Source organism: Phyllobates terribilis, unplaced genomic scaffold (genome assembly GCF_046119375.1).
Source record: "Phyllobates terribilis strain yellow unplaced genomic scaffold, ASM4611937v1 Scaffold_2__4_contigs__length_985480577, whole genome shotgun sequence".
In the NCBI taxonomy this organism is placed as follows: Eukaryota; Metazoa; Chordata; class Amphibia; order Anura; family Dendrobatidae; genus Phyllobates; species Phyllobates terribilis.
The window spans coordinates 757,701,710-757,773,798 of record NW_027362762.1 but is presented as its reverse complement, the minus strand read 5'-3'; the positions used below and the strand labels follow the sequence as shown (position 1 = coordinate 757,773,798).

Below are 72,089 nucleotides of genomic sequence, written 5' to 3'. Positions count from 1 at the left end.
TCGCTTCGGAGGCGACTCCGCTCAGGCTTGGGGCTTTATAAATCAGTGCACCCTGCACTTTGAACTCCTGTCCCACCAGTTTAACTCCGACCGGGCCAAAATTGCCTTCATCATGTCCCATCTCACCGGGGAGGCCCTGGCCTGGCTTAATCCTCTATGGGAGAGAGGAGACCCCCTGGTGTCCGACTTGCCTGCCTTTCTCACGGCTTTCCGGAAAGTCTTCGACGAACCTGGACGGAAGACCTCATCCGCATCATCTCTGCTACGCCTCCATCAGGGAAGTCTCACCGTGGGCCAATATGCCATACGGTTCTGTACCCTTGCCTCGGAGCTGGCCTGGGATAACGACGCTCTGGTATCTGTCTTCTGGGAGGGTCTGTCCGGCCGTATTAAAGATGAACTTGCCGGTCGAGACATTCCTACCACTCTCGATGACCTAATAACTCTTGCCACCCGGATTGACCTACGGTTCCAGGAGCGTGCCAAAGAAGTCTCCCGTGAGAGGAGGTTCCCACGTCTAGCTCCTACTTTTCAGAAATCCGTCACTCCCTCCGTTTCTCCCCAGGTACACTCTCCTGAGCCTATGCAGGTCGACCAGACCAAGATGGTCAAAACCCGTCAGGACTTACGCCGTGCCGAGGGGAGCTGCTTCTACTGTGGCAGTAAGGAGCACCGGATCCGTACCTGCCCGGAGAGGTCGGGAAACGCCTGTGTCTAGGTTCGCTCAGAGAGGTCGACCTAGACAAGAATAAATCCTCTCCATCTCTGCTGCTGTCAGTCTCAATTATCTGCGGGGAGAATCGTTATTTCGAACTAGCCCAACTTGACTCTGGAGCGGCCGGGAATCTTATTTCACAGGCCCTGGTAGAAAAATACCGCATTCCCACCAAACCTCTGGCTATACCATTATCTGTCGCTGCTGTGGATGGGGGCCTCTTACCACGTCCCATCCAACTCATCACCGAATCCGTAACTCTGCAGGTGGGAATGCTGCATTCTGAGAGCATCTCTTTTCATGTTCTGCCTGGACTCTCTCACGCCCTCTTACTAGGTCTACCTTGGCTCCAGAGACATGCACCCGTGCTTGACTGGCAGACCGGAGAAGTCCTTCGCTGGGGACAGGACTGTCATAAGACTTGTTTGGTTCCTGTTCATCCCGCCCGTCCTTCTCCTACCCCAACTAATCTACCTGGACTTCCGATTCCCTATTGGTCATTTGCTGATGTCTTTAATAAAAAGGAAGAAGAGACATTACCCCCTCAAAGACCATACGACTGTCCTATCGACCTGTTACCCGGTGCTACGCCTCCCCGTGGGCGTATTTACCCATTGTCCGCTGCTGAGACCCGGTCGATGTCTGAATATATTGAGGAGAATTTGGCCAGGGGATTCATCCGGAAATCTACCTCCCCGGCGGGAGCAGGCTTCTTTTTCGTAAAAAAGAAGGACGGCTCTCTCCGTCCCTGTATAGACTATAGAGGCCTTAACCAGATCACGGTGAAGAATAAGTACCCCCTTCCGCTCATTCCAGAATTATTTGATCGTCTGAGGGGGGCTAGAATCTTCACCAAACTGGACCTCCGCGGGGCGTACAACCTGGTCCGTATCCGTCAAGGGGATGAATGGAAGACTGCATTCAACACCCGGGACGGCCACTATGAATATCTGGTAATGCCCTTTGGTCTCTGTAACGCTCCTGCCGTCTTTCAAGAGTTGGTCAATGACATCTTCCGGGACCTTCTCTACTCCTGCGTAGTGGTGTACCTGAACGACATCTTGGTCTTCTCTCCGGATCTCCAGACTCACCGGAGAGACGTTCGTCAGGTCCTGCTCAGGCTCAGGCAGAATCACCTCTTCGCTAAATATGAGAAGTGCCTCTTTGAGCAGACCTCGCTTCCGTTTTTGGGCTACATTATTTCTCAGACCGGCCTACGAATGGATCCAGAGAAACTGTCTGCCATCGAGAAATGGCCCCGACCGGAGGGGTTGAAGGCCATTCAGCGGTTCCTTGGCTTCGCCAACTACTACCGCCTCTTCATACCGCACTTCTCTTCCCGGACTGCCCCAATTTCCGCGCTCACCCGTAAGGGCACTAATCCCAGAGAGTGGCCGCCCGAAGCAGAGGAGGCCTTTCTTTCCTTAAAACAGGCCTTCTCTTCCGCCCCGGTGCTGCATCGCCCAGATGGCAACAAGCAGTTCTTCCTGGAGGTTGACGCCTCCTCCTCTGGAGCCGGAGCGGTACTTACCCAAAAATCATCTTCCGGGAGAATGGTAACTTGTGGCTTCTTCTCCAAACTCTTCTCCTCTTCTGAGCGCAACTATTCCATTGGAGATCGAGAGTTATTGGCCATCAAGCTGGCATTGGAGGAGTGGCGTTACCTGCTCGAAGGGGCTCTTCACCCGGTAATAATTTACACTGACCACAAGAACTTGGCTTACCTCCAGCATGCCCAGAGACTTAACCCGCGCCAAGCTCGGTGGTCCTTGTTTTTTGCTCGCTTTGATTTTATTCTTCATTTTCGCCCGGCTGACAAAAACATCAAGGCGGACGCCTTATCCCGATCCTTTCTGGTGTCTGATCTCGAGGAAGAACCGAAACACATCATCGATCCCGCCAGAGTAATGCAGGTGGCTCCCGTGAGTCTAAATCGTCTCCCTCCCGGTAAGACGTTCATATCAGTACCTGATCGGGAGAAGATCCTACACTGGGGTCACTCGTCTAAACTAGCTGGCCACGCCGGTCAGAAAAAGACCCTCCAGCTTATTACCCGGCACTACTGGTGGCCTACCCTGCACAAGGACGTAATAGACTTTGTTTCTGCCTGTGTGTCCTGCGCCCGCAATAAGGTTCCGAGACATCTGCCAGCCGGTCGCCTCCTTCCGCTCCCAGTACCTGCTGCCCCCTGGCAGCATATAGCAATGGACTTTATAACTGATCTCCCCGTCTCTGCCGGTTGTACGGTCATTTGGGTGGTCGCTGACCGCTTTTCCAAGATGGCTCATTTTGTTCCCCTGCCAGGCCTCCCGTCTGCACCCGAGCTGGCTAAAGACTTTATCCGCCACATCTTCCGTCTTCATGGCCTGCCCCTCCACATCGTGTCGGATCGTGGGGTACAGTTCACCTCACGCTTCTGGAGAGCCACTTGTAAACTGCTAGACGTCACCCTGGACTTCTCCTCCGCTTACCACCCACAGTCTAATGGTCAAGTGGAGCGGATCAATCAGAACCTGACCAGTTACCTCCGGCACTTCGTTAATGCCCACCATTCAGACTGGGTGGATCTCCTGCCATGGGCCGAATTTTCTTACAACAATCACGAGAGCGAATCCTCCTCCAAATCCCCGTTTTTTGTAGTCTTCGGTCAGCATCCTCGGATCCCATTTCCCGTCTCCACCTCGGTGGACAATCCGGCTGCGGAATCTCTCGTTAACAAATTTTCCTCCATATGGGAGAGTACCCGATCCGCACTCCTTCTGTCATCCGAGCGTATAAAAAGACATGCTGACAAAAAACGTCTGGATCCTCCTCAATTCCATCCAGGGGATAAGGTCTGGCTCTCGTCCAAGTATGTCCGGCTCAAGATTCCTTCCTATAAGTTAGGGCCTCGGTTCATCGGTCCTCTGGAGGTCATCAGTCAGATCAACCCGGTGGCCTATAAATTGAAACTCCCGGCCAACTTGCAGATCCCTAACTCCTTCCATGTATCTCTCCTCAAACCTGTGGTACTTAACTCTTTTTCCAAGTCTACAGGTACGCCTCCTGCTCCGGTTTCCGCTGAAAACGAATTTGAGGTAGAGAACATTCTGGCCACCAAATGGGTAAGAGGGAAGACCTTTTTTCTAGTAGATTGGAAGGGGTTTGGTCCTGAAGAGAGAACGTGGGAGCCCCGGGAGAACATCCATGCCCCTCTCATCCTAGCTAAATTTCTCTCTGGCCTAAAAAAGGGGGGGCCTAAAGGGGGGGGTACTGTAGCGCTGGCGTCCCTGCCCTCTGCTAGGCAGGGACGCTGTTCCCCTCACCCCTCTGCTCCGAGCCCGGCGTCCTCCTCCCGCTCTGCTGGCAGCGCGCGCTCCTTCCCGGCCACTGTGCTTAGGGCGCGCGCGCGCGCGCTCCCTCCCTCTTAAAGGGGCCGCACGCGCCGTCCTAAGGAGTCCCCGGCCAATGGCCGGAGGACTTCACCATATATAAGGCACCTCCTCCAAAATGGAGGTGCCCGAGCAATGTTGTTGCACTGTTCACTACTCTGCTTCAGCCCTCAGGTCCCGTTGCCAGTTACCTGCCAGATTCCTGCCAGTTTGATGTCTGATTCCTGCCTGATATTCCGCTTACCTGCCTGCTAGCCTGAGGTCCGACGGTCTGCCCACCGACTCCTGTCAGTCTGTCTAAGGACCAGCTTGCCCGCTCACCTGGGAGCGCTCTTCTGCTACCTGCCTGCTAGCCTGAGGTCCGACAGTCTGCCCTCCAACTCCTGTCAGTCTGTCTATGGACCAGCTTGCCCGCTCACCTGGGAGCGCACATCTGCTACCTGCCTGCTAGCCTACCTGGAGGCTCCGCCGTCACGTGCTGTGACCACCTGCCATTCCAGAGACTCCTGCCCGCTCACCTGGGAGCGCACACCTGCTACCTGCCTGCTAGCCTACCTGGAGGCTCCACCGTCACGTGCTGTGACCACCTGCCATTCCAGAGACTCCTGCCCGCTCACCTGGGAGCGCACACCTGTTACCTGCCTGCTAGCCTACCTGGAGGCTCCGCCGTCACATGCTGTGACCACCTGCCATTCCAGAGACTCTCGCTTGCTCACCTGGGAGCACACATCTACCATCTGCCTGCTAGCCTACATGGAGGCTCTGCCATCACAGGTCGTACCTACCCTTTACCCAGAGTCTGCCCCGGTCACTTGCCGTGACCTCCTGCCCGTTCATCCAGAGACTGCCCCGGTCACTTGCCGTGACCTCCTGCCCGTTCATCCAGAGACTGCCCCGGTCACTTGCCGTGACCTCCTGCCCGTTCATCCAGAGACTGCCCCGGTCACTTGCCGTGACCTCCTGCCCGTTCATCCAGAGACTGCCCCGGTCACTTGCCGTGACCTCCAGCCCGTTCACTCAGAGACTGTCCCGGTCACCTGCTGTGACTGCCTGCCCGTCTTCCCTGGTCGCCACCCGCTCCCTTACAAGGACCGCCCCCTTGTATAGTAGCTCAGAGGTTCCGCCTCCCAGACCCGTTACACATATATGTTATCGCTGTTTTCATAAAAGTCCAGCCAATCAAAATATATAGTCATTTAAACCTTATGTTGAGTGCCGAAAACGAAGAGAATTCAATACGTTAGATTTGCGATTTTTTTTATTCACCATAGTTCCCCAAAATAATGAAATAAAAAGTGACAAAAACAAATCCTAACACAGCTAAATTGATGGAAAAATAAAAAGTTTCTGGAATCAGAAAATGATGACACAAAAAAAAATTTTTTTTATATAAATTTCAACTTTTTTTTTCACTACTTACACATTAAAATAAAGTATACAAGTTTGATATCACCGTAATTGTACTGACCTGGAAAATCATATCATATAATTTTTAGTGCAAAATGAATGCAGAAGAACCAAAACTAAAGGAAAAATGGTGAAATTGTTGTTTTTTCACAATTTCACACATTTGGAATTTTTTCCCATTTTCAATAGACTATATAGTAAAATGGTTGATGTAGTTGAAAACTACAACTTATCCCACAAAAAAAAAGCCTCATATGGCTTTATCGACAGAAAAATAAAAAAAAGTTGTGTTTTTTGGAAAAAGGGGAAGAAAAAGAAGAAAGCACAAATACAGAAAATCACCACATCAGGAAGGGGTTAAGGTAACACTCTCATGAACTACTAGCTCCATCCCTCACTAAGTCTTGTAAGTGATAGCAAGTGAAGCAGTATCAATCAGGGCAGTCTGGTAGTTGACAGAACAGTACAGCACCCAAGCAGAGAAAAGAACGGGACTGCTTGCCTTATATTCCACAATCGCCTGAAAGTATTGAAGAGATGCAGATACTAGTTAGTGTCGCTTTAAGGTATACAATTATTAATCTTTCATTATTGAGTCTGAGAACTAAACTAAAACAGCATCTGAAAAAGGTTGAGAAATGTTTGACTGACGTACCATTACTAGTAATTGAAAACAATAATTATTACAACAATAAATAACTAGTGATGAGCGAGCACTAAAATGCTCGGGTACTCGTTGCTTGGGTCGAGCAAATTGGAATACTCGGGTGCTTGACCCGAGCAACGAGCCCAATGTAAGTCTATGGGAATCTCAAGCATTTTTCAGGCGGCTCCCCCCAGCGGTCTGCAGAGGGCCTAAAAATTGCCAAAATCGATGGGAACAGTGCTCAAATGACATGGGAACAGCATGGGGAAGACGCCAGGAAGCCTCTCTAACTCCAAGATCACTGCTGTCAACAACGTGGTCAGAGTATTACGCCACTTTTACGGACTCACAATAAAACATACAAAAACGAAACCAAAATGGATTTTCCTGGGAAATATGTTAAGGAACATCCTTTCCAGGGTAATGACTTGTATATAAGGCAAAATAAATAACCAAAAACAAAAATACTCCTCCACAACTTGGGCTATGTTCACACGTAGCGTTTTTGATGCGTTTTTGCACTTTTGCATTGCTTTCAAGCAAGACAAATGCATTCACCAGCAAATGTCATTTTAACATTTTACAACCTTATCTGGCCATGTGGTGTGTGACACATCATCAGACACATGCATGCAGTGCTGAAAACACATGGGAACAGCATGGAGAAGACCTCTGGAAGAATCTCTGACTCCCAAGTCACTGCCTAAAAGTGTGCCCATCATAAGTGATCCTTGGCGCATGCTAAGATGCCTCCCGCCATGCACCTGTCATTGCAGACTTGCAACAATCACCGTCCATGTCCTTGTCCCACTGCAGCGTACAGTTGTCCCTACCCCATTCCTTGGAATGCAAGCACAAGTATGCAGGCAGCCAAACAGGCTGCAATACTATACTGCCAAGTTTTTGACAGCTGCTTGCATTTGAAATGTGGCCTTTTAGGCTCGTGGAGGCGGAAGCTTTTCATAACCTCATGCCGGCGGCAGCCGGGTGTCCATACTCGGTCCCCAGCCGCCACTATATTTCCCGGTATCGCATCCGCCTTCCACAAGCACGGGTCCCACAACATTACCCGTGCCCTCCCGAGTGCAATTACTGGGAAGGACCGCCGAACCACAAACACGTGGACAGGTGAATGTGGCCAGGGACGGTACAGAGCCAGTCCACAACTTTTTTTGCTGAGAGTTGTATTTAGCTCGGTGAAACGACTGGTATAGAGGGAAACCGTATCTACCCTGCTGGTCATTTCTACCAGGAAGTCCTGTAATTGAGCTTGTTGCGGAAGCAATGGCAGCCCATCCAACATCAACTCTCACTTGTCGGTGGTGCTTTGACACACACACACATCTTTCTTTGCGCATTTAATTTCTTGAATACAGAGTTGGACAATGGCCTGATCTGTAATGCGTTTTGAGAAATAACATGCATAAGCATGGCCGATCCACATTAAAAAAGCAGCCATAGAGTGTCTGGGAACCTCCCCCCACACTTTTCTTAGCCAGGGCTGCTTTTCGGCAGGGTTGGACGGGCCCAACAGAGAACCGGAGACTCCTCCGGCGGGCCCTGGCTTCTCCTTCAGGAGAGTTCATAGTGCCGAGGTGAGTCCATGATGATGATAGAGGCCACCATCTGCTTAGTTTTCTGTTACTTGTTATGCAAGTGCAAGTATGCAGCCAGACACCCACCCACCCACAGGCCGCAACACTAAACTGCCAGATTTCTGGGCAGCTCTTTGCACTTGAAATATGGCCTTTTAAGCTCTTGGAGGCAGAAGCTTTTCACAACCTCATGCCGGCGACGGCCGGGTGTCCATACTCGGTCCCCAGCCGCCACTGTTTCTACCGGTGTCGCCTCCGCCTTCCACAAGCACGGGTCCGACAAATTACCCGTGCCCTCCCTAGTGCACTTACTGGGAAGGACCGCCTAACCACAAACACGTGGACAGGTGAATGTGGCCAGGGACGGTACGGAGCCAGTCCACAACTTTTTTTGCTGAGAGTTGTATTTAGCTCGGTGAAAGGACTGGCATAGAGGGAAACTGTATCTACCCTGTGTGTCATTTCTCCCAGGAAGTCCTCTAAAACTGCTTGCACTTGAAATGTGACCTGAACATTACTGCTGGTACTTTTCTGTGGGAATTTGCTTGCCTCCTACCAGCCTGGAATATTTCCAGCAAACTATGGTACAACGCCATGGTATTAGCACTGCCTCCAGTACCAGTAGCAAAGCCATTCCCAATTTCCTTCTCAGGAATTTTATTTGGTAGACTGAGTGGCTGCCCAAATACATTTTCTCCAAAAGGAGCTGAAGATAGAGTGGTAGTAGGTGCAAGTTTCTCCAGCCTGTTAGATATTAGAGGGTGAACGGCAGCACATTGGATCAGTGGTTAGCACTGAAGCCTTGCAGCGCTGGGATCCTGGGTTCAAATCCCAGCAAGGACAACATCTGCAAGGTCTTTGTATGTTCTCCCCGTGTTTGCGTGTGTTTCCTCCTCAGTAAAAATAGAGTGTCCGGGAACCTTCCCACACACTTTTCTTAGCAAGGACTGCTCCTCGGCAGGGTTGAACGGTCCCACCAGAGAATTCTCTGGTGTGCCTTGGCTTCTACCTCAGGAGATTTCATGATAGTGCTAACTTTGCAGCTGCTATGGGGCTCTTGAGCGGGTGAGAAAGGTTATCCCTCAGAATCAAATCCTCTGGTGGGCACAATGTTTTTCAATCTGAAACAGCTTCTCAGTGGGAGTTGTATTTCACCACAGCCATATTCTTTAGCTTGGTGAAAGGACTGGCATAGAGGGAAACTGCATAGTAACATAGTAACATAGTTTTTAAGGTTGAAGGAAGAATAACTCCATCTAGTTCAACCCATAGCCTAACATGTTGATCCAGAGGAAGGCAAAAAAACCATGTGGCAAACACTAAGCTCCACATTGGGGCCAAAAATTCCTTCCCGACTCCATACGACAATCAGACTAGTTCCCTGGATCAACGCCCTATCAAGGAATCTAGTATATATAACCTGTAATATTATACTTTTGAAGAAAGGCATCCATGCCCTTCTTAAATTTTAATAGTGAATCACTCATTACAACATCATGCAGCAGAGAGTTCCATAGTCTCACTGCTCTTACAGTAAAGAATCCCCGTCTGTCCTTATGATTAAACCTTCTTTCCTCCAGATGTAGAAAATGCCCCCGTGTCCCCATCTCTGGCCTCAGAGTAAAAAGATCAGTAGAAAGGTCTTTGTACTGTCCCCTCATATACTTGTGTACATAGTAATAAGATCATCCCTAAGCCTTCTTTTTTCCACAGTAAATAACCCCAAGTGTAATAACCTGTCTTGGTATTGCTGACCCCCCAGTCCTCTAATAACCTTGGTCGCGCTTCTCTGCACCCTCTCTAGTTCAGCTATGTCTTTCTTATACACTGGAGACCAAACTGTACACAGTATTCTAAGTGTGGTCGCACTAAAGACTTGTATAGAGGTAAAATTATGTTCTCCTCATGAGCATCTATGCCTCTTTTAATGCATCCCATTATTTTATTTGCCTTTGCAGCAGCTACCTGACACTGGCCACTAAACGTGAGCTTGTCGTCCACCAATACACCCAGTTCTTTTTCAGTTACAGCTTTGCCCAGTGTTTTACAATTAAGCATATAATTATACATTTTATTTCCTCTGCCAAAGTGCATTACCTTACATTTATCCCCATTAAAGCTCATTTGCCATTTATCAGCCCAAGCTTCTAGTTTACATAGATCCTCCTGTAATATAAAATTGTCCTCCTCTGTATTGATTACCCTGCAGAGTTTAGTGTCATCTGCAAATATTGAAATATTACTCTGTATGCCCCCTACAAGGTCATTAATAAATATGTTAAAAAGAAGGGGGCCCAATACTGACCCCTGTGGTACCCCACTGTTAACTGAGACTCAGTCTGAGTGTTTTCCATTAATAAAAACCCTTTGTTTCCTATCACTGAGCCAATTCTTAACCCACATACATATATTTTCCCCTATCCCCATTGTTCTCATTTTATGTATCAACCTTTTGTGTGGAACCGTATCAAAAGCTTTTGAAAAGTCCATATACACAACATCCACTGCATTTCCTTGGTCCAGTCCAGAATTTGCCTCCTCATAAAAACTGATCAGATTAGTTTGACAGGAACGGTCCCTCGTAAACCCATGTTGATATTGGGTCATCAGGTTATTCTTCTTCAGATACTCTATTATAGCATCTCTTAGGAAACCCTCTAGGATTTTACCCACAGTAGAGGTTAAGCTTACCGGCCTATAATTTCCAAGTTCAGTTTTTGTCCCCTTTTGGAATATTGGCAGCACATTTGCTATACGCCAGTCGTGTGGTACAGACCCTATTATTATGGAATCTTTAAAGATTAAAAATAATGGTCTATCTTTGACGTTACTTAATTCCTGCAGTACTCGCGGGTGTATCCCATCCGGGCCCGGGGATTTGTCAACTTTAGTGATTTTTAGACGCCGTCGTTCTTCCTGCTGGGTTAAGCAAGTGACAATTAATGGAGAATTTTTGTTATCACGAATCATGTTTTCTGTCATGCGATTTTCTTGTGTAAATACGGTTGAAAAAAAATCATTTAGCATATTGGCTTTTTCCTCATCCTCATCCACCATTTCACCCAGACTATTTTTAAGGGGGCCAACACTATCATTTTTTAGTTTTTTACTATTTATGTAGTTAAAGAATATTTTGGGGTTATTTTTTCTTTCTCTGGCAATGATTCTCTCTGCCTCAATCTTTGCTGCCTTGATTTGATTTTTACAGAATTTATTTAATTTTCTATATTTATTTAATGCCTCATCACTACCTACTTGCTTTAGTTCTCTAAATGCTTTCTTATTGTCACTTATTGCGCCCCTTACAGCTCTATTTAGCCAAAGTGGTTTCTTCCTATTTCTAGCATGTTTATTCCCAAAGGGTATATATTGTGCACAGGTCCTATTCAGGATGTTAATAAATGTCTCCCATTTGCTTTGTGTAGCTTTATGTCTCAGGATATCGTCCCAGTATATTGCACTAAGATCATCTATCAACCGTTGGAAATTTGCCTTCCTGAAGTTTAGTGTCCTTGTAACCCCTCTACTACACATCTTATTAAAGGTTACATGAAAACATATTATTTTGTGATCACTATTACCCAAGTGACCCCCAACTCGTATATTTGATATGCAGTCTGGCCTATTGGTTAATATTAGGTCTAGCAGTGCCCCCCTTCTTGTTGGGTCCTGAACCAGTTTCTGTCCCCCAATGTATTACAGGTTAGTTGAAGTCTCCCATAATAATGACTTCTCCTTGAGTCGCTGCTTCATCTATTTGCTTTACGAGGATATTCTCCACTACTTCCATTATTTTTGAAGACTTATAACAAACCCCTATCAGTAATTTATTATTTTTTCCCCCTCCCCTTATCTCCACCCACAGGGACTCTACATTTTCATTAGATTCACATATATCCTCCCGCAAGACGGGTTTTAAGGATGATTTTACATATAAACACACACCTCCCCCTCGCTTGTTTGTACGGTCATTTCTGAACAGACTATAGCCCTGTAAATTAACTGCCCAGTCATGGCTCTCGTCCAGCCACGTCTCAGATATCCCTACCATGTCATAATTATTTTCCAACAAAATTAATTCTAATTCCTCCATTTTGTTGGTGAGGCTTCTGGCATTAGTGTACATGCATTTTATGTATCTCTCTGTACCTCTATTCCTTCTTACTTTATTGACTGTTCTAACCCCACCCCCAATTTCTTTATTTGTGCCCAGGTCACTGTCTGCACTATCTTCCCCACCTATAAAGTGAATACCCTCCCCCCCGCAATCCCTAGTTTAAACACTCCTCCAACCTTCTAGCCATTTTCTTCCCCAGCACAGCTGCACCCTCCCCATTGAGGTGCAGCCGGTCCCTAGCGTAGAGTCTGTAGCCAACTGAGAAGTCGGCCCAGTTCTCCAGGAACCCAAATCCCTCTTTCCTACACCAGTTCTTGAGCCACTTATTTATCTCCCTAATCTCCCGTTGCCTCTCTGGCGTGGCACGTGGTACCTGTAGTATTTCAGAGAATACCACCTTGGAGGTCCTTGCTTTCAGCTTGCAGCCTAATTCCCTGAAATCATCTTTAAGGACCTTCCACCTACCTCTAACCTTGTCATTTGTGCCAATGTGCACCATGACCGCTGGGTCCTCACCAGCCCCTCCCAGTAATCTGTCAACCCGATCAGCGATATGCCGGACTCGAGCGCCAGGTAGGCAGCACACTGTTCGACGATCCCTGTCTTTGTGCCCTATCTGTTCCCCTAATAATTGAGTCCGCCACTACCAGCACCTGCCTGGCCTGCCCTGCTCTCCTATTTCCCTCTTTACTGGAGCTGACACTCCTCCAGCTTTCAGGGGACATGCCTTGCTGAAGCAGTGCTACCCCTGTACCATCACTCCCCTCATCTGCCAACTTTGCAAACTTATTGGGGTGTGCCAGATCAGGACTAGCCTCCCTGGCACTCTTCCCTATACCCCCCTTCTAACTGTCAACCAACTAGCGGCCTCACTGTCCTGCAGCTCCCGACTACCACCCTCCCCCACATCTACCCCACTGAGCTGCTGCTCAGTGAGCAGCAGACTCCTTTCCCTATTGTCAATGGATCTCAGTGTTGCCAGCTGCTCATTTAGATCCAGTACCTGGGCTTCCAAACGCACAACGTGCACACATCTCGCGCAGCAGTAAGCAACCCCGACCGGCTGTTCAAGGAATGCATACATTTGGCAAGATGTACACTGGATAGCATTGTCAATAATGGAGCTCATTACCTAATGGGGATTGCAATAGACAGAATGTTAAGTAAAAAGAAAAAGTAAAGAATTAATAAAATACAGACAGCAATTCAGTCTAAAGTCCTCCCTTCCAAACTCCCTGAATCCAAAGTCACTGAAAAGCAAGTCACACACTTACTTTCGTTTGCACTTACGCTCTGGTCACACTCAGCTCATTCACACTCAGCTCGTTCACACTGGCAAATTAAAAGATTTTTTTTCCCCTTTTCCAACAATGCACCCTACAGCTCAATGCACTTCCAAAGGACTGAATGCCCAACCAGATGCCCCCTTATAAACCCTTAATTATGACCCCTCCCCCTTAATTAACCCATTGTGAGTATAGCTACACCTCAGGATTTTAGTGCAATGTAGTTAACCCTTAAATACACAGGTAGTAAACTAAGAAACTGGAAAACTGCAGTGAGAAAATTGGTTTTAAAAGGCTCAATAAAACTAAACAGGTAGAAAAGCACTCAGCAGGTCAAAATGCAGCAACTCACCGCAATTCACACAGGTATTTTCTGCAGGGTTCCCAAATACCTCTTCACTGAAAAACAAGTCACACACTTAGTTTCATTCGCACTTACGCTCCGGTCACACTCAGCTCGTTCACACTCGCAAACTAAGAGGTTTAAAGAGTTTTTTTTTTCCCCTTTTCTTCTTTTCCAGCAATGCACCCTACAGCTCAAAATTCAACTGTATCTACCCCGGCTGTCATTTCTCCATCACCAGGTTCTGCCCATTGTCACACTCGACCATGCCTGGCTGTATGTTCTGTGGTGAGAGACACAGATCAGGCTGCTGTGTTACAGCTTTCAACAACTCTGCAGCGCTGGGCGGTGTGTCAATTAAGCATTAAGCATGTTATCTTCAGCACAGCCTGTTGCCGCTTGGCCAAGGCAGTGCTGCAGTGCTGTCAGCTTGTGACTGATGTAGTCATTTCGGAGATGGAGGAGGAGGTGAATGAGCTGCACAATGTGATTACATTGAGGTTCAATTGGTGACGCTGTTTTTTATACTAAAGAAAGATTCTATTGTTTTGGGGTTTTTTACGTTATTTTTTAAGACAAATTCATTCACCGGGAAATGTCATTTTAACATTTTACAACGTTATCTGGCAATATAGTGTATGACACATCATCAGACACTTCCTGTTTTATTTATGATGGAGGGACTCTGCAAGTCATAAAGCCTATTTTTATAGGGCCATCAGACGGCCCTTACTATTCTTAAAAGGCCAGCAGTCGGCCCTCGCTATTGTTATAGAGCCATCAGCCGGCTATGCTTTGTTGTACTTATTATTAACAAGTGGGTCTCCTATACTGTTATTAAGTATCCAGTGACTGCAAGGGCTGCCAAAAATTTGGACGCAACCCAATACCCCTTTGAAGAGACATAGAGGAGGGTCTCAGTAAAAAAATGTTCCCATTATAAAGTAGCGGGTCTCCTATAGTGGTAATGCCCATGCTGTGACTGCAAGGGCTGCCAAAATTTGGGGAAAACCCCACTAAGAATTTAAAGACACATAGAGCAGGGCCACAGTAATGACAAATTCTATTTTGAAAGGAAAGAGTCTGCTATACAGTTATAGGGTATGCAGTGAGTCCAACGGCTGACCAATTTTAGGAAAAACCCCACTAAGAATTTAAAGACACACAGAGCATGGCCACAGTAACAAGTACGACATGTTCCTATTAGAAAGGAGAGCGTCTGCTATACAGTTATAGGGTATGCAGTGAGTCCAACAGCTGACCAATTTTAGGAAAAACCCCACTAACAATTTAAAGACACACAGAGCAGGGCCACAGTAACATTATGACATGTTCCCATTAGAAAGGAGAAGGTCTGCTATACAGTTATAGGGTATGCAGTGAGTCCAACGGCTGACCAAATTTAGGAAAAACCCCATTAATAAATTACAGACACAAAGAGCAGGGCCAGAGTAATGGCAAATTCCCATTAAAAAGGAGAGAGTCTGCTATACAGTTATAGGGTATCCAGTGAGTCCAATGGCTGCCGAATTTTAGGAAAAACCCCACTAAGAATTTAAAGACACATAGAGCAGGGCCACAGTAACAAGGTACGACATGTTCCCCTTAGAAAGTAAGGGTCTGCTATACAGTTATCGGGTATGCAGTGAGTCCAACGCCTGACCATATTTTAGGAAAAACCCCACTAAGAAATTAAAGACACATAGAGCAGGGCCACAGTAACAACAAATTCCCATTAGAATGGAGAGAGTCTGCTATACAGTTATAGGGTATGCAGTGAGTCCAACGGCTGACGAATTTTAGGAAAAACCCCACTAAGAATTTAAAGACACACAGAGCAGGGCCACAGTAACAATGTACGACATGTTCCCATTAGAAAGGAGAGGGTCTGCTATACAGTTATAGGGTATGCAGTGAGTCCAACGGCTGACCAAGTTTAGGAAAAACCCCACTAAGAAGTTAAAGACACATAGAGCAGGGCCACAGTAACAACAAATTCCCACTACAAAGGAGAGAGTCTGCTATACAGTTATAGGGTATGCTGTGAGTCCAACGGCTGACCAATTTTAGGAAAAACCCCACTAAGAATTTAAAGACACACAGACCAGTGCCACAGTAACAAGGTACGACATGTTCCCATTAGAAAGGAGAGGGTCTACTATACAGTTATAGGGTATGCAGTGAGTCCAACGGCTAACCAAATTTAGGAAAAACCCCACTAAGAAATTAAAGACACATAGAGCAGGGCCACAGTTACGACAAATTCCCATTAGAAAGGAGAGAGTCTGCTATACAGTTATAAGGTATGCAGTGAGTTTAACGGCTGACCAATTTTAGGAAAAACCCCACTAAGAATTTAAAGACACATAGAGCAGGGCCGCAGTGACGACAAATTCCTATTAGAAAGGAGAGAGTCTCCCATAGTGTTGGCCAATGCAGTGAATGCAAGGGCTGCCAAAAATTTGAAGGCACTTCAAAGACCCTTGGAAGAGATGTGGAGTGGAGGAGGGCCTCATAAAAAATGTTCCCATTAGAAAGGAGCGGGCCTCCTATACTTGTAATGCTCATGCACTAAGTGTATGGGCTGACAAACATTTACCCCTGGGGGGTATACATGAACATACTGTATAAAAAAATTTTTTCACGGGCATCATAGACACCCTCTAAAAAAATTATGTGGGTGTTGCAACACGGACCACGGTCATCCTGGTGATATGATGGTGAAGGATGAGGAGAAGGAGGAGGACAAGAGCAAATAGCCAAAATCAGGAAGCGTAAAACCCATGTGTGGGTGTGAAAATGTGCATGAGAATACACGTCCCAAGAAAAGACACTGGATTTGAGTTTATGTTACGCTGCTATCATTCGGAGGTGTTGAGAAGTCTGGCCCAATCCAGCCCTTGTTCATTTTTATAAGAGTCAGCCTGTTAGCATTTTCAGTTGACAGGCGGATGCGCTTATCAGTTATAATTAAACCATCGGCACTAAAAATCTGCTCTGATAAAACGCTGGCGACAGGGCAGGCCAGGACCTCCAAGGCATAGAGAGCCAGTTCATTCCACGTATCCAGCTTGGATACGCCATAATTATAATAGGAATCACGGAGGACGTTGGTATGGTTGGCAAAGTACTCCCTCAGCATCTTCCCAAACTTTGCACTCCTTGTGAGAATACCCCGCGCCTCAGGGCCTGTTCGATGGGAGGGTCTGAGAAAACTCTCCCAGAACTTTGACAGTGTTCCCCTGCCACTGCTGGATTGAAGTTGTGTCTCTCTCGCCTGTACTCCTTGGTTGTCCAACGAAGTGTGCCCTCTGCCGTTAGCGTTTTCACATGGGAATTTTTTTAATAGTTGCGCAACAAGGGTCTTCTGGTACAGCCCCATTTTTGTAGACCTGTCTGCCTCAGGAATAAGAGATATAAAGTTCTCCTTGTAGCGTGGGTGTAGAAGTATCACCAACCAGTAATGACTGTCACCCAAAATTTTGAGAACGCGAGGGTAATGGGAAAGGCAGCGTAACATAAACTCAGCCATGCGTGCCAGACAACTAACAGGCAAGACTTCCGTGTCCTCACCAAGAGGATTACTGACCATGCTCTCCTCCTCCTCCTCTCTGTCCTCTGTCCATCCTCGCTGAACAGACGGTATGACAGCTGTGCAGGTAGTACCGTCTATAGTGCAAGAAACTAGCTCCTGTCCTTCCTCCTCCTCCTCCTCCTCTTCCTTATTGTCACCCAATCCACGTTGGGATGAGATGAGGCTTGGCTGTGTGTAATCACCCTGTATGGTTCCTTGCTCCATCTCATCGTGCTCTGACTGCCATGCATCCTCTTTGACTATGAGCAGAGAGCGTTTCAGAAGACCAAGAAGCGGGATGGTGACACTAATTATGGCGTCATCGCCGCACACCATCTTGGTGGAGTCCTCAAAGTTTTGGAGGATGGTACATATGTCTGAAATCCATGTCCACTCCTGAGGTCTTATGTGTGGAGTCTGAACTGAATACCGACGGCCTTTTTGATGCTGGTACTCAACAACTGCCCTCTTCTGCTCACAAATCCTTCCCAACATCTGCAGTGTAGAGTTCAAATGCGTGGGGACATCACACACAAGTCTGTGAGCCGGAAGCTGCAAATGCTGCTGAAACACTGCAAGAGCGGCGGAAGCTGTAGCTGACTTTCTAAAATAGGCACACAGGCGGCGTACTTTAACAAGAAGATTCAGCAGCTCCGGGTCGGATTTGAGAAACCGCTGAACCACGAGGTTAAGCACATGGGCCAGGCATGGTACGTGTGTGAGCTCGCCTCGCCTCAGAGCCGCCACCAGGTTCCTGCCCTTGTCACACACAACCATGCCTGGCTGTAGGTTCAGCGGTGTGAGCCACAGAACTGCCTGCTCCTTCAGAGCTGTCCACAACTCTTCAGCATTGTGCGGTTTTTCAGCTAAGCATATTAGCTTCAGCACAGCCTGTTGCCGCTTGGCCGAGGCTGTGCTGCAGTGCTTCCAGCTTGTGACTGATGTGGTCATTTTGGAGATGGAGGCTGAAGAGGAGGAGGAGGCTAAGGAGGATGAGGTGCAGGAGCTGTAGACCGTGGGGGCAACCCTGATTGACCTAGGGCCCGCAATCCTTGGCGTCGGGACCACGTGTTCCATCCCAAGGTCCGACTGGGTCCCGGCTTCTACTATGTTAACCCAGTGTTCCGTCAATGAGATGTACCATCCCTGCCCACAAGCACTTGTCCACGTGTCCGTGGTTAGGTGGACTTTACCAGTAACTGCGTTGTTGAGAGCACGGCTAATGTTTTGGGACACGTGCTTGTGTAATGCGGGGACAGCACACCGGGAGAATTAGTGGCAGCTGGGGACCGAGTACCGAGGGACGGCCGCCACCATCAGGTTGCAGAATGCTTTCATCTCCACGAGCCTAAAAGGCAACATTTCGAGCGCAAACAGTCGTGAAATGTGAGAATTTAGTTGTGTGGCCTGTGGAGTGTTGGCTGCATATTTGCACTTGCGTTCCAAGGACTGGGGTATGGACAACTGAACGCTGCGCTGGGACAAGGACATGGACGTGCTTCCTGATGCTGCTACTTGAGAGTGTGCAATGACAGGTGCAGGGCAGGAGGCGTCTTCGCATGCACCATGGACAGGGGATTGGCTTGCATGCACAACAGCGGAAGAAGCAATAGTGCCACCCGCAGACACTGTTCCTGGACCCTGGGGTGTGGCCCACAAAGTCGGGTGCTTTGCTGACATGTGCCTGATCATGCTGGTGGTGGTCAGGCTGGTCGTTTTGCCACCCCTGCTGATGCTGGCCTGGTAGGTGGTACAAATGGCCTTTTTGGGGTTATCGGCAGAGTCTTTAAAAAGCAACCAGACTCGGGAAGACCTAACAGTTGTACTGGCAACTTTTTTCGTGTTGGTGTTAAGGGAAATGGCTGCCTGCCTTGTGTCTGCGGCCACCACACTGCTTCTTCCAACCTGTTGGTGTGCTCTGCCTCCCCCCCCTGTGTACTGCTGTCCTCGCTCTGCATGTCCTCCTGCTAGGTTGGGTCAGTTACTATATCATCCACCACCTCGTTTTCCACTTCCGCACCCTGGTCCTCCTCCTGACTTTCTGGCAATTGTGTCTCATCATCGTCCACCTCTTGTGACACTTTCCCACCATTGCCTTCGTGTGACCGTGGCGGCTCAAACATTTGGGCATCGCTACACGCGATCTCCTCTTGCTCCGCTTCAAGTGGACCGGGCGAGAGGCCCGAATCTATAAATGGAAAAGTGAACAGCTCTTCAGAGTGTCCAAGTGTGGGATCAGTAGTCTCTGGGTACTCGGTATGGTGGGAGGAAGGTGGATAAGGGTGACGAATATGTGGTCCAGACTCACGGCTACGGAGACTTGACCGTGTGGAAGACGGTGGTAGTGGCAGCTAAGTGACTGGAAGAATTATCTGCTATCCAACCAACAACCTTTTGACACTGCTCTGGGTTCAATAGTGGTGGGCTGCTGTCCCCTAGAAATTGGGACAAGAAGGTCAGGCGAGAAGATGTGTGTGTTTGTTGTGGCACAATTTTGGCTTGCCCACGGCCTTGTCCTCAGCGTCAGTTTTAAATACCTGGCCTGTAGGTAAGTAGTTTGAACAGCAAACTGCTGTGAATTGCTTCACTGACACACTAAAGGAAATTTTTAATGGAGGCCAGAAATGGCAGTATTTTCTGACAACGTATATGTTATCCGTGTGATGGAGAAAACAAAGTTTTAAATACCTGGCCTGTAGGTAAGTAGTTTGAACAGCAAACTGCGGTGAATTGCTTCACTGACACACTAAAGGAAATTTTTAATGGAGGCCAGAAATGGCAGTATTTTCTGACAACGTATATGTGATCCGCTTGACGGAGAAAACTGAGTTTTAAATACCTGGCCTGTAGGTAAGTAGTTTGAAAAGAAAACTGGTGTGAATTGCTTCACTGACACACTAAAGGAAATTTTTAATGGAGGCCAGAAGTGGCAGAATTTTCTGACAACGTATATGTGATCCGTTTGACGGAGAAAACACGGTTTTGAATAGCTGGATTTCTAGTGCTCTAATATGGAAAGGACCTGGCTGTATTCTGCAGTGCCAACAATCAAATGGCGCAAAAAAATGGTGTTCTCTGGATTGCTTTTTAAGCAAATAATGAGGATTAAGATCCAAAGAAAAGTATTCCTGGCCCCTGAGACCTGGGCTTTTGTATAGAAATATCTAACAGCAGCAGAAGGCGGAATTGGAATGGAGCCTCTTATGCTATATGCACTGCAGTCTGCTATATACACTGCCTGCCTATACACCCTGCCTGCCTGATATCTCTGCAGATGGATTAGTCCTCAGAAGGACTGTTTGTTAAGATGGATATGTGTAATGTACGCTTTTTCTCCCTACACTACCTAATACACAAACAAATCTCTCCCTAACGCAGCAGCACCTCTCCCTACACTGTCTGATCCGGAGTGACTGTGACGAGCATGGCGGCGCCAGCTCTGATATAGACCTGATGACGCTGTGCGGCCAACCAATCACTGTAATGCCCACAACCAACATGGCTGCGGCATTCCAGTGCATGGCAGGCAATCCCTGCATGTTCATTGGCTCTCTAAAGAGCGCCAAACATGCAGGGAGGGGACCCGAGTTCCCGCCCGAGCAACCCGGAAATACTCGGCGAGCGCCGAGCGTCTCGAGCAGTGAGATGCTCGGGCGAGCACCGAGCAGTAGCGAGCATGCTCGCTCATCACTATAAGTAACCCATTGTATATTTTTGCTTTGCATTCAGCATTGTCCATGTTCATAAGATAAGGATAGTTTTGAGCCTATTCCAAAGCTTTCATCTTGCTTTTTCACAAAACAAACATATCCTTAGTTCATGTCCTCCATGAGCCAAAAGACTCTATCAACACTACAGTTGTTAAACTTTATCACAAAATGTTCTCATATACAAAACTCATCGTTATTTCCTCTCACTTGATCTAAACAGTTTGGACTTGAGGAGTATGGAATACAAGAACATTAAACATTAGCAAGGAATGTTAATTGAACGCAGGGCATATGACTGTAGGCTAATAGTCCAGATACAGAGTCATTCTGAAGACATAAAATATTGTGGAACATAAAACCGTTTTTCATCGCTTTTCAGGGTCAATTTACATCCAAGTAACCCACCTACAATGTAATGGGAACAGAGAGAAATATTGAAACATTTGCCATTTTCTTAGTAAAAACGATGGTGATAAAGTAGAATACAAAGGCGAATGCAGATCACATTACTAAATGCAATGGTTCTGCCAACCAAAGTTGAAGCCTACATTATAAACAAATGTCCTATTTTTTATAATATTTTCTACAAAAGGCCATAACTGACATTTCTTAAAATATTTTCTGCATCTCATTAAAAAGTAGGTTTATATACCAGTGATGGCGAACCTTTTGGAAACCGAGTACCCAAACTGAAATCCAAAACCCATTTATTTATCGCCAAGTGCCAACACGGCAATTTAACCTGAATACTGAGGTTTTAGTTTAGAAAAACAACTCATACATTAGCACGCTATAGAGTCTATAGCAGAGAGCTTGTAAGCACTGCACTCCAAGCCTAAGATACTAGCCACAGATTGCAGAGGATTTTTATTCAAAAGTAAAATTGCAAAGTTGTTTGTTTTTACAATCTCTTTGCAATTGTAACCCTTTATCATGATGAGAATAACCCTTTGAGCCAGGGATGCCAAACTGAAATACACAGAGAACCAAAGTTAAAAGCTTGGACAAAGTCGTGGACCAACCTTAATATTTGTTAAAAAAAAATGTATACAATTGAGGACGTTTTTTCTTATCAAATAAAACAATTAACTTTTAGAATTATAGCATTATAATATAATATTTATGTAAAAGCAGAAAAAAGTATATAGCCCAATTTAAATATGTAATGACAAACGATTAGTGTTGACCGAGCATGCTCGACACTGCTCGTTACTCGCCCGAGCATCTCACTACTCGGGATGTTCGGCGAGCACCGAGCATTTCTGGGTTACTCGGGCGGGAGCTCGGGTCTCTGCCCTGCACATTTGGCGCTCTTTACAGAGCCAATGAACATGCAGGGATTGCCAGCCAGTCACTGTAATGCCGCAGCCATGTTGTTTGTGGGCATTACAGTGATTGGCTGGCCGCACAGCGTCACCTTGAGTATTTAAAACCGGGCGCCGCCATCTTGGACACAGTCGCTCCGGATCAGACAGTGTAGAGAGGGTGCTGCTGAGTTAGGGAGAGATACATAGTGCGAAATAGGTAGTGTAGGGTCTCTAAAGCCTGCCAAATCAAACAAACAGTCCTTCTCAGGACTAATATCCATTCCAGATATCAGGCAGGCAGGCTGTATAGGAGACGCAGTGGTTACACCAGCAAATGCTGCATTACAGTCCTGTGTGCGCCTGTTGGTCAAATTGCTAGACTTATCCCCTGGTATCAGGGGCCAGGAAAAATTATTTTTTTTTTTCATCTAAATCCTGTACTTTTTTTTTTCCTCAGTCAGACTGTACAAATACGCGTCTTATTAACCTTTTGGTATTTTTTTCCCCACCAAAAAAAATTGATTGTGTCTGTGACTGTTCAGACACCAAAATATCTGTTTAAAAGAGTCTGGTGTAGGCCAGAGAAATAGAACTGTGGTTTTGCAGTTCCACGGGTCAAATCTCTGCATTATCCTGCTTTTGGCATTTTTTGCCATAAAAAAAAACTGTAATAGTGTCTCCCTGACTGTTCAGACACAAATATATCTGTTTAAAAGAGTCTGGTGTAGGCCAGAAAAATAGAACTGTGGTTTTGCAGTTCCACAGGTCAAGTCTCTGTATTATCCTGCTTTTGGCATTCTTTGCCGTAAAAAAAACTGTAATAGTGTCTCCCTGACTGTTCAGACAACAATATATCTGTTTAAAAGAGTCTGGTGTAGGCCAGAAAAATAAAACTATGGTTTTGCAGTTCCACGGGTCAAATCTCTGTATTATCCTGCTTTTGGCATTTTTTACCGTAAAAAAAACGGTAATAGTGTCTCCCTGACTGGTCACACACCAATATATCTGTTTAAAAGAGTCTGGTGTAGGCCAGAGAAATAGAACTGTGGTTTTGCAGTTCCACGGGTCAAATCTCTGTATTATCCTGCTTTTGGCATTTTTTGCCGTAAAAAAAACTGTAATAGTGTCTCCCTGACTGGTCAGACACCAATAAATCTGTTTAAAAGATTCTGGTGTACACCACATAACTATAACTGTGGTTTCGCAGTTCCACGGGTCAAATCTCTGTATTATCCTGCTTTTGGCATTTTTTGCCATAAAAAAACAGTAACAGTGTCTCCCTGACTGTTCAGACACCAATATATCTATTTAAAAGATTCTGGTGTAGGCCAGAGAAATAGAACTGTGGTTTTCCACTTCCACGGTTCTAATTTCCTTTTTATTACCCTTTTTCCATTGATAGTGCGAGTGTAAGCTATTTTACTTCATTTACAATGGGCAAGGCGCGTGGCAAGGGACGTGGAACTGGACGTTCTGGTGATGATGCGTGTAGAGGACGGGGCCGTGGCCAAGGTGAAAATGTGCCACAACCAACAGCCACATCTTCTCGCTCCCACTTCTTGACCGAATTACTAGGGAAGCACACTACAACACCAGTATTGCGAACTGATCAGTGTGAACAGGTTATTAATTGGATAGCAGATAATACTTCCAGTTACCTGGGCACCACCACCTCCGGTCTGTCTTCCACACGGTCAAGTTTTAGTAGCAGTGAGTCTCGACCACATACTCCTCCTCACCTGATGCTCCTTCCTCCCACCATGCTGAGTGTGCCATCCCCGCACTACACAAGCACGTGTCCCAAAACATCTGCCGTGCCCTCAACAATGCAGTTACTGGGAGAGTCCACCTGACAACGGACACGTGGACAAGTGCTTGTAGCCAGGGACGGTACATCTCCCTGACGGCACACTGGGTAAACATAGTGGAAGCCGGGACCCAGTCGGACCTTGGGACGGAACACATCCTCCCCACACTGAGGATTGCGGGCCCTATGTCAGTCAGAGTTGCTGAACCTACATCCAGGTATGGTCGTGTGTGACAATGGCCGTAACCTGGTGGCGGCTCTGAGGCGAGGCGAGATCACACACGTAACATGCCTGGCTCATGTGCTTAACCTCGTGGTTCAGTGGTTTCTTAAATCGTACCCCGAGTTGACAGATCTGCTCGTCAAATTACGCCGCCTGTCAGCCCATTTTTGCAAGTCGGCTACAGCTTCCGTCGCCCTTGCTGTGTTGCAGCAGCGTTTGCAGCTTCCAGCACACCGACTGGTGTGTGATGTCCCCACATGTTGGAACTCTACCCTCCACATATTGAAAAGGATTTGTGAGCAGAAGAGAGCAGTTGTGGAGTACCAGCTGCAACAAGGCCATCGATATTCAAGTTAGACCCCACACATAAGACCTCAGGAGTGGACCTGGATGTCTGACATATGTACCATCCTGACAAACTTTGAGGAGTCCACCAAGATGGTGAGTGGCGATGACGCCATCATTAGCGTCAGCATTCCACTTGTCTGTCTTTTGCAACGCTCTCTGCAGAGAATTAAAGAGGAGGCATTGCAGCCAGAGTATGATGAGATGGATCAAGAACCCGTAATGGGCGATTACACACAGCCCAGCCTCATCTCATCCCAACGTGCATTGGGGGACAATGAGGGAGTGGAGGAGGAGGAGGAGGAAGAACAGGAGCTGGTATCATGCGCTGTAGACGGTAGTACCTGTACAACTGTAATACAGTCGGTTCAGCGTGGGTGGCCTGAGGACAGGGGGGAGGAGGAGAGCATGGTCAGTCGTCATCTTGGTGAGCACACGGAAGTCTTGCCCATTACCTGTCTGGCACGCATGGCTGACTTTATGTTACGCTGCCTTAACCGTGACCCTCGCGTTGTCAAAATGTTGAGTGACAGTCATTACTGGTTGGTGACACTTTTAGACCCCCGCTACCAGGAGAACTTTCACTCTTTTATTCCTGAGGTGGAGAGGTCTACAAAAATGGAGCAGTACCAGAAGGCCCTTGCTGCAGAACTGTTAAAAAAAATTCCCATCTGAACACGCTAGCGGCAGAGGTCACAGTTCGTTGACCAACCAAGGCGTACAGGCGAGTGAGACGCAACTCCAATCCAGCAGAGGCAGGGGAACTCTGTCAACTTTCTGGGACAGTTTTCTGAGACCCACCCAGCTTACAGGCCCTGAGGCGCGGGGTACTCTCACAAGGAGTGGAAAGTTTCAAAAGATGGTGATAAGCGCACTCGCCTGTCAACTGACAATGCTGACAAACTGACCCTTATCAAAATGAACAAGGGCTGGATTGGGCCAGACTTCTCATCACCACCAAATGACAGCAGAGTAACATATAGTCAAATCCACTGTGTTATTTTGAGAGGTGTAATCCCATGCACCGCTTCACACCCACACATGGGTATACGCTTCCTCATTTCGGCTGTTTTTTGCGCTTCTCCTTATCCTCAGCCTCCTCCACCACTATACCACCAGGGTGACCATGGTCCGTGTTGCCATTATTGCAAGTTCCTCCGTCCTAATTTTTGGCAGCTTTTGCTTGGAAGGCATAGGCAAAGACTATGGGAGACCCACTACCCAATAATGGGAATAATGTTTTTAATATGCTGTACTGCATCGCTCTTGTAAGGGGCATGAAAACCGTCTTGTTAAGCTACTGCGACCTCCACCACTTTTCCCAGGGGCATTGATATTGTCTTTTTATTCCACTGCGACTTCCATCATTCTTCCAAGGGGCATGAAAACCGTCTTGTTAAGCTACTGCGACCTCCACAACTTTTCCCAGGGGCATTGATATTGTCTTTTTATTCCACTGCGACCTCCACGTCTCTTCCAAGGGGTATTAAAACCATCTTGTTAAGCTACTGCGACCTCAACCACTTTTCCCAGGGGCATTAAAACCGTCTTGTTAAGCTTCTGCGACCTCCACCACTTTTTCAAGGGGCATTGATATTGTCTTTTTATTCCACTGTGAACTCCACCATTCTTCCAACGGGCATTGCATTTCCTCCTAATTTTAGTCAGCTTTTCCTTTTCAATGCATAGGCGAACACTAAGGGAGACCCACTCTCCAATAATAGGTAGAAGGTTTTTAGTATGCTGTAATCCACGTCTGTTTCAAGGGGCATTGCAGTTCCTCATCATTTTTGGAAAGCCTTTCATTCACTGCTTAGGCCAACAGTGCACAGGAGACCCAGTTGCTATAAATGGAAAAAACGGTTTAGTTAAGGCCCTCTGACCTCCATGTCACTTCCAAGGGGCATTGGAGTGCCTCGAAATTTTTGGTAGGCATTGCACTCACTGCATGCCCTATAACTGTGTAGCCGAAATGCTCCTTTTGGTACAGAAACATATCCTACAAGACATGTGTGGTTGACTGGCCTGATATTGATGTGAATGGTCCCTGTTCCTCCTGCTCTTTCTCCTTTGCCACCACCTCATCCATCATTCATCACCTGAAGCTTTGTTTTAACGGGAGTCATAGAACTAGGATAGTAGCAGGAAAACATCCAGCAATCCTCGGAGGAGGCAGGATATGCGCAAAAACGCTGACCACCTCAGGCCTAGCCGCTACTACATACATGCGCTTGCATTCCAAGAAAACAAAGCAGATGCTAACTTCTGTCATCATCATCATGCTCCTCACCTTGGCACTCTCAACTAACCTGATGGAGAAGCCAGGGCCCACCGGAGGAGTCTGGTTCTCTGGTGGGCTCGTCCAATGCTTCCCTAAAGCAGGCCGGGCTAAGAAAAGTGTGGGGGGAAGTTCCAAGGAGAAATAGGGGCGGCTGGGGACCATTTATGGACACCCTGCCGCCCCCTGGTGGCTGGGGACCGAGCGTGGACACCCGGCCGCCGGGCGGCTGGGGACTGAGTATGGATACCTCGCTGCCAAAGCAGCCATGAGGTAGTGGCCAGCTTCGGCCTCCTCAAAACTAAAAGGCCCCATTTCAAGTGCAAGCTAGCAGTATGGTATTGCAGCCTGGGGGTGGGTGTGTGGCAGGCTGCATACTTGCGCTTGCATTGCAAGGAATGGGGGAGGTACAATTGAACACTGCCCTGGGACAAGGACTTGCACGGGGATAGTTGCAAGTCTGCATCTTCTGATGCGGCAAGGATCACTTCTGATGGGCATACTTTTAGGCAGTGACCTGGGTGTCAGAGATGCTTCCAGGGGTCTTCCCCATGCTGTTCCCATGTCTTTTCAGCACTGTATGCATGTGTCACACAGCACATGGCCAGATAAGATTGTAAAATGTCAAAATGACATTTCCCGGTGAATGCATTTGTCACGGTTGAAAGCAATACAAAAGTGCAAAAACGCATAAAAAATACTACTTGTGAACATAGCCCAAGGTGTGGAGGAGTATTTTTGTTTTTGGTTATTTATTTTACCTTATACACAAGTCTTTACCCTGAAAAGGAAGTTTTTTAACATATTTCACAGGAAAACAGTTTCAGTTTCGTTTTTGAACGTTTTATTGTGAGCCCGTAAAGGTGGCTTAATACCTCTGACCACGTTGTTGACCTCAGTGACCTGGAGGTCAGAAATGCTTCCTGGGGCGATGCCCATGCTGTCCACATGTCTTTTTAACACTGTAACTATCGTTTTGGGCACTTTTTAGGTTTTCTACAGACTGCCAGGGGTGCCGCCGCAAAAATGCTCGGGTCTCCCATAGACTAACATTGGGCTCGTTGCTCGGGTCGAGCACCTGAGTATCACGGTGAGCTCGGCCCGAGCTTCGAGCACCCGAGCATTTTAGTGCTCGCTCAACACTAATCATTAGTGTGTATGTCTAAGTGTTAGCACAGTAGGCATGATTACGTCACTAGATTACACCTGCTACACAGAGCCTCAATACATGCACTACAAAGAGTGGAACATAGCATCGGGAGATCGGAGATAGGTGAGTAATTTCTATGTTGTCAGCACTTATTGGGTATAGCTGTTGGTGCACCATACTGTTTTCTGGGCTGTGGGAGTCATGATTCTGTGTTGGAGAGCAGGGGCGTACAAAGGAATCATGGGGCCCCATAGCAGAAGTTTTAATTGAGCCCCCCCCACACCCAAAAAAAGTGAAAATAATTGTGGGGGTCACAGAAGAGCAGATCTCACAACTTTCCATCGTTTACATAGTAATTTTCCTCCTGCTGAAGTCATAGATTCCTCTTTCATTGCCCCATAAAGTGTGACGTCAACAAAAGTGTCCCCCAAAACACAGTATGATACCCCCATGGTGAATTCCTCCACATTAGCCTCCACATGCACAGTATGATGATCCTACTGAACTCCTCCTCAACTCCCAGGGCAAAGTATGGTGACCCCAACACAGTATGATCCCCCAACTGTGACCCACACACAGCTCTCCATGCAGTATAATCGGCCTATATACAGTATAATGGCCCCCACACAAACATTCATACTACACAGAGTATAATGCACTCCCCATGGTCCTCCACATAGCATAGTGCACTCCCCATGGTCCTCCACACAGTATAATGCACTCCCCATGGTCCTTCACACAGTATAATGCACTCGACTTGGTCCTCCAAACAGTATAAGACACTCACCATGGTCCTCCACACAGTATAAGACACTCACCATGGTCCTCCACACAGTATAATGCACTCTCCATGGTCCTCCACACAGTATAAGACACCATTGTCCTTCACACAGTATATGTTAGAACCGTCCTGTTTGTTTTTTCCATCTTGTGTTTTGCGGTCACGTGACCATCTGTCTTTATATTCCAGCTTCGCCCTTCAGGCTGTGCTGGACTTCAGTGTTTGACTGTTTCTCTAGCCTGGTGCTTCGGTGCCTTTCTCTGTCAGTTCGCTTGGTCCTTCTGGGACCTCTAGTACCTTTTGTCAGTTTGTCTTTTTGTGTTCTGCAACAGCTTCTCTGTTTAGGAGGTGTCCCACTTTTGTCCCAGTCCTTAGTTCTTTTAGGGACCCCTCCCTTAATGCTATAGGTCTTCGTTCAGACTAGCCGAGGACTAAGGCGGATCTGTTCGCTAGGAACAGGCAGCCCGCTACATCGTAGGGATTCATCTTAGTCTTACTGTAGGGACAGCCTTCCCCTATCTTTCCTTAGTACATGTTGCAGATCATAACAGTATAAGACACTCGCCATGGTCCTCCAAACAGTATAATGCACTGCCCATGGTCCTCCACACAGTATAATGCGCTCCCAAGGTCCTCAACACACTATAATGCACTCCCCATAGGGTAAAATGCAGCCTCCACCATAGGGTAAAAATGCGGCCCCCCACCATAGGGTAAAATGCAGCTCCCCACCATAGGGTAAAATGCAGCCCCAGTCCTCCAGTATTATCAGTACTCACTGATTTAAAAAATAAATACATAAATAAATACATACTTACCGCTCCTCGTTCCCCACTACTTCAGTCTCTGCAGCGCGTCTCTCTCATCACCTCAGCAGCTGCCAGCTCCACTGTCTGACACAGCGTGGCACGTCATCAATCCGCTGCGTCAGACGCAGAGGAGGAATGATGGAAAGGGAGTGTCACATGACGCTTCCTCCTCCATCATTGCTTTCAACTGGGACCAGCTCCATGTTTTCGTGGGCCCCAGGCGAAAGAGTCTCAGTGGCCCCTTTAACACATACCACGATTCATGATGCACAGATACGCAGAGAAATATAGGTATAGAACACAGGGCCCAGCCTGCTCCCTCATCCTTCACATATGAAAATATGCACTCACACAGTATGCAGACATGCACACACACAGTACGCAGATGTGCATGCACACACACAGTACGCAGACATATGCACACACAGTACGCAGTACGCAGACATATGCACACACAGTACGCAGACATGCACACACACAGTACGCAGACATGCACACACGCACACAGTACGCAGACATATGCACACACACAGTACGCACACACGCACACACAGTATGCAGACATATGCACACACACACAGTATGCAGACATACGCACATGCACACACACACAATATGCAGACATACGCACACACAGTACGTAGACATGCACACACGCACACAAACAGTAAGCAGACATACGCACACACACAGTACGCAGACATACGCACACAGTACGTAGACATGTAAACACGCACACAGTACGCAGACATGCGCACATGCACACACACACAGTACGCAGACATGCATGCACACGGTAAGCAGCAATGCATACACATACATGCACATGGTACACAGATATGCACACATACAATACGCAGACATGCACATACACAAACAGATATCCAGATACGTGCACATAAAGGCATACATACAAATTTGAACACATTCTTAAAAACATAAAACTGACATACAGTACAGACCAAAAGTTTGGACACACCTTCTCATTTAAAGATTTTTCTGTATTTTCATGACTGTGAAAATTGTACATTCACACTGAAGGCATCAAAACTATGAATTAACACATGTGGAATTATATACTTAACAAAAAAAGTGTGAAACAACTGAAAATATGTCTTATATTCTAGGTTCTTCAAAGTAGCCACCTTTTGCTTTGATGACTGCTTTAGACACTCTTGGCATTCTCTTGATGAGCTTCAAGAGGTAGTCACCGGAAATGGTCTTCCAACAATCTTGAAGGAGTTCCCAGTGATGCTTAGCACTTGTTGGCCCTTTTGCCTTCACTCTGCGGTCCAGCTCACCCCAAACCATCTCGATTGGGTTCAGGTCTGGTGACTATGGAGGCCAGGTCATCTGGCGTAGCACCCCATCACTCTTCTTCTTGGTCAAATAGCCCTTACACAGCCTGGAGGTGTGTTTGGGGTCATTGTCCTGTTGAAAAATAAATGATGGTCCAACTAAACGCAAACCGGATGGAATAGCATGCCGCTGCAAGATGCTGTGGTAGCCATGCTGGTTCAGTATGCCTTCAGTTTTGAATAAATCCCCAACAGTGTCACCAGCAAAACACCCCCACACCATCACACCTCCTCCTCCATGCTTCACGGTGGGAACCAGGCATGTAGAGTTCATCCGTTCACCTTTTCTGCGTCGCACAAAGACACGGTGGTTGGAACCAAAGATCTCAAATTTGGACTCACCAGACCAAAGCACAGATTTTCCACTGGTCTAATGTCCATTCCTTGGGTTCTGTAGCCCAAAATAGTCTCTTCTGCTTGTTGCCTTTCCTTAGCAGTTGTTTCCTAGCAGCTATTTTACCATGAAGGCCTGCTGCATAATGTCTCCTCTTAACAGTTGTTGAAGAGATGTGTCTGCTGCTAGAACTCTTTGTGGCATTGACCTGGTCTCTAATCTGAGCTGCTGTTAACCTGCGATTTCTGAGGCTGGTGTCTAGGATAAACTTATCCTCAGAAGCAGAGGCGACTCTTGGTCTTCCTTTCCTGGGGCAGTCCTCATGTGAGCCAGTTTCTTTGTAGCGCTTGATGGTTTTTGCAACTACACTTGGGGACACTTTCAAAGTTTGCTCAATTTTTCGGACTGACTGACCTTCATTTCTTAAAGTAATGATGGCCACTCATTTTTCTTTACTTAGCTGCTTTTTTCTTGCCATAATACAAATTCTAACAGTCTATTCAGTAGGACTATCAGCTGTGTATCCACCTGACTTCTGCACAACACAACTGATGGTCCCAACCCCATTTATAAGGCAAGAAATCCCACTTATTAAACCTGAGAGGGCACACCTGTGAAGTGAAAACCATTTCCGGTGACTACCTCTTGAAGCTCATCAAGAGAATGCCAAGAGTGAGCAAAGCAGTCATCAAAGCAAAAGGTGGCTACTTTGAAGAACCTAGAATATGACATATTTTCAGTTGTTTCACACTTTTTTGTTAAGTATATAATTCTACATGTGTTAATTCATAGTTTTGATGCCTTCAGTGTGAAAGTACAATTTTCAAAGTCATGAAAATACAGAAAAATCTTTAAATGAGAAGGTGTGTCCAAACTTTTGGTCTGTACTGTAAATATATATGCACTGTCATACACTCTGACATATACACACACACACATTAGAAATATATTTAATATGGGGTTTGGGGAAGCTGGTGACAAGCCTCACTCACCTGCCCCCAGCCTGTGTCTCGTCCAGCTCCTCATGTGGCAGTGCAGGGTCGCCGGCGTGTCTGATGCTTGTCAGGGGGACCCACTCACCATTGGGGCCCTGAACCATCAGGTGGGCCACCTCGTCTTCTGGGCCTGGGCCATTCCCCAGCATCAGTACAGGACCTCTCTCCAGCTCTGCTAGATTGCCGGCACTTCAGACATAGCTGCGTGCAGAGCGCTGTGCGGCTGTGCCTGGTAGTAATGTCGCGGCAAGGGCAACACACAAGCACAATTAAAGGTGCAGTATCGACCCTGCCATGTCATTATCATTACTACCAGACACAGCCGCACTGCGGGCGGCCATGTTTGAAGTGCCAGCTATCAAGCTGCAGCACCGGTGGAGCAGTGGGTGCAGGAGGAGGGCCTAATGCAGAGGCGGCCGGGGCCCTGATGCAGGGGTGGCAATGGGGGGTACACAATACTGGTGACTGCTATGGGGCCCGTGAGCCTGGGGGGCGCGTGGCCTGCCAGTCATCATATTGTGCTTGAGGGACTGTGGAGAACTTTGGGGAATGAGGCTGTGGGAAGCATTATTCTGTGGGTGGGATCACTATGGGGGAATCATACTGTGTGGGACCACATAATGTGTGAAGGATCTACGGAGATTTCATAATATGCAGGTGGCAGTGGAGCCATCATACTGTATGTGAGACATTGCCATGGCATCATACAGTGTGGAGTGCTGTGGGAGCCATAATAAGTTTTAGGGGGCATTATACTTTGGTGGAGCTCAATGTGTTGACATCATACTGCATTGGCAGGTCACTGTGGCAGGATAATATTGTGTTTGGGGAACTGTGGGAGCATCATACTGTGAGTATCATGTAGGAGGTACTGAGGGGGTATCATACAGTGTATGGAGGTGGCAATTTTGTGCGCATAATAATCCATGGGTGCATATCTTAGTGGATGAGCACACATTGTGCCACAATACATGTCCCTTTCTCTGTCTGTAATTTAATTTCCTCACCATTATTAAGTTCTCTGAATGCTATCATTGAATACGAGCATTCTTGCTTATATTGTGATCCTTGTGCAGACCTGGTTCTGCTCTCATCTTAGATCTGTCAAGAGATTAGTAAATCTACTGGTCATATTCAGCTTAAAATAAGGATATCTCAAACATGAGACTTAAACAAAAGCCCATTGCAGTTAGGTCTGCCCAATTTATTATAAGCGCATGTGGCGCCCCTGAGGGTTCAGTCGCCACAGAGGTACTGCACCTCATCCAGAGGTGTGGTGTCTCCCTTCTCTCAGGTAAGGAGGGAGTGCTGCACGGAACCCCAAAACACCTGCATCCAACATTACACTGCTCCAGGCCGGCTGGAGGGGCAAGACGCAATGTATGTTTTCTGCTGAGCCCTGACGCTGGCTGAAGTGGGGGGAACCCAAAGGTAGGGGGAACCAGTAGTGGGTGTGGGTGGAGGAAGTAGTTAGAGGGTGCACTTTGATAGGAGTATAAATAGGGAAGCCATCTTATGGTGGCAGGATCAGAGTTAGAGTCAGTTCTAAGGAGCTGTTCAGAAGAACAGTCCGGGAGCAGAGTCTCATTAGGAGATCTGCTCCACAGGTAGGGCCAGGTCAGAAGGCCCCAGAGGGGAGCAGGGAGTAGGCTCCACTCTACAGAAAGGATCCCAGGGGGTACGGCGCCCGTACGCCCCGCATCTGTCAGAAGACAGAGGGACCGCTGCGGCATTCTACAGTAGTCCCCTGAGGGTCAAGCAAGTCTGTGTAACTCCAACGGACAGGAGGGACTTCAGAGTACCTGAACAAGACAGAGAGTGGGCAGCGCAGAGCAGGAGGGAGAAGGACCAGTGTGAAGACAGTCAAAATTAGGAACACGAGAAAGTGGGGTTCTGCCAGGTATTCCCAAGTTGCCTGAGGAAGGATTGAACCCCTGCCCGGTGAACGCAGCGCGACGCGGGAGGCCTTTACTTGTACAGTGCACCTGTGAAGTGTCTTAAGAACTGTGAGTAAAATCTTGGATGACTGCACTGCACTGCCTCCGTCCATTCTTCATCGGCGCTATCGTTCCTCCTGCACTACAACGCCCAGCGCAACCTGCTCTCTACCACTACACTGCCCTGAGGCCTGCTCCACCTGTGGGGAGCCGTCCCATCATAAGCTGCCCCAACATCTGCCTCAGAGGACTGTTGCAGCGCTGGTGATCATCACCAGACACCACAGGTGGCGTCACGAACTTTCCCAAATCCCATATGTTCATATTTCCCCCCTTTTGAGTGACCGCCCTGGGCCACGGACCGGGCCAGCCACTGTGATATCCCCTGGCAACCGGAGGCTCGGCTGCCGAGTACCCCACGGCCCTGGGGGCGTGTCACACACCTCTTGGAAAATTTGGTAGAACTTGGAGTGTCTGTGCACGACAAACAAAAATCTACACCGGCTATGAACTGGGCTTCTCTTATAATTTACACAAATTTGTGAAATAAATAATGATAAATCTACTAGGTCATGGTTGGTCACACCGCTACTACTAAATTGAGCCTACTTTTAGAAAAGTGGCAAACGTGACATGAATCAAAAATATTATTGATTGAGGGACCTCGTATTATCAACTCCATCTGTAGTTAGGGATGTTAAGGGACCCCGGGGAGAGCCACCGAGGAGCACGGGTGCCACAACATTTCCCCCTACGGTGCCAACCTCCACTGTAAGGAAGGGATAGTCCAGGGCGAGGTCAGGATACCAGCTAGTCTTTTTTATCCAATAATCACCTTGTGTGTTTTCTATGTGTGATAGTTTTTTTGTGTGTCTTTTCATGGTCTTTTTACCTTTTAGTATTGATCAATAAAAGTTATTTTTTAGGCATAGGGTCTTTATATGATTACAGTCTAGATTTGTATGAGTTTTCTACCTCTGAATATGAAGAATGTGCTTATAAAAATGTAAGAAAAAATACACAAAAATGAATATTGAAAAATGCCTTCAGAAATAAACCCTTAAACTGATGAATAGCAAGATATAAAAATATTACCATACCTGAGTTAAAACAACATACAAACGTCCTGTAACAGGTTAAAAGTTGATTCACATTCTACTTTTTAAACAAACTTGTAAAAACTTAAATCAAACTTCCAAAAGTCCAATTAAAGCATAAAATAAAACAATGAAACTTGACAACATAGAAAAATAATTTAGGAAATCCACTAGTCATGTTGTTTCGCGATTTTCAGAACAAAACTTTATTGTAGAACACAATATACAGGACCTTTGTAGAGGTGTAAAATCACAAAACCTGTTGAAGTATTATTCATTAAACACTATAAAATTTAGAAAAGCTATTAAACGTGTCATAAGGCGCTCTGCTTTGGGTAGAGTAAATCATTATGTCATCCATAGTTAGCACTTGGTATTTAAGTGAAATGGTCACGTTCTATGAGGTATTAAATCCTTATATATTTTGAGAAAAAATATAATTATTTCTAGTAAATTTTGTAAAACATTGAAGAATTTGAGGTTAAAATAGTGAAAATTTATTTCACAGTTTAAAATACATTATATGTTTCATGCATAATGTTACAATTAGTTTATTATTATGAAACGCTACATAAAATAAAAGCTGAAAAATACACAATAAATATCTGGAAGGAACATATTAGGCACTTGCAATCTAAAAACTATTCTTCATGTACAATCATCAACATATTAACACGATTTTGCAGTAAAATATAATGTGTAACATTCACGTTATGAAAAATTATTTTAAAACTTAAAATGTATCCAATTTACAGATGCTTGTGATGGATGCTATACAGTGGCAAACATTATCCATGGGATCCTATGTGAAAAAAGTATATACCACATAATATACATTTTTTTCTATGCAGTATGGAATAGCGTAGCCTACTACATCTTCTGTTTAGTAGGCCTGGCGCGACATTATTGTTTCAGCAAGATGCTCGCTGTTAAGGCTCACCAGGTGAGGTGGATTCTCTACTCCTTAGCTCCGGGTGGGCATACGGAAGCCTGACGTTGATGCAACAAGCGGGAAGTCATGTGGGCAGCGAGGACTTGACACAAAAGAATCTCAGGAGCAGCAGGACAGATGAAGTCTAACCCACCATGGATGAATGAAAGCAAAAACACAAAAATAAAACATGGTAAAGCACACCAAGCATAGGACTATAGCCTCAATCCCAAGACACAGATGCCCCTGAGACCCCCTCTCTCTCTTCTTCCTTCTTCTAGTCCCCTTACTCTGGGCCCCCTCCTGGACTTGTCGCAGGCAAGACCTCCCTCCTGGGCTTACAGCCCTGACTGAACCCGTTCTAGAAGGTTCCCCTTCTTCTTATACCCTCTGCTAGGGTGCTCCTCCTCTGCTTCCTCCACCCACACCCACTACATGGTTCCCTCTCCTTTGCCCCCCCCCCTCCAGCCAGGGACAGGGCTCAGCCGTGGCCCAGTGCATCTTGCCCCATCTGCTGGTCTGGAGTGGTGTAGTGATGGATGCAGGTGTGTGGGTCCCGGGTAGTGTTCCTTCCTTACCTGGGAGTGGGGAACCATACCTCCGGGTGAGGTGCAGTACCTCTGTGGCAACTGGACCCGCTGGGGCACCACAATATCTCCTCTGGGCCCATCTTCAGCCTGGTCTCAAAGATGGCACATTCTCAAGGCGGGCAGGTTTCTGGGAGCAGATCATTGGAACAATTGTCGGAACTGTGTGGGGACATCACCTCCTCTTCCCTTCCTTTGGAGATGCAATCACACAGCAGACCTGGCAGAGAAGATAGCGACACTAGTGACTGAACTGGATGTTTAGGGACCAGACGCCTCTTATTACTCCATTATACCCAATGAAGCACTTCACAGGGTCTCCAGGTTAGAACGGGCACTTCAGTTCTCTGCTCGAAATGATCTAGGGAAAGTGGATGAAATAAACCAGACAGCCCATGGAAGGCGATCTTCTCCGTATACAATTCTCCTATCTGGAGCTCTAGTTGTTCAGAAATGACTTGACTGCTTTTGGGCAGAGCTCATCCTTCATCCAATAACACCCCAATCGGATTCAGGAGCTCTAGGATGGGAATCAGACACAGATTCTCCACGGCTTGCAGTAAGAACTTTTCCTGCCGAACCAAAGCCTCCACTTGCCATGGATTCGGTCAAAGTCATAGGTAGAGAGGGAATACTGTCGCCAAGGGTAGCCTCTCCTACTGACCCAAGGCTTTGGGGTTTTACAGACTTCACTGGATAAAGACAGCCGGGATATTCCACACAACCGCAGCAATACCACAATCCTCTCACACGACAGAATTTCGGCTGCGGTTCAGCCTGCCAAACACTGTCGATCTCTATGGATTTCATACTGGCAGCTGATGAGGCTTGGAAACAGGTGGTCTTTGGAAGAACAGAGCCAGACTTGATGGTTTCCTCACACGCATCACCTGTCTGGCCATGAGGATCAGTGAGGTCCATGGCCTAAGCAAATTGTCATGCACGTAGGTGGCGCACGTGGTTCGTGGAGGGGCATAGCTAAGCTACCTGGTGTTCTCTGGAGCTCCTGATGATGGAATCAGGCTTTAGCTGCAGGTAGCTGCCAGGTACAACTCCTAGGCAGTCACTGGTACTGCATCTGCTGACCCCAGGGGTCAGGTACGCAGACACGGAGTGGACTCGGGCTCCGTTCAGACTACTCCTCAGGCTCGGGCAGGACGGATACTGACACGGATTCACAGACTAGACTGGATTTGGAGACTGGTTTTAGCAGTCTGGACAAACGGAGTACACATTCAGGCACTGGCCACATGGACTAGGGGATGAGATTCAGGCACTGGCCACACACGGACCAGGGGACTAGGTTCAGGCACTGGCCACACATGGACCAGGGGATGAGGTTCAGACTCTAGTCACGCATGGACCAGGGGTAGAGATTCAGGCACTGGCCACACAGGGACCAGGGGAGCAGGTTCAAGAAATAGCCACACACGGACCATGGGTTCGGGTTCAGACACTGCCCACACACGGGCCAGGGGTTCAGGTTCAGGACCTAGCCACTCAAGGAGCAGGGGACCTAACAACTCACTAGTAGCACACTTCACTCACTAATGACTCAATGTTGCTTAGGCACCTCCCTAGGTGAGAGTGCCTTTTATATAGGATGCCTCCCAACTATTGGCTGGGGGCAACTTAACAGGTGCGCACGCTGCCCCTTGAAAAACAGGGGAGCGCGGGCGCACTAGGGGCGCCACCTGGACACAGACACAGGAAGCAAGGAGCATGCTGGGGAACATGCCGCGTTGCTGGGATGGTGAGTATGTCAGCGTCCCTGCATGGAGGGGGAAGGAGAACCATGCAGGGGAGCGGGCATTAGTGTTACACTTTCACTGTCCGGAATTGGATATGATCACCTGGAATTATTGAGATATTCACGGAGGTTAGCTTCCGGGACTTCTGTAAAAATAACAAAAAATTTTCAGCCTGTTGGCCAGAGAGAGGTCCATAAAATTTTCAGCTGCCGGAACCAATAAATGTTTGTTCCATGAACACAGAGGAACTGTAGAAAATGGACATAGTCACGAGTAATTTATCTTTATTGGAGGAAAGAGTTAATCCTAGGGCTATTCCTCCCTCCACATCTAGAGTCTGAAGTTCTCCCGGTTTGGCCTTCAGTTTGAAACAATTTGTGCGATAATGATCCCGTTCACCACAACACAAACAAAGTCCAACACTAAGTCGATGGGATCTTTCAGCTGGAGATAATCTGTTCCAACCGATCTCCATGGGTTCTTACACCATTCTTTAAAGCACAGTCTGAATAACTATGAGGGACTGTAGACGCTTGGGGGATACTTGTTAAAGCAATGAATGAGAATACATTTGACTAGTGTTGAGCCACCCCTGTAGTGTTCGAGTTCGGTTCGGCTCATCGAACACCCGTATGTTCGCCCAACTGTTCGTCGAACTGTTCGTCGAACACCTTCGAACACAGTTAAAACCAATGGCAGGCAAACAAAAACAAATAGAAATACATAGAAAACACCTTCAAAGGTGTCCAAAAGCTGACAAACTGCTCAGAAGACACAACTAACACATGGAAAAGTGACAAGTACATATAGTCATGCGAAAAGAAAATAGGTGTAGGAGTAAAAGGAGGGGGAGACACAGATATAAGCATGTCATGCCCTTTTAAAACCAAAAAAGTGTGAAGCCGACACGGCCAGTCCGTTCCTGCCCGTGCGACCTCCGTGTCGCCGGGTTTGTGCCAGAGCTGCGGTGGACCCTGATGGCCAGCCCCCCTCTCCCAATACTGTTGCCTGTCCTCTGGTGGGTCGAGCGAGCCCCCCTGTGGTGGAGGCAGGTCTAAGCTCTTTCATTTAAATTGTCTCTCTAATTTGAATGAATACACTTTAAATCCTTTTACAAGGATCTATTGGAGGGCAAGTCTCATGCCAGCAGCTGCGTAATTCCAGCTCCAGTAGTGTCCACTAAAGCTGCTGCAGTTAAAAAGCTTTCATAAGGATTGAGCTCGGCGGTCCACCGCAAGGCGTCCTACCGCCAGTCCCAGCCCCTATGCCTTGGGGTGTCTCCCCGATGCTCTTCACTGAGTGTCCCGGGGGCCCGAACCATTTCCTTTGAAAAAATTAAGTGTCCAAACTACAGGTGGTGTAGCTTGCTTAACAGATGGGATAATCCGCTGACTAGCAGACACTGCTACTAGGCACAAAGTATTTCCTGGGCTAGATGCAGTTAAAAATTTGTAATTAGATACTCTCGTTGGATGCTGAGAAAGCACTCCATGGAGTCTCCTGGCACGCCATATATTATTCCCTTAAAAAGCTTGGGGTAGGGGTCTAGGGGACCCTTTTATAGGCAAAATCAAGGCCTTGTATCGCAATACGTCACCTAGGCTGAAGATAAATGGAACATTTTCATCACCTTTCATAATCACCAATGGGACAAGGCAGGGATGTCCTCTGTCCCCTCTCTTATACATCCTAGTGACGGAGCACCTGCTCTCATCAATTCGCCATAACCCCAATATTAGGTGGATTGAGGAGGGAAGCACCGAGTACAAGTGCTCTGCATTTGCTGATGATGTCCTAGTATATATCACTCAATCACATATATACATCCCTGCTGTTATGGCTGAAATAGATCACTTTGTTACATGGTCAAATTTTAAAATCAATGCAGCGAAGTCTGAGTCCCTTTATGTCCCCCTCCCCAAATCCATACAGGATTCCATCCAGTCCAACTTTCCCTTTGCCTGGCCCTCACAGGGTATCAAATACTTAGGAATTCCTATTTATAGAGACCTCTCCCGTCTATGTTATCTTAATTTTGGGCCCTTTATTGAACAACTCCATACAGACCACGGTTGGCAAGTTAGAACTGTAAGATTCACTACGTGAACCACTGGTGTTTTGTGGAAAAACACATGTACACTGTGTTCCAAATTATTATGCAAAAAGTGTTTAGGAGTGAAAAGGTAAGAATTTTTTTGTTTGTCAGTTAAACTCATTGATGGTGATGTGTGTCAGGGCTCTTTATATCACTGTAAGCAATTGCAGACACCTGTGCTAATTAGTTTGGCAGGTGTGTCCAATGAAAGGCAAGACTACTTAAGAAGGCTGTCCCACATTATTAAGCAGCCTACATAATCTGCAAAAATGGGAAAGAAAAAGGATGTATCGGCTGCTGAGAAGCAACAAATTGTGGAGTGTTTAGGTCAAGGCATGACTACAATCAACATTGCCAAGACACTTCATCCTGATCATCGCACAATCAAGAAGTATGTAGCTGATTCACAGTACACATGTGTGCGTGCTGATAAGGGAAAATTGAGGACTCTTTCCTCCAGGCAATTACGTCAGGTTAAAAGAGCAGTGGCAAAAAAGCCTTGTCATAGCAGCAGACAAGTTTTTGAAGCAGCTGGTGCCTCCGACGTCCCCCGAACAACAAGATGCAGAGTCCTTCAGAGATTTGCAGCTGTGCGTAACCCATCCTGTCGACCTCCTCTATCCACTGCACACAAGCAGAAACGGCTCCAGTGGGCCAAACAATACATGAAGACTGACTTCAAAACTGTTTTGTCCACCGATGAGTGCCGTGCAACGCTCGATGGTCCAGATGGATGGAGTGGAGGATGGCTGGATGATGGACACCCCACGCAAACACGGCTACAGCGCCAACAAGGAGGAGGTGGAGTAATGTTTTGGGCTGGAATCATGGGGAGAGAGATTGTCGGCCCCTTTAGGATCCCTGAAGGGGTAAAGATGAACTCCATAATGTATGTGGAGTTTCTCAAACAGCACTTCCTGCCATGGTTCAAGAAGAAGAACCGTGTATTCCGCAGCAAGATCATTTTCATGCATGAAAATGCACCGTCTCATGCTGCACATAACACATCTGCATCTCTGGCTGATATGGGCATAAAAGGGGACAAACTTATGGTGTGACCCCCATGCTCCCCTGACCTCAACCTCATTCAGAACCTCTGGAGCATCATCAAAAGGAGTGTCTATGATGGCGGGAGGCAGTTCACATCTAAGCAACAGCTCTGGGAGGGTATTCTGTCCTCATGCAAAACAATTGAAACCATCCAAAACCTGACAAATTCAATGGATGAGAGAGTTCAGAAGCTCCTTTCGTACAAGGGGTCCTATGTGCAAATGTAACATCACCTAGAATAAAGTTTTGAGTTGAAAACTGTTTGATTTCAGTTTGTAATAACCTGCTAATGCTTATAATTTCAAAAATGACCATTTTTTTGTTCTTTATTAAAATGAAAATGTTGATCGAAGAGTGTGGGGGATCTAAGAGTGTGGCAACCCAGTAGTCAGGATTACTTCGAATTCTGACAATCTGAGGGTCATGTTGCAGGTAGTGCAGCAAGAAGGCACTCATGTGTCTTGCGCATCTAGTAGACCCAAAATTATATTCCGGGCTAGAAGCAGCTAAAAATTATTATTAATTTGAAAGCTGGTGGAGCTTAGTATAGATGGCCTAATAGAATCAGTACTGCAAACTGCTACAAAGCCCAAATTATTTTCCAGCCAAGATACAGATAAACATGATTAGTAATTTTAAAGCTTAAAACGGTTGGTGAGGTGATTTTAACAAATCATCAAGCTTTTACTCTCCCCAGGATGACACAGGGGTAGAAAAGTCGTTTCGGATCCATGATTTGTTCATCTTTATAAACGTGAGTCTGTCTACATTATCAGTGGAGAGCCGCGTGCACTTATCTGTCAGCACACCACCAGCAGCGCTGAACACACGTTCAGACAGAACGCTGGCTGGGGGGCATGACAAGATCTCCAAGGCGTAAGTGGCGAGCTCTGGCCATTTATCCAGATTGGAAGCCCAAAAAGAGCAAGGGTCCAGTGACACAGTCATGGCTTCAATGTTTACTTGGAGATACTCCTGTACCATTGTCTCTAGGCGTTGACTATGTGTCAGACTTCTTGTCTCCTGTGGCCTTGCAAAGAATGGGCTAAAAAAGTGGTGAAATGATTCCGCAAAATTGATGTTACCAGCAGATACTGTGCTTCTGTTACGGTTTGAGTGCTGAACACTCGACGGTCCCACGGTTGGCAAGTTGGAACTGTGAGATTCATTACGTGCACCACTGGTGTTTTGTGGAAAAGCACATGTAAGATTCTGCAACAGTCTCTGCTGATACTCCTGCATGTGTGCATCCCTTTCTATGGCAGGAATAATTTCTGCAAATTTAATTTTGTACCGGGGATCTAACAGCGTGGCAACCCAGTAGTCAGGATTATTTCTAATTCTCACAATTCGAGGGTCATGTTGCAGGTAGTGCAGCAAGAAGGTACTCATGTGTCTTGCGCATCCAGGAGCACCAAGTCCCTGTTGTGTTGGTGGCGAGGTAACAATCATGCTTCCTTCCTCTGTCCTCTCCCCCCAACCTCGCACAACAGAAATGTGATAAAGGTCTCCCTCATCTGATGAGTCTTCCATCAGTTCGTCCTCCACTTCTTCCTGGGCTCCTGCACCTTCCTCACTAGTTTGGCTGCTACCATGCACCCTGGTAAAACCATCTCCCCCACCCTCACATGCCTGCCACCTTGGTGCTGCCGACCGACTGGACCTTGCAGATGTTAGCCCTTCCGCATACAACTCCTCCTCCTCTACTTCCTCCACCTCCTCTTGTGCCACCACCTGACTCCGAATTCTGTTTAACATGTGCTCCAGCATGTAAATCACCGGAATAGTCATGCTGATAATGGCATCGTCAGCACTAAACATCTTCTTCGCCATTTCAAAACTGTGCAGAAGGGTGCATAGGTCCCTGATCTGAGACCACTCCTCCAGCGTGATTTGCCCCACCTCTGGATCTCATTGGCCCAGGCTATACGTCAGAACGTATTGCACCAGGGCTTGTCGGTGCTGCCACAGTCGCTGCAACATGTGCAGAGTTGAATTCCACCGGGTAGGCACATCGCATTTTAGCCGGTGAAGTGGCAGGCCCAACGACTTCTGTAGAGATGTAAGTCGCTGAGCTGCGGGATGCGAATGGCGGAAGTGAGCACACAGCGACAGTGCCCTCTGCAGAAGGCCATCTAGTCTGGGATAGTGGGCTAAAAATTGCTGGACAACCAGGTTAAACACGTGAGCCATACAAGGCACGTGTGTGACATTGCCCCGGCGACAGGCCGAACCCAGGTTTGCAGCATTGTCGCACACGGCCTTCCCTGGTTTCAGGTCCAGTGGAGACAACCATTCATGAAATTGGTTCTCCAGAGCTGACCACAACTCCTCAGCTGTGTGACTCACATTTCCTAGACATTTCAAAGTAAAAACCGCCTGATGACGTTGAGCCCTGCTGCCAGCATAGTAAGGAGGTGTGCAGGATCCCTTCTGCGCAGTTAGAAAGCTTGCGGCATGACCAGACAGGCTTTGAATGCAGGTGGAGGACCGAGAGGAGGTTGAGGAGGCAGAAGCAGTGGAGGAACTTTGAGATAAAGAGGATTGACGCACAACTCGTGGGGACGGCAAGACTTGGACAGCAACCCCTTGTCCTGCTGTCACCATAGTTACCCAGTGCCCAGTCAGCGACATGTAACGCCCCTGTCCATGCCTACTCGTCCAAGTGTCTGTGGTGAAATGCACCCTGTCACACACAGAGTTTCTCAAAGAAGCGGTGATGTTGTGTGCGACATGCTGGTGGAGCGCAGGCACACCTTTCTTTGAGAAGTAGTGCCGACTGGTCATCTGGTACTGGGGCACTGCGACGGACATAAGGTCTCGAAAATCCTCTGAGTCCACCCGGCAGAAAGGCAGAATTTCTGTAGCCAAGAGCTTGCAGATGGTGAAATTCAACCTCTTAGCTTTCTCATGGCTAGGAGGAAATGGTCTTTTACTTGTCCACATCTGAGGGACCGAGGGCTGGCTGTTGTGCATAGACGGGGTTGAGAAGGGTGTGCCCGACAAACTGCTGGTCTGTGAGAAAGATGCAGGCGGACATGTTAGGTTGCCTTGATCCAAAGGTGGTGCTATCGATGTCGGACAGCGCTGAACACCAGCTGGTGTTTCCACCTCCAAAGAAAATGATGACCTGCCAATCACGCTGGCTGTTGCGGGTAAAGAGGTGGTAGGTCTGCGTCCCAAAACAGGTGTGACCGCTGTCCCCCCTGTCACAGAGAATGAAGAGGCCGCTGATGCACAAGATGTGGCAGACGGTGGTTGGCCCGGCCGGCTAGGCCGCATTGTAGCACAGTGAGCTTCCCACTGCAACTTATGCTTCATATCCATGTGCCGGTTCATGCATGAAGTACTCAAACTATGTATTTTTTGGGCTCTACTTAGTTTTTGCTGACAAATGTTACAGATAACACGAGTTGGGTCATCTTTATCGATCTGAAAAAATGCCCAGGCTATGCAAGGCTTAGCTCCCATGCGACCTGAAGAGCCACCACGACTTGTGGTCAGAGGCAGAGTTGTGTTTGAGGATGCAGTTGTTGACGTGCTTCCAGTACTACGTCTCTGTCCAGGAAGGCACAACCTGACCTCGTCGTCACTAGCATCCTCCTCCACCTCCTCTGCTGACCTCATCTCTTGGCTGACTGTGGGTTGACAGTAAGTGGGATCTCCAACCTTATCATCATCACCCTGTGTGTTATCACACCCGTCGTCCTCAGAGCCAACCTGTTCCTGCCCTGACAAAAAACTAAAGTTGTCGCTCCAATCAGGTATTTGAGTCTCATCATCGTCTTCCTCATTGTCTCCACCAACAGGAGTTACAGTTTGGGAACGAGGGTCTACATTATGGTCAGAACCTTCTGCGTCTGGTCCTGGATCCGACTCATAAAGATTCTGGGCATAAGTGCAGATCATTTCCTCGTCTGGATTCACAGAAGCTCTGGAGCCGACCTCTGATTCCCAGGTTATAGTATGAGTAAACAGCTCTGCAGACTCAACCATCTGTTCTACCCCATGCTCAGATGGGCAGCTGGAGACTTGGGAGCTGTGAGGAAACAAGTGCGATTGGGGTGACACCTCTGAGGACTGGAGTGTTTGTGATGTTGAAGTTGAGGTGGAGGAGAGCCCACTTAAAGGAGCACTTGATATCCGTTGAAGCACCTGCTGTTTTTGTGCCTCATCTGGAATTTGTAGCGATTGGCGTGGCCGTAAGAAAGGGATCTTATCACTTTGTCCGCTAAAAGAAGTAGACATCTTAGTTTGGCTGGAAGATGGTCTTTCTTCTGCAGATGTTACGGTTGCTTTAACACCTACCCCATGGACACAACCTTTTTTTCCCTTCCCAACACGCCTATTCCCCTTTCCACCAGCAGCAGGCCTTTTTCCACTCATTTTGGTGGTTAACTAATTCACATCTCTGGAGTTGTTTTCACATAAAACAATGGATGGGAACCGAGCAGAGCTGAGTGGCCAAACTGTGGTATTAGCCCAAAAGTATTGGCTGGGTTAGATGCAGATAAAAATTATATTGAATTTGCAACCTGGTGGAGGTTAGTATAGATGGACTAATAGAACAAGTCCCACACACTGCTAGAAGCCAAAATATATTTTCAAAGCTAGATGCAGAAAAAAATTATATTGAATTTGCAACCTGGTGGAGGTTAGTATAGATGGACTAATAGAACAAGTCCCACACACTGCTAGAAGCCGAAATATTTTTTCAGAGCTAGATGCAGAAAAAAATTATATTGAACTTGCAACCTGATGGAGGTCGGTATAGATGGACTAATAGAACAAGTCCCACACACTGCTAGAAGCCGAAATATTTTTTCAGAGCTAGATGCAGAAAAAAATTATATTGAATTTGCAGCCTGGTGAAGGTTAGTATAGATGGACTAATAGAACAAGTCCCACACACTGCTAGAAGCCGAAATATTTTTTCAGAGCTAGATGCAGAAAAAAATTATATTGAACTTGCAACCTGATGGAGGTCAGTATAGATGGACTAATAGAACAAGTCCCCCACACTGCTAGATGCCAAAATATTTTTTCAGAGCTAGATGCAGAAAAAAATTATATTGAATTTGCAACCTGATGGAGGTCAGTATAGATGGACTAATAGAACAAGTCCCACACACTGCTAGAAGCCGAAATATTTTTTCAGAGCTAGATGCAGAAAAAAATTATATTGAATTTGCAACCTGGTGGAGGTTAGTATAGATGGACTAATAGAACAAGTCCCACACACTGCTAGAAGCCGAAATATTTTTTCAGAGCTAGATGCAGAAAAAAATTGTATTGAATTTGCAACCTGATGGAGTTCAGTATAGATGGACTAATAGAACAATTCCCACACACTGCTAGAAGCCGAAATATTTTTTCAGAGCTAGATGCAGAAAAAAATTATATTGAATTTGCAACCTGATGGAGTTCAGTATAGATGGACTAATAGAACAATTCCCACACACTGCTAGAAGCCGAAATATTTTTTCAGAGCTAGATGCAGAAAAAAATTATATTGAATTTGCAACCTGATGGAGGTCAATATAGATGGACTAATAGAACAAGTCCCACAAACTGCTAGAACCCTAAATATTTTTTCGGAGCTAGATGCAGAAAAAAATTATATTGAATTTGCAACCTGATGGAGGTCAGTATAGATGGACTAATAGAACAAGTCCCACACACTGCTACAAGCCGAAATATTTTTTCAGAGATAGATGCAGAAAAAAATTATATTGAATTTGCAACCTGATGAAGGTTAGTATAGATGGACTAATAGAACATGTCCCACACACTGCTAGAAGCCTAAATATTTTTTCAGAGCTAGATGCAGAAAAAAATTATATTGAATTTGCAACCTGGTGGAGGTTAGTATAGATGGACTAATAGAACAAGTCCCACACACTGCTAGAAGCCGAAATATTTTTTCAGAGCTAGATGCAGAAAAAAATTATATTGAATTTGCAACCTGATGGAGGTCAATATAGATGGACTAATAGAACAAGTCCCACAAACTGCTAGAACCCAAAATATTTTTTCAGAGCTAGATGCAGAAAAAAATTATATTGAATTTGCAACCTGATGGAGGTTAGTATAGATGGACTAATAGAAAGGTTTTACTTCACTAGGTGCAGTAAAAAAAATTGTATTCTATACACAGGTGGTGTAGCTTGCAACACAGATATGCTACTCCACTGACTAACACACTCTGCAATAGGCCAAAAAGGATTTGCTTTGCTAGAATTATCCAAATGCTGTAAAAAAACCTTGCACAGCACTGGCACAGACCTGCCTGGCAAAAAGTGATAGGAACTGATGTAACCTAGCCCTGAAAAGGACTACAATTACAATTAGTCTTTACTCCCAACCTATCTATTTAAGAGCACAGACCTGCCTGATAAAAGTCGTAGGAAATTATGTAACCTAGTCCTTAAAAGGACTGCAATCACAACTCTTCCCTACTCCCAAGCTATCTGTAGATTTGTGCGAAAATTGACTTGAAATTAACAAAGTATAGCGCACACAGCAACAGCGATGCCATCTAACACGAAGCTGCAGCAGTGAGAAAATGGTGGTGATGGGGAAAATGGCTGGGTCTTATAGGGCAAGGACATGTGACATACACTGCCAATGACACATGCCCTTGCTTGTGTGAAAAAAGCAGTTCGCTCCGTGTGTGCGCTGCTGATAGGCTGACAGATTGCACCTCCCCACTGTAAATGTGGGAAAGAGAAAAAAAAATGGAGATCTTCATTATTTCTGCAGAGATCCATCCCCTGCCCCTCCCCCCACCCCACTGTACACTCAAACTGCGTATTAACATTAATTTTCATCATTACTGAGAAAAAATCCAGTTATGATTTTGGTGCACGAACAGTTATCGAACATAACCTCGAACAGCCGAATTTTTCTCAAATTGTTCGTGTTCGCCGACCGGCTCGAACACCGCCCAAAACAGCTCGAATTTGAGATTGGCGAACAGTTCGAGTCGAACACCGCTCATCTCTGCATTTGACCTCTTCATTGAGTACAAATAATTTATCCCTCAATTGAATAGGAGCTGTGGTTTAGCAGTAATTGTATGCAGCATCTTATCAAATAGATACTAAATACTAGAAATATCATGTATGTGGCATAAATTTGCATTAGAGTATGCAAGTAGAGAGGTGTGTCTTTGGAGGGTATATATCCAGTCCCAGTATATCTGATACTTTGTTGATATTCAACAATCCAAGTTTCTTGATGAGGTCAATGTGCAATAAAAAACTTTTGAATTGCACTTTATATTTATATGGGTCTCAATCAAATCCTGAACAATATTTCATACGGTCCCATATATGTCAGTATTAATCATTGAGCTGCTTTAGGATTATCAAAGTCACTTAGTTGTCTGTTTTACTCATATTAGTGCTCACGATATGACCTTGATACTTACCTACTAGGACATAGCGGATAGACTGCAAGCAAGCACGGTGGACAAGTTGATAATATTTTAACAATAATTAATAAAATGTATATTGTGTGTCTAAATGGGCCTTAAATAGATCTATGGAGAAGATATCATTGATCCATGCTGGGCAACTTGCAAAACCCGATATGGAGCACAACAGAGGGCAGCGGACCTAGGGAAAGGAAGCAAAGTCTGGGATTATCTGGACTGGTGTGTAAAACACACATAGCGTCACACTTGGCTTACTAATCAGAAGAGGCACCAGGATTGCCGACAGGTAGGAGTGGATCCGCAGGGCTCAGGACCTGGGGCCATAGTCTTACAACAAGCTACTGAACCAGGGTCCTGCAAATTATTTTGTTCAACTCTATATATAGCCCTTTGGATCATTGGATTAACAGAAGGGGTTAAAAATAAAAAAACATTATGCTCACTAGTCCTCAGCCTATCTCTCACCCGTCTTGTCACAGCTGCCTGCCCGGTCCTCTGGTCACTCTAAATGAGTCTTCAGATTGTTCTTCAGCCTCTCCCTGGTGTGGACTAGGCTTCATGTCTTCATGTGGAGTGTGAAGCATGTCCTTGACATAAGTGATGTGCATTGTGCCCTACATGTGACAATGAATGTAATCGATTGCATGTGGCATAGTCCGCACCATCATTGACCACATGAACACTGGAGGATCCTGGACGAAGACCAAGTCAAAGTCTGATCTGAGGTGTACGGAAGACTTTGGAGGATCTGGTGAAGGGCAAGCCTAGGATAGGTGAGTATAATCTTTTATTATTTTTTAACTTCTTTTCTAGCCCTCCTTTCATTATGTTTGGTGGTCTGCACTGAGGCCAGAGCATTATAAATGTCTTAAGATCAATTTTTATTTGGACAAATTAATCTGCTGGTCGATTCGAGTGAATCTACCAGAAAAGAGATTAGTTTGTCTTTAATTAGCAGCATAAATTATTTACAACTTTGTTCTCATATACTTGAGAAGGCTACAGTCCTCTTGATTCCTCAATACTGAGCACCAAGAACTCAATCTACTTAAAGAAAAAAAATATTGGCTCCTTGTTACTACTGCTAGGGGGCAGATGTGTATAATGTTTCAATGGACCTGACCTGGAGCTGACTTTGAAATTGATGTTCTCCAATGATACATACTTGCTCCAAAATAAGAGTGAATACTCATTATACCTATTGTCACATAATGTTACAAAAATAAAGTTATGGAAAGATCATTCATTTAATTGAACCTTTTTGCCAACATCTCTGAAAATCATGGAGATGGATCTGTTCTACATTTCCTCAATCAGTTCTCTGTGTCAAAAGCTCTTTTTACTAATTGCTAAATATATTAAATTCCAAGCATAACTTTCACCTCACGTCTTAGTTAAAGCATTGTCCAAACTCAACTTATATAACCTTACATCTGTACAATAATCCAGATCTGGGTTTTACAGAAAATGCATTATTCTGTAATTTGTAAAGGGAAATCACAGTATTCAATCTTTCTTCTTAACCCGTTCCCGACCGCCCACTGTACATAAACGTCGGCGCTGCACAGAGCCCAGGCAGCGTTTAAAAACGGTGGGTGGTCCCGCAGCGCTCAGGACCCCCAGCGATAGCTCTGACATGTGGCATCATGGGGACCTGATTGGATCAGGTCCCCATGATGTTAACCTGTTCCTATCTTCTAGATGCCGCGATCCATAGCGATCGCGGCATTTAAAAGATAGTGACAGCCGGTGGTCAGCGATCGGGACCCCCCACATACCTGCCAGCGGTGGGGATCCCGGTGCTGTGACCTCTGACATCATCGAGACCTGATTGGCTCAGGTCTCGATGATGTCAGCGTCACACCAGCCAATCAGAGAGATCACCAGGGAAGTTTGTTTTAGCAACAAACTTTCCCGGGCGATCTGCCTGATAAATACACTGTTTCTCCTCCGATCTCAGTGAGAGAGCAGAGGAGAAACACTGTGACAAGAGCTGTCAGCCTTGCCACAGTAAAAGTGAAAAAAATAAAATAAAAAAGAAAGTAAGAGTTAGGGTTAGTCAGTCCTGTCAGATCAGTCAGTCAGTCCTGTCAGATCAGTCAGTCAGTCTTGTCAGATCAGTCAGTCAGTCCTGTCAGTCCTGTCAGTCCTGTCAGATCTGTCAGTCAGTCAGTCCTGTCACATCTGTCAGTCAGTCAGTCCTGTCACATCTGTCAGTCAGTCAGTCCTGTCAGATCTGTCAGTCAGTCAGTCCTGTCAGATCTGTCAGTCAGTCAGTCCTGTCAGATCAGTCAGTCCTGTCAGATCAGTCAGTCCTGTCAGATCAGTCAGTCAGTCCTGTCAGTCCTGTCAGATCTGTCAGTCAGTCAGTCCTGTCACATCTGTCAGTCAGTCAGTCCTGTCACATCTGTCAGTCAGTCAGTCCTGTCACATCTGTCAGTCAGTCAGTCCTGTCACATCTGTCAGTCAGTCAGTCCTGTCAGATCTGTCAGTCAGTCAGTCCTGTCAGATCTGTCAGTCAGTCAGTCCTGTCAGATCAGTCAGTCCTGTCAGATCAGTCCAGTCAGTCAGTCCTGTCAGATCTGTCAGTCAGTCAGTCCTGTCAGATCTGTCAGTCAGTCAGTCCTGTCAGATCAGTCAGTCCTGTCAGATCAGTCCAGTCAGTCCTGTCAGATCAGTCAGTCAGTCCTGTCAGATCAGTCAGATCAGTCAGTCCTGTCAGGTCAGTCAGTCCGGTCAGATCAGTCCGGTCAGTCCAGTCCGGTCAGTCCAGTCAAAAAATATAAAAATAAAATGGCCCGTCAGACTTATACCGCAGAAGAGGTGTATGCCCTGCTATGTTCTGACACTGATGACAGTGCAATCTCAGATGGAGATATGGATTTTGAGGGCATTAGTAGCGGCGACACTGAGAGCTCAGAAATGAGCAGTAATTCTGTTCCATCCTCAAGCCCAAAAACCAGTACAGCAATAGGGGCAAATAGCGCTACTGGAGAAACGTCTCCAAATTAGGGAACACTGCCCAGTACAAGCGCTGTCCCTGCTACTAGTGAATTGGCGCACGCCAGTGTACAAGGGGCTTTGCCACATGATCTAGCATTTCCCAGATGGGAGGCTTCGGATTCGGCTGCTCCATTCAGCCCTGATTTCAACGCCACTCCTGGTATAAATGTGGAGGTGGAAGATTTTGGACCAATTCATTTTTTTAATTTGTTTTTTACAGACAGCTTGCTAGAGCATATTGTCGTGCAAACAAATTTATATGCATCCCAATTCATAAGCCAGAATCCCCCATGTTACTATGCTAGGGCAAATTTATGGACACCAACTAATGTCCCGGAAATAAAAAAAATTTTAGGACTTACATTTGCCATGGGGATTGATAAAAAACCAAGCATTCGATCGTACTGGTCCAACCACCCTGTTCAAGCCACCCCTATGTTTTCAGTCGTTCTGCCTAGGACCCGTTATGAAATGCTCATGCGGTTTTGGCATTTTAACGACAACAGTCAATGCCTGCCCAGAAATGCCCCAGAACATGACAGGTTATATAAAATTAGACCCATCATTGAAAATTTGACAGAAAAATTCTTAAGCCTCTACACCCCAACACAATATATTTCTATAGATGAGTCCCTTGTAAAATTCAAAGGAAGACTGCACATCAAGCAATTTATCCCATCTAAAAGGGCAAGGTTTGGAATAAAGCTCTATAAAATGTGCGAAAGTTCAACCGGATACACATCCGCTTTTCGCATATATGAGGGGAAAGATAGCCAACTAAACCCACCAGGATGCCCTACTTATCTGGGGACATCTGGAAAAATTGTTTGGGAGCTGATAAGTCCATTTTTTCAAAAAGGCTACAATCTATATGTGGACAATTATTACACCAGCATACCCCTATTTAAAAGTCTGGTTGAACACAACATCGGGGCTTGTGGGACCATCCGTAAAAAACGTCAGGGGTTTCCACAACCATTGGTCAACCAAAAGTTTCAAAAAGGGCAGTCAGGGGCTGTATGCAACGGAGAGCTGCTTGCCCTGAAATATAGGGATAAGAGGGATATTTTTGTCCTCAGCTCGATCCACACAGATGCCACAAGGGCCACTGTAGAACTAGGATCCACCACTCCGAAGCAAAAACCTGTGTCAGTTATTGACTACAACAAACACATGGGGGTGTGGACCTTGCAGACCAGGTTCTACAGCCATATCAGGTATCAAGAAAGTCCTATATCTGGTATAAAAAGTTGGCTATTTATTTGTTTCAGGTGGCCACATACAATTCTTTTGTGTTGTACAAAAAAGCAGGAAATTCAGATCCTTTTCTTGATTATCAAGAAAAGGTAATTGAAAATCTTGTCTTTCAAAGTGTTAGCCCCGCTCATCCATTAGAATCTGAGGATGTGAAAAGACTCACTGAGCGACATTTTATTGCACTTATTCCAGCAACGGAAACAAGAAGGAATCCCCAGAAAAGATGTCGTGTATGTACTAAGAGAGGAATGAGGCGCGATACCCGCTACTATTGCCCACAATGCCCATCATTGCCAGCCTTATGCGTCACTGACTGCTTTAAAATCTTCCACACAGAACCACGTTTTTAAACTGTAAAAATGTATCCCAATTTGTCATTAAAACATTTGGTTCATTTAGTGAATGACACATTCGAGTAGAGCTCACTTAATTTCCAGGGTGGGGTTCTCCAGAATCGAAACCTTCCATTGCGTGCTTGTTTCTGGAAATCATCCATTGAATTAAAATGGTCACTAAACCCATAGGGGTCACTTCAGGGGGGATTCTTTAGCTCTGGTACTCTGAAAAGTGCCAGAACAGCATAATCCCCCCTGAAGTGACCCCATTATGGAAATGACACCTCTGTGGGAATTCATCTATGGGTTTAGTGACCATTTACCTATCTACTTATTTTCCCACCACTAGATTAATTTATACAGAGGAGTAGATTGTAAAATTCGGTCACTTGTTGTGGGTTTCCTCTGTTTAGGCACCTCAGGGGCTCTCCAAATGCAACATGGCGTCCGCTATCCATTCCAGTCAAATTTCCATTCCAAAAGTCAAATGGCGCTCCTTACCTTCCGAGCCATGCCGTGCACCCAAACAGTGGCTTTGCACCACATATGGGGTATTAGCGTGCTCAGGAGAAATTGCACAACACATTTTGGGGTCTATTTTTTCTGGCTGCCCTTGTGAAAATTAAAAATTTGAGGCTAAAGTAGCAGTTTTGTGTTAAAAATGTGTTTTTTTATTTTCACACTTGCAACATTATAAAATTCTGTGAAGCCCCTGGGGATTCAAGGTGCTCACCACACATCTAGATAAGTTCCTTAAGGGGTCTAGTTTCCAAAATGGGGTCACTTGTTGCGGGTTTCCTCTGTTTAGGCACCTCAGGGGCTCTCCAAATGCAACATGGCGTCCGCTATCGATTCCAGTCAAATTTCCATTCCAAAAGTCAAATGGCGCTCCTTACCTTCCAAGCCATGCCGTGCGCCCAAACAGTGGCTTTGCACCACATATGGGGTATCATCGTGCTCAGGAGAAATTGCACAACACATTTTGGGGTCCATGTTTTCTGGCTGCCCTTTTGAAAATTAAAAATTTGAGGCTAAAGTAGCAGTTTTGTGTTAAAAATGTGTTTTTTTATTTTCACACTTCAACATTATAAAATTCTGTGAAGCCCCTGGGGGTTCAAGGTGCTCACCACACATCTAGATAAGTTCCTTAAGGGGTCTAGTTTCCAAATTGGGGTCACTTGTTGGGGGTTTCCTCTGTTTAGGCACCTCAGGGGCTCTCCAAATGCAACATGGCATCCGCTATCGATTCCAGTCAAATTTCCATTCCAAAAGTCAAATGGCGCTCCTTACCTTCCAAGCCATGCCGTGCGCCCAAACAGTGGCTTTGCACCACATATGGGGTATCAGCATGCTCAGGAGAAATTGCACAACACATTTTGGGGTCCATTTTTTCTGACTGCCCTTGTGAAAATTAAAAATTTGAGGTTAAAGTAGCAGTTTTGTGAAAAAAAGTTAAATGTTCATTGTTTTCTTCCACATTCCAAAAATTCCTGTGAAGCACCTGAAGGGTTAATAAACTTCTTGAATGTGGTTTTGAGCACCTTGAGGGGTGCAGTTTTTAGAATGGTATCACTTTTTGGTATTTTCTGTCATAAAGGCTCCTCAAAGTCACTTCAAATAAGATGTGGTCCCTAAAAAAATGTTTTTGTAAATTTTGTTGTAAAAATGAGAAATCGCTGGTCAACTTTTAACCCTTATAGCTTCCTAACAAAAAAAAATTTTGGTTCCAAAATTGTGCTGATGTGAAGTAGATATGTGGGAAATGTTATTTATTAACTATTTTGTGTGACATATCTCTCTGATTAAAGGGCATGAAAATTCAAAGTTTGAAAATTGCAAAATTTTCTAAATTTTCGCCAAATTTCCAATTTTTTCACAAATAAACGCAAGTGATATTGAAGAAATTTTATGACTATCATGAACTACAATATGTCACAAAAAAACAATCTCAGAATCAGGGGGATCCGTTGAAGCGTTCCAGAGTAATTACCTCATAAAGTGACAGTGGTCAGAATTGAAAAAATTGGCCCGGTCACGAAGGCAAAAACAGGCTCTGGCGCGAAGTGGTTAAAGCTGCTGTGGCAGGAAGAGGTGAGAGGCAAGATAAGCAGGGCCGGTGTCAGCACCCGGCGTACCCGGAAAATCAGAGGGGCCCACCGCCCACTCACTGTCGGGGCCCACCGCCCACTCACTGTCGAGGCCCACCGCCCACTCACTGTTGGGGCCCTGGCCGCTTCCTCGGCACCTGTTCAGTGACGCAGGCGCTGCTTGATTGCCAGCACTCCCCCAGACATGGCCGCGCGCTGTCCGGCTGTGTCTGCTAGTAATGACGCGGCAGGGGCGACGGCACTGCACCTTTAATTGTGCTTGTGTGTCGCCCCTGCCACGTCATTACTAGCAGACACAGCCGCACAGCGCGCGGCCATGTCTGGGGGAGTGCCGGCAATCAAACACCGTCGGAGGTCCTGCACAGATGGGGGGGGGGAGCGGCCCGGACCCGATCGCAAGTGGGCCCCTCTGATGGTCCAGGGCCATGATGTCTGTGACACGCCGGGGGCCCTGCACTGCCCCATACCTGAGGAGCTGCTGGACAGGACACTGGACCGGGGACAGGTGAGTGAGGCTTCCCTAATCCCCATATTAAAAATATTTGTAATGGGTCTGTGTGAGTGCATGTATGTGAATGTCAGTGTGTATGACTGTGTATATATATTTGTCTGTTTTATATATGTTTTTAAGAATTTGTGTAAAAATGTGTGTATGTCTCTATGTGTACATATCTGTGTACCATGTGTGCGTGCGTGTGTCTGCGTACTGTGTGTGCGTGCATATGTCTGCGTACCGTGTGTGACTCACCCCCTGGGCCGCGGGGCACTCGGAGCCGGGCAATAGGGAGACGATGGGGGTAGTTGTGGCAACCTGGTCCGTGGCTCAGGGTGGTCAGACCAGTGGTAGTCCCTTTATAGGTTTTAAGTGATGTACGACTACGCCACCCGTGGATTGCGGTTATTACGAACCGCCGCTGCAAGATAATCCCCTGAGGCTGGTGGTGTGTGCAGCTGAGATTGTATAACTCCCCACGGGAAGAGTGTAGCCCCAGGGCAGTGCAGGGGATGGTGAGGGTGATGGTGAGGAGAGTCCCGATACCGTTAGTGCTGGAGGAGCAAGGAACTCACAAACAACGTACTGCAGTCCGACGCCTTTTACTCACAGTTCATATGCTCCGGGTCACTTCTGTACAGGCAATGACCGCCCAAGTCGTGCTGCGTCTACCAGGTGAGGGGCTCGGTCAACCCCCAGGCAATTCCGGAGTAGGGCACAGGACTCCCTTCTATCCTTTCTCTGGCCTGCCTCACCAGTGACCCACTTTTGTCCAGCTGACGCGGATCTGCGCGGGTAAACGTGGGCCCCGTTTCCCGCTGTCCTATATGGTGCCCTCCTAGCAGGTTTGTTGAGGTGTCGCACCAATAAATGGTCACGACCTCCGGTCTTTGGCTGAGGGTAGTTTCTCCTCCACCAACTTGGGATCCGGTACCCTTAATCTGCCTGACCCTTCACCCGGTATTCTTATGGGTTCTTAGGGTCCCTTCCACCTTCTTGTTCCTGAGCACTTCTGTTTCTCTCTCTCTCTTCTCCTTCTTTCCTGTTCCTTCTCTTCCTCCTTTCTCAGCCTCATCTCTAGGCCCACTCCTGAGCAGAGCTCCTACAGAGCCGCTGCTCCCTTTCTTCTCTGACTGAACTGACCAGACCCTGATCTAAGATGGTGCCCACCTTTTATACTTCCCTTAGTGTGTGAGCTCAGGTGACCAGCAACCAATGAGCTCCTTTCTACGCTCAGGAACCGTCCCCTCTTGCTCCTACATCACCAGGCTTTCCTCCCCCCTCCCCACTCCAGCCAGGGACATGGTCTGTCGTGCCTGCATTACTGTCTAATGGGAGCACCGTTGAACTGTCCCCCGGAAATGGGGTGTGTGTGATGTATGCAGCTACCCGAGCCCTGGTCCATACTCCATCCTTACCCGGGAGTGGAATATCACACCTCTGGCAGAGGTGCAATACCCCTGTAGCGGCCGAGCCCTCGGGGCGCTACATGTGCGTGCGCATGTCTGCGTACCGTGTGTGCGTGCGCATGTCTGCGTACCGTGTGTGCGTGCATATGTCTGTATACCGTGTGTGCGTGCATATGTCTGCGTACCGTGTGTGCGTGCATATGTCTGCGTACCGTGTGTGTGCGCATGTCTGCATATGTGAAGGATGAGGTGGCAGACTGGGCCCTGTGTACTATATATATATATATTTCTCCGCCGTATCTGTGCATCATGAACCGTGTATGTGTTAAAAGGGCCCACTGAGACTCTTTCGCCCGGGGCCCAGAAAAACCTGGAGCCGTCCCTGAAGATAAGTATAATATTTTTAACCCCTATATTTAGCATTTTCTATGCTCTAGATAGGCCCTATAGGATAAATCAAATTTCATGGCCAAACTCTAGTGAAGTGCATCACTGCTGTGTATGCCTCCAGGTCAAATAACTAACATACAGAGATATAGTAGAAAGCTTATTCACCTTCACTACAGCCTTCCAGCAGCACAGAACATAAAGCTCCCCAAGTCTTTGGTGACACATTATGCTGCACTTACTGAAACCCCAACCGAACTCTTGGAGCAGGGCTCAGCAGCACTTTAGTTGCTGTGAAACTGCCTGTGGCTGTCATGACAAGTTGGGAGTTATAGTTCCACAACATATGGACAGTCGCAAGTTGCCGAGCCCTGTTCTATTGAAAGTATGTGTACCACAGGTTAAAAACCTAGCCCCTGATTTGTTATTTGCAAATTTGTAAAAGTCACTTTTCTTTTTCTATCTTAAGGTATTCGCTAATGTTTGTTGAGCCAAATTCTTCAAAATGGCACAAACAATTCATGAATTTGGCACAGAACAAAAAAATGCTCTCTGCTTATGTCTTGGAGTAAGATTTCTGGTGTTTTTTTTAAATTTCACACATTTTAAGACAAACGTGACTTTTTAAAGGATGCTAAAAAGTCGCAAATCCTTTAAAAAGTCACATGGTTGTCTTAAAATGTGTCAAATTAAAAAAAACACATCAGAAACCTTACTCCAAGAAAGGACTGGAATGAGATGCGCCAAAATATGTGACATTTGGTAGAAGTCACATTTCATGAAATATCAGGCTATCAGGAAAATCAATGTTGTAATTGAAAAATTAAAAAAAAGGCTTAAAAAAGAAAGACAATTTAAAAAATGGTGCAAATCGTATAAAGAATAAAGCACAAACACCAAAGCCACTAAAAATGGGCAAATTACTCTAGAAAACAGGATAAAGAAGAATGATGAATCAAGACCCTAGACTTTAGTGTATAGGGTAATCACTATTTGGCCAACTCCAATAGTGCCATGATTTAGCAATCATTTGAGTGAAATTCATACAATTTGCTTCTGACATATATAAGCTATATTTCATTCTTGCATCCAATAAAGCAGGGCATAAACCAGAGGAGAACCTAGGTTTTCCAGTAACAGCGGCAAAAATTCAGTTTGATGCCCCCTCCAATGATCGAAGGCTCTTATGCAATTTGCATACTTACAGCCACGTGCTGACCAGCAGCTTTTCCTAATTCTCACAATGTTTTGAAAAACTACAGTCCCTACTTCATTAAAAGAAGCAGGAAGAAAAGCTAGTCGACAAGTCACTATAAGTATGAAAATCGCATACGAGTGGTCATATGATGACCACTGGAACCGGCAAGCAGTCGAATCCTGGCAGTAAGCATATTACATGCTGTTAGGATTTGGCATGCTACAGTGCTTCATTTTATAATTTAATGCTTTAGTAGCATTAATATACAGATGCATCTCGCTAAATTAGAATATCATCAAAAAGGTAATTTATTTCAGTTCTTCAATACAAAATAGTGAAACTCATATATTATATAGAGTCATTACAAACAGAGTGATCTATTTCAAGTGTTTATTTCTGTTAATGTTGATGATTATGACTTACAACCAATGAAAACACAAAAGTCATTATCTCAGTAAATGAAAATAATTAACAAAAAGCACCTGCAAAGGCTTCTCAAGCATTTAAAAAGGTCCCTTAATCTGTTTCAGTAGGCTTCACAATCATGGGGAGGACTGCTGACTTGACAGATGTCCAGAAGGCAGTCATTGACACACTCCACAAGGTCCCAGAGTTCCAATTTTCATTTGGAAATCAAGGTCCCAGAGTCTGGAGGAAGAGTGGAGAGGCACACAATCCAATCTTCTTGGCTTGAGGTCTAGTGTGAAGTTTCCACAATCACTTCATGCTTCCCTCTACCGACAAGCTTTTTGTAGATGGAAATTTCATTCTCCAGCAGGACTTGGCACCTGTCCACACAGCCAAAAGTACCAATACCTGGTTTAAAAACAACAGTATCACTGTGCTTGATTGGTCAGCAAACTCGCATGACCTTAACCCCATAGAGAATCTATGGGGTGTTGTCAAGAGGAAGATAAGAGACACCAGACCCAACAATGCAGACGAGCTGAAGACTGCTATCAAAGCAACCTGGGCTTCCATAATACCTCAGCTGTGCCACAGGCTGATCGCCTCCATGCCACGCCGCACTGATGCAGTAATTGATGCAAAAGGAGCCCCGACCAAGTATTGAGTGCATTTATTGAACATACATTACAGTAGGCCAACATTTCGGATTTTAAAAACATTTTTCAAGTTGCTATAAAATATTCTAATTTACTGAGATAATGACTTTTGTGTTTTCATTGACTGTCAGCCATAATCATCAACATTAACAGAAATAAACACTTGAAATAGATCACTCTGTTTGTAATGACTCTATATAATATATGAGTTTCACTTTTTGTATTGAAGAACTGAAATAAATTAACTTTTGGATGATATTCTAATCTAGTGAGATGCACCTGTATATCATGCATGGGGACCGTGGATCCCCAGGCTTACCATTGGAGGTGCGTGGCTGTCTCAAAAGGCTGGGGAACAAGTGGTCTCTGGAAGGACGGAGCAAGACGCGACAGTTTCCTCTCATGCCTCACTTCTCTGGACCATTCCTGAAACCCGAAATCAATACAGGTTGCCGGGAAATCAGGTCATCTAGAGTAGCAGGGATGTCTCGACCAGCTAGTTCATCCTTAATTCTTCCGGACAATCCCTCCCAGAAGGCGGCTACCAGAGCCTCATTATTCCAGCCTAGTTCGGAAGAAAAGGTGTGGAACCGGGTGGCTCATCAAAGACCTTCCGGAAGGCCACCAGGAAGGCCTGTAGATCCATGGTCACAGGATCCCCTCTCTCCCACAAGAGGTTGAGCCACACTAGGGCCTTTCCTGCTAGTTGGGACATTAAGAATCCCACTTTAGCCTTATCAGAGGGAAACTTATGGGCCAACATTTCATAGTGCAGCGTGCACTGATTTAGGAACTGATGACACTGCTTGAAGTCTCCGTCGTAATGTGTCGGAGCAGACAGACGAGGACCAGCTTCAGATGCATACTGTAAGTTGCAGGCTGAGTACTGCAACTTGGGCTGGAGAGGATGAAGCAGCTGTCGTCAATGCGTCCAAATGTATATTCATAGTCTTTAGATAGGACAAAATTTTCTCCTGCTGATCTTGCTGACGGATCAACTCTTGGTACATCTCCAAGGGTGGAGGGGTCTTGGGATCATCGGGGTCCATGGCCTGTACAAACTGTCATGCAAGTGGATCGTGGACCCACTGCGCCACAGTCCAGGCTTATCTTTGGATGGGCGTGGATAAGCAGCCACCTAGTTTTTGCTAGAGCTCCTGATGGTGGAGTTAGGCTTCAGATGCAGGTATCCGCCAGGTACCACTCCAAGGGTAATCCCTGGTACTGCAGCAGCTGGCCTCAAGGGTCAGGATCACAGACATTGACTCGGAGTCCAAGTCAGGACTGGATACTGATGCAGGGTCAGACATTGTGGATCCTGGAACACTTGACAGGACGGACATTGATGGAGGTTCATACAGTGCGGATCCTGGAACACTTGACGGATGGATACTGGTGCTGGTTCAGGTACCGCCGGAGCGGCTGCAGGTTCAGGTACCACTGGAGCGACTTCAGGTTCAGGTACCGCCAGAGTGTTTTCAGGTTAAGGTACCGCCGGAGTGGTTTCAGACTCATGTACCGCTGGAGCCGTTACAGGCTCAGGTACCACAGGAGCGGCTTCAGGTAACACAGATAATAGGAACAGGTTTGGTTTAGACTAGGAGTGTTTAGCAACAAATACAGGTTCTAACAGGATAGGTATAGAAACAGGTTCAGGTTCAGACTAGGCTGGTTCAACAACAGGTTCAGGTTCTAACAGAATAGGTTCAGGAACAGGGTCAGGATTAGGTTCAGGGACCTGAAAACTAACTAGCAGGGACAAAAACAAATTAACACTAAAGAGGGCATTGTACAGGCACCTCCCTAGAGGGTAGCGTGCCTTAAATACCAGATGCCTCCCAGCTATTGGCTGGGGTAGGTTCAGAGTGCGCACACTACCCCTTTAGGAGGCAGGGTGCGTGCACATTAGGTGCGCCGCAGAGAGACCCATGCGCGGTCCCAGAAGTTGAAAACCATGGCAAGAAAGAGAGACACTGCCGAGAAGCCTTGGCAATGAGTATAATGGCATCCCTGCGGGTAGGAGGGAGAGTGAACATGCAGGGATGCTGGCATTAGCGTTACAATATATCGTATATATTGTTGGAAAACCAAGTAGGCTAGGGTTAATCCTTGCACTACAGGTCTTGAGTAGGTTCACCTGGATAGCTATGACTAGAACCAGGCCATATGTACACTAGTCAGTCACAGGGGCGGAACTACCGCCCGTGCAGCCGGTTCATTGAACGGGGGCCCCGAGGGAGAGGGGGGCCCCTCCAGCCTCCAGCAGGGCCGCCATCAGGGCATGTCTGCCCTGACTCCAGTGTGGGGCCCAGCCGGTAGGGGCCCCCTTGGAGCCCCGTTGGGGGCCCCTTCTTGTGAGTCTCTCTCCTCATGGGGCCCCCGGCCCCATGCTAAGCGCCGGGTCCGGGACATCTCAGAGCTGCGCTGCGCTGCTGCGGCAGCGCCTTCATGATTCCCCTGATTTCCGGTCATGTGACGGCGCCGTCACATGGCCGGAAGTCAGGAGAACCTGGTGTCAGCGATTTGGACGAGCGCCAGGATTCTGCAGGGATCGCATGGGGGTAAGTATAACAAGTTTTGTTTTTTTCAAAATACAATTTACTAGGAGTGGGGGGAATGGGAGGTGTGTGTGTGTGTGTGTGTGTGTGTGTGATAAGAGATGCACATGGGGGGGAGATGATAAAAGATGCACATGGGGTGGGGGGGATGAGAGAGGTGCACATGTGGGGGGAGGGGGATGAGAGAGGTGCACGTGGGGGGAGGGGGATGAGAGAGGTGCACGTGGGGGGGGATGATAAAAGATGCACATGGGGTGGGGGGATGAGAGAGGTGCACATGTGGGGGGGGATAAGAGATGCACATGGGGGGATAAGAGATGCACATGGGAGGGGAGATAAGAGATGCACATGGGGGGGAGATAAGAGATGCACATGGGGGAGGGGGATAAGAGATGCACATGGGGGGGAGATAAGAGGTGCACATGTGGGGGAGGGGGTTGAGAGATGTGCACATGTGGGGGAGGGGGATGAGAGATGTGCACATGTGGGGGGGATGAGGGATGCACATGGGGGGGATGAGAGATGCACATGGGGGGATGAGAGATGCACATGGGGGGGATGAGAGATGCACATGGGGGGATGAGAGATGCACATGGGGGGATGAGAGAGGGGCACATGTGGGGGAGGGGGATGAGAGAGGGGCACATGTGGGGGAGGGGGATGAGAGAGGGGCACATGAGGGGGTGGTGAGAGCTGCACATGTGGGGGAGGGGGATGACAGAGGGGCACATGTGGGGGAGGGGGATGAGAGAGGGGCACATGTGGGGGAGGGGGAGGAGAGATGTGCACATGGGGGGGTGGTGAGAGCTGCTCATGGGGGGTGAGAGCTGCACATGGGCGAATTGGGAGAAAATGAGCTGCACATGGGGGAATTAGGAGTAGGGGGATAATGAGCTGCACATAATGAATGTGGGGTGGGGGAGAGTAAATGATAAATGATGATGGGGTGGGGAGAGCACGGACATGATATAATGAATTGGGGCAGGGGGTGCATGTAAATAATGAATGTGGGGAGCAGGAAGTATAGAGTAGAGGTTCTAATTAAATTATATATTAAGTGCCTATTTACAGTTAATGGGGGCACCGTGGTGGATTACAATTTATATTTGGAATGGTAGGTTGCATAATAACTAACCATATATTGATGGTGGATGAACGTCTGTATTCAGCTGCGTAATGTAGAAGTTGGGGAATGTGCTCTAGATAACTGTGTTATTTTATGCAGAGACGAGTCCTGGCTGGAAGACGTGATGGCGGTTTGTGCTGGATGAAGGAGAAAAGCGTAGCTGAAGGACTTCACCTAGAGACGTCACCAGTGAGTCAGTGCATTACATGTACACTTACACTATATACTATGTACCGGGCTCCTGTGTATAATGTCACTGGTGATCACTGTATTACCTGTACACTATATACAGAGCTCCTGTGTATAATGTCACTGGTGATCCCTGTATTACCTGTACACTATATACAGAGCTCCTGTGTATAATGTCACTGGTGATCACTGTATTACCTGTACACTGACACTATATACAGAGCTCCTGTGTATAATGTCACTGGTGATCACTGTATTACCTGTACACTGACAATATATACAGAGCACCTGTGTATAATGTCACTGGTGATCCCTGTATTACCTGTACACTATATACAGAGCTCCTGTGTATAATGTCACTGGTGATCCCTGTATTACCTGTACACTATATACAGAGCTCCTGTGTATAATGTCACTGGTGATCACTGTATTACCTGTACACTGACACTATATACAGAGCTCCTGTGTATAATGTCACTGGTGATCACTAGATTACCTGGACACTTACATTATACATACCATGTATAGAGCTCCCGTGTATAATGACACTTATGGTAATATTAGTAATGTGGTGGTAATATTAGTAATGTGGTGGTAATATGTGGTCTGGCAGTTTTTCTCCCTTCTGTGTGGTATTATTCGGTCACTATGTTGTGGTAATATGTGGTCTGGTGATGGTGTGGCGGTATTCCCTGTATGTGGTATTATTGGTCATTTTAAAAAAAAATGTATATGACACATTCCCTTAAAGAAAACTAAATAAAAATATATCTAAAAAGAGTATTGGATATTTTAAGAAAATTTTAATAGGTTAGAGTAGGGCCCGGCCAGAAGAGTCTACCTTATCGTGGTGGCGGCTTTAAAAATCTTTTGGCCAAAACAAAAGCTGTTGGCTATGTATGTGGCACCGTCACATGGCCGAATGTCAGGAGAGCCTGGTGGCAGCGACGTGGACGAGCCCCAGGATTCTGCAGGGATCGCATGGGGGTAAGTATAACAAGTTTTATTTTTCTTAAATACAATTAATTAACTAGGAGTGGGGGGGATGAGAGATGCACATGGGGGGGATGAGAGATGCACATGGGGGGGATGAGAGATGCACATGGGGGGGATGAGAGATGCACATGGGGGGATGAGAGATGCACATGGGGGGGATGAGAGATGCACATGGGGGGATGAGAGATGCACATGGGGGGGATGAGAGATGCACATGGGGGGGGATGAGAGATGCACATCGGGGGGGATGAGAGATGCACATGGGGGGGTGAGAGATGCACATGGGGGGGTGAGAGATGCACATGGGGGGGTGAGAGATGCACATGGGGGGGTGAGAGATGCACGGGGGGGGGATGAGAGATGCATCGGGGGGGGGATGAGAGATGCATCGGGGGGGTGAGCTGCACATGGGGGGGTTATGTTTACATAACTTTGTTGCCTTATGAAGCGCAGGGGGGGGCCCCAAAAAATTTCTTGCACAGGGGCCCACTACAGTCTGTGTCCGCCCCTGGTCAGTCAGCTGGGGGAAGTTGAGCAGAGTGTTTTGTGTAGGAGCTGGAGAGAAACAAGCCAAATCTCTCTGAGCAGAGATTGCACAGGCCGTATGCACCAAAGTTAAAGTATTACTGGTTACTATTGGCGATAGTTGTTTTGTCTGGCCAAACTGAGACTAGGTAAGGACAATAATATAACTATCAAAACATCAGAAACGGCAGCGGGGTACAGCTGACCAGATGGTGATGTATAGGAGGTTACTTATGAGCGAAAAAAAAAGGGAAGTTTTTTTTGTATTCTTATTCTATATATTGTTAATGTAAATACAAAACACTTCCATGCATATCATAAAATTGACTCCCAATATTAAATCGGTATTCTTATCTTCCACGTATTAATATCCAAATAACTAACATTTGATATAACAATATTCTGAGAGTGCACCTGGCGCATAGAAGGTATACAAAAAGCGATAATTACCTGAACAAACAACTGGCAGCTGGGCACCGCTTCGCACGTCACGCCGACGCATGTTTCGGCAAAGACCTTTCTCAAGGGGTACATATACAGCTTAACCACCCACCTTTATATATGGTGTACTTACATAGATGTCATAGAGTGCACACACGTATCGCCACCCACATCGGAAGCGCACATATGCGTGCTCAATCATGTCACATGATCACCAAACAAAGTGTCACGTCACAGTTGCCATGGAGGTGCATCACATGATCAGGTGATCACATGGCCGGAAATCACGAACGCCATGTTGCCATGGACACAGCCCGCGTCTGCATGCCTAGAGCCTATGTGACGCGGATCACACCGCTGTGACCGAGACGCACAGCAGCATCGGCTTCTATCAGATGCCGAGAGTCGATGGCCGCATCAGGACAATGGAGCAACCGGGTACTGGCAAGGCATGCAATAGAACATCAACTGTGTACATCAAAATCCAGATGTACACCCAGTTTACAATACCCATGCATTAAATAACAAGTTGCTCAAGAATAGATGACATACATCAATCACAAAGTATAGATGACAACCTATTACAAAACATGGATTATATAGTCATGAAATAAAGTGTATCATACACTTATTGCACTCACATGCAGATTATGCTATACTAGACATACCTTTATGGATTATAGATATCCAGTCATTATATCAGGTAAGTATACTAAGACGTTGTCACAAGATAGAAAGATAGAAATAGTAACACTCATTTCAATATATATATTCCAAAACATATAAAGAGGGTATGATGACACCAAGGCATATACAGGCAGTACACATATATATATTTCCATATGCTTTTTATATTAGGTGACTGGTGTCATGGCTCATCAAGTAGAACTCCAGAACTCGGAGGTATCCATCTGGACAACATGATGTTCAAGGATCCAATATAGGGCATCAAGTCAACCGGTGGATCAATCAATGGCAAGCAAAGGTGGATCAGTAAATAACAATGAAAATCTAATAAAAGTAGACCAATAAACAATAAGTTAAAACCGACGCATGATGAAACACATAGTATAAAACATAAACACAATAAAAATATAAATATATTATGTTACACTCACTCCCGGACTGATTGGCGTGAGCGTGATTAGTGATCCCACTGTACCATGAACCGACGAGTGCCTGGAGAGGCGTAGCTAAGTATCAACCCGATCCGACCAAGGTCGTACGGCGGCTCAGTCGACTCCGTGAACCAAGGAGGAACCGAGCAGAGGGTCCAGGTGCTACTCCAGGTCAGACCCCGGTCACAGTGGTTAACCCACACCGGGGAATGCAGGAACAGGCAGGTTAGACTGGCATACAGGCAGGTGGATATTGGCAGGCACGGCTGGTATGCAGACAGGTGAATACTGGTAAGCACGGCTGGTATGCAGACAGGTGGGTACTGGCAAGCACGGCTGGTATGCAGACAGGTGGGCACTGGCAAGCACTGCTGGTATGCAGACAGGTGGGCACTGGCAAGCACGGCTGGTATGCAGACAGATGGGTACTGGCAAGCACGGCTGGAGTGCAGACAGGGAGATACTGGCAAGCACGGCTGGAGTGCAGACAGGGAGGTAGTAGCAGGTTGGAGCGCAGGCTGGATAGGGTCCAGTACAGACTGGGAGACAGGAACAGAGCCGCAGATGTGGTAGACAAGCAGAGTAAAGAGAAAACGCTGGAGCAGAGGACAAGGCAGAGCAGAGAGGAACCACCGGTGCGATGAGCAAGAAGAGCGGAGCGAAAACCGCAGGTGCGGTGGGCAAGGCAGAGCAGAGAGGAACCGTCAGAGCAGTGGTCTAGGCAGAGCAGAGAGGAACCGCCGGAGCGGTGGACAAGGCAGAGCAGAGTGAAGCCGCAAGTGCGGTGGACAAGGCAGAGCAGAGCGAAACCGCAGGTGCGGTGGACAAGGCAGAGCAGAGCGAAACCGCAGGTGCTGTGGACAAGGCAGAGCGAAACCGCAGGTGCGGTGGACAAGGCAGAGCAGAGCGAAACCGCAGGTGCTGTGGACAAGGCAGAGCGGAACCGCCGGAGCGGTGGGCAAGGCAGAGCATAGAGAAGCCGCCGGAGCGGTGGGCAAGTCAGAGCAGAGGGAAACCGCTGGTGCGGTGAGCAAGCAGAGCCGAACAGGGCTGAAGGTGCAGGCAGAGAGGACAGGACTCTGTTCACATGGAACAGACTGGAAAATACAGGAAGATGGCTAGAACACAGGAGGTAGATATGGAGGAAGGGAAAAGGGACAAGCAGAACCAGATACACACAAGGTACTTACTATGAAGTAGCGAGTGGACACAAAACTCACAAACAGAAGTACAGAGACAACGAGTTGGAGTTAGGTGCAGGTTCAGACACTGCAAGAAAAGGGAAGGTATGGACATAGAGACAAACAGGTAACAGGCTAGGAGACAGTTTAGACAGGAACTGATACTGCAACGAGATACAAGAACGAGCCTGGGTATACAGCCCCAGGGTGGCGGAAACAGACTAGAAGTCACAGGTAACAGGCCTGGGTATACAGCCCCCAGAGAGGCGAAAACAGACTAGAAGTCAGAGATAACAGGTCTGGGTATGCAGCCCCCAGAGTGGCGGAAACAGACTAGAAGTCAGAGATAACAGGTCTGGGTATGCAGCCCCCAGAGTGGCGGAAACAGACTAGAAGTCAGAGATAACAGGCCTGGGTATGCAGCCCCCAGGGTGGCAGAAACAGACAAGATACAGGACAGGACCTGGCAATTCAGTTTCAAAGACAAATTGAGTGAAGGTGTTGCTCAGGCCCCTCCTTCTGGGTGGAGGGGGTTTAAATATCAAGTGACTCACAGCAATAGGCTGGGTGACGCATTAGGAGTGCGCCCACAGCAGCTATAAGAATCAGCAAGTAACCGGGCCGCCACCCTAAGCAATCAGACAAGAGACATGCACACAACATGAGCTGGAGCAAGGTTTGCAGGCTGGACTGACAGGTAAGATTGCGGTCTTGCATAGTGGGAGGTGGTGCACTATGCAAGCACGCCGCCAGGGATGTTACATATTATAGTCCAGATATTTAGTGACCAACAAACAAACCGGAGATTACAGAAATGAGACAAAACTGATGTTTACATTAAGACCCATAGGATGCAGGGTATTTAAGGCCCATATCCACCTTGATTCTAACTGGGCTATTTTTTGTGAAACAGGGCCACCACATATTCCTACATCCTATTCCTTAATTCTGTCTATACCTTTCACCCTTAACGCACTAGAATCACAATTATGATACAGTTTAAAGTGGCGTGGGATGGTTTTCAATGTGGATGCATCCGTGTGGCCAACTGCAGCCTCTATCCTCAACACATGCTCTCTTAGACGTGTTTTTAACTGATGTGTAGTCATGCCGATATAGATAAGTTCACATGGACATGTAGCATGATATATCACCTATCGTGTTTGATAATATATTCCTTGATCTCAAAAGTTGTAATACCACCAGAATCAAGGAAGTTGACACAATGGTCAATGTTGGGGCAAGCGACACAGTGACCACACCGACTGCACCCACACTTCCAACCACCCACTCCATCAAGGAAGGTAAGTCAAGGTTTTCCCTCATAATGACTCCGTACAAGATGATCATGGAAATGTTATCGCAGGTTTGTCCGGTACATATCTTGTCAAGATTGGATCAGTTTTCAGAACTGGCCATGCCTTTTCTAGGGCCTTCCTCATTGCCGGGACTTGAGTATGGTATTTGGTAATAAATCTTACCATCTCACTGTTCGCATTGTCCCTAGTTTTATACAAAAGACTCTGGCGAGTAGAATGTTTGGCCCTATTATATGCCCTTTTAACTGTTCTGTGGCTATAGCCACGTTCAGAAAATCTTTCTTTTAGATCTCGAGATTGAATTTCAAAGTCACTGTCTGTTGAGCAGATTCTCCTAAGACGTAGGAATTGTCCCACCCGGACAGAATGTATCATATGTCGTGCATGTGAGGATAATGCATGGAGCAATGTATTGGTAGATGTTGGCTTCCTAAAGATATTTGTCTGTATAGCATTGTCCATATCCCTGCTCAAGGTCACATCCAGGAACTCCGCTTTATTGGGTTCACACTGATATGTTATGCGAATATTCATGTCATTCGCATTAAGAATATCCATAAATTCAACCAAACTACAATGGGATCCCTGCCAGATAAGGAAAATGTCATCGATGTAACGTGCCCATAGTAGGACACGGCACATTGACGACTGCCGATCAGACAGGGAGAGGTCCTTCTCCCACAGTCCCAGGAACAGGATGGCATATGATGGGGCAAAAGCTGCCCCCATCGCTGCTCCCTGGAGCTGCAAGAAGAAGGACCCCATGAAAATAAAAAAAATGTGTGTCAGTGTGAACTCCAATAATTCAACTACCAGAGACCTGATTTCACCTGGCAGACTACAGCCCTCCAAAAAAAATTTTTACTGCTCTGAAGCTGTCTTCATGTTTGATGTTGGTGTACAGGGATTTGACATCTGCTGTTACCAACATCATATCTGGTTCAAGGTATAAGCCATTCATCCTTCTCAGCAAATCACTCATATCCTTCAAGAAGGCAGGTAGACTCTCAACTAGGGGTTGATACTTAGAGTCAATCCAATGACTTACATGTTCCAAGAAATTACCCCTCCCAGATATTATAGGGAGCCCGGGTGGTTTGTTGATGTTTTTGTGTAGTTTTGGGAGTAAATACATAGTAGGAATAGTTGGTTCCACTACCACTAAAGCTGATGCCAACTCAAAGGGAAATCATCCCTTTACTGGTGGCCCTATCTAGTATACCTTGGAGTTGTTCTTTATAGGCCAACAAGGGGTTAAATGTGAGTTTTTTATAATACGTTTTGTCATGTAGTTGACAGAAGGCCTCACACTCATACATGTTCTTCGGCCAAATCACGACATTGCCACCAATGGCGGCCGGTTTAATTATGACATCAGGAAGATTTTTTAATATCTTGAGCCTATTCCTTTCCTCTCTATTGAGAATGTCACCAGAAACATATTGAGGAATATTTTGGAACTCTCTAGTCACATTCTGTACAAACATGTCCATGTTAGCACATGTGGACAATGGAGGAAATTTCCTGGAATTCTGTCAAATAGAGAGGGGTATCTTACCACATTTTGGTGTGCTATGCTCCACAGCCAATTCCTCAAATGCCTTTAATGCCAGTATTCCAGATGGGGCCTTACCAAGGAGGAGTAGAAAGGGATAATTACTTTACGTGATCTAGAACCTATGCTTCTCTTAATATATTCCAGAACTGTGTTTGCCTTTTTTGCTGCTGGATCACACTTTTGACTCATGTGCAGTTTGTGATTTATTAGTATACCAAGTCTTTTTCACACGTGTTGTTGCTTAGTTCTATTCCTCCCATTCTGTAAATGTAATTTTCATTTTTCTTACCCAGATGTAGAATCTTGGCCGGACACATGACTGTGTAACGTGATCGCTTTTCAATTACGTCAGCACATGTGACCGCATCATGTGATGCGGATGTCACGATTACTGCAGAACCAGGAAGCAATGCATGCACATGACCGCACACAATGGTAAACAACTAATAGAGGCTAATTGCCTCTATGTCATTGGCCATTGACAGTATACAGCGCACCTGTTAACAGGATTGTGCTCAATAAACTACACACAGTGTCAGGTGGGTGACATTACACTGATTAAAATGATACCTTGGTTGATGAAATTTGTACTGTGGTCCTTGTGTAATCTTTACTTTCAGTTTGGAGATAATGATATTCTCGTGCTCCGGGTCTGGCCTGTGGGGTGGGCTCTATCTAGTGCTCTGCTTACATATTCATCTGTATGCTCTTATGACAGCTCACCTTACCTTCACTGACCTGCTTCCTATTTTACATAATGCATCTAGTAGTGCAGGGCTAGGTAAAA

At 46.5% G+C, this 72,089-nt stretch overlaps 1 long non-coding RNA gene across 1 annotated transcript; it reads right to left on the bottom strand.

Moving 5' to 3' along the window:
- Window positions 1-35,510: 35,510 nt before the first annotated feature.
- LOC141252967 (uncharacterized) lies at window positions 35,511-66,375 on the bottom strand. The gene is made up of 3 exons (XR_012314174.1): window positions 66,260-66,375; window positions 36,695-36,923; window positions 35,511-36,261 (listed from the first exon to the last, which is right to left on the bottom strand). It is a non-coding gene; the product is annotated as an uncharacterized lncRNA (long non-coding RNA).
- Window positions 66,376-72,089: the final 5,714 nt, after the last annotated feature.